The sequence below is a fragment of the Cryptomeria japonica genome, chromosome 8, assembly GCF_030272615.1.
Source record: "Cryptomeria japonica chromosome 8, Sugi_1.0, whole genome shotgun sequence".
Taxonomy (NCBI): domain Eukaryota; kingdom Viridiplantae; phylum Streptophyta; class Pinopsida; order Cupressales; family Cupressaceae; genus Cryptomeria; species Cryptomeria japonica.
This window is the reverse complement of record NC_081412.1, coordinates 722,201,104-722,273,192: the sequence shown is the minus strand read 5'-3', so window position 1 is coordinate 722,273,192 and position 72,089 is coordinate 722,201,104. Positions and strand designations below refer to the sequence as shown.

Here is a 72,089-nt window from a genome sequence, read left to right as displayed (position 1 = left end):
AGGAGGTCGATTGAGAGTCCATGGAGGAACTTTTGGACCGATTGGCAGGGTTGGGAGACCACTTCCCATGGGAGGGAGAGATTCAGGATGAATTGGGAGGGATACAAGAAGGGCATGGATGCTACCAGTGAGAGGATTACCCTTTACAGGAGGAGGTAGGAGTACTGGATTGGACAGGGGTTGAGGAAGAGGCATTGATTTTGGTCAGATTCGGCCAGATCCTACAGTTATTGTAGCTCATGGTGGAGGGGACGGGGTGGAGGAGGATTCAAAGGATCATGTTCCTCTCATTAGATGACGGGTCTTGAGAGCTACTCAGGTTGAGATTCTAGTAGGTGGAGAGAGAGGTGGAGATGAGGGGATGCAGGATGCACCTCAACAGGATGTGCCAGAGCAAGAAACCTTGGATGATCTCAGAGCATAGATAGATCATCTTAGGGCACAGGTACAGACACTTATGGCAGAGAGAGATAGGTCTATTAGGAGACAACGGGATACTTAGGACCTACTTGATCACATTCAACAGGTTGGATCTGACACTCTCTCAGCTGATACCGTCAGAGCACTATTTCGAGCTAGGAAGGAGACAACACACTGGTGACGAATATATGAGGATTTAGTCTCAAAGATCCAGAGAGCAGGGAGCTATCAGACTACTTGAGGATGGCTACTAGCAGTGGTGGGGTCATGGGACCTCCTTATAGGAGTGGAGATCGGGGGGGACAACCATTTGGAGGATCTTCTCGCCCACAGCCATAGAGACGGATAGAGTCAGGTGGTAGTGGCACATGACAACCTTGACTTGCAAACATGATTTATATTGATGAGGCACTTGTATTTTATTATTGATTTGATATAAATGTATACTTGGAATTTTTATTGTTTTAAGATGATCTATATGCCTTGATGATATATATGCACTGATTAGATGGATGCAAATTTGATAATCTTCTTTTCCCATTATTTTTATGATGATGATGTTCTATATGATGCAATGACGATGAAATGAAAATGCATTTGATTTTTAATTTTGTTGATCATTGATGCACTTTAATGGTTATGGATGTGAATGAAGATGATACTAACTTAAATGATATGCTTTACTTAAATGATGTAAATGCAACGATCTATATGAGAATGCTTCTAATGATTACTCATGCAAATGAATGTTGATTTTTTTTTATTGTTGATGTGCATGCAGATGATGAAACAATTTGAAATGCAAATGATCTACATGAAATGTATTTGATTTCAAGTTTGATGATTTAAATGCAAATGATGTTTATGAAATGCAACTTATGGATGCTTATATGTAATGCTTATGATTATAATGAATCTAAGTACAAAGATGTAACTAAATGACCTTAATGGATAAAAATAACTACAATGATAATGAACCTAATGCAAGTAATAATAATGATATACTACATGATTAGTGAAATGCACTTAATGAAATGCAAACGAATGCAATGATTGAATGCAACTAAATGAAATGAATGATAATAATTTAAATGATTCTAAAGATGAATGAACCTACAATGATCAAATGCAAATTGTTTTTGTTTTGTCCAAGTATACTCAATCCTTATTTATGACCGTTGATCTCTGAATGGAATGAAATGCTTATAATGCAACTGACAATGAATGCTTATAATGCAGATGAATTAATGAGCTAATCTAAAATGATACTTCCATTCTTCATATGATGTCTTATAACAATGCTTGATTTCATCATTGAGCTTTCGAATGTTATAAGAAAATACAAGCAACTTGACATAATGATTCAAGCTGACCTGAGTATTTCTTACATGGATTTTGATATAGCAAGTTTATACAAGTAGCTTGATATGATGAATCAATTTGACCTACGTATTTCTTGTAGAACAGACAAGTGTTATCTACTTTTAAGCATGACTTAGAACGTCCTCCTTGATCTTTTGTCGATCATATCCTTAGACAAGTACATACCTTAATAAGAGATAACCACAAACAATAAATAAAGAAAATAATCATGCCCCATAATAGCTTCTCTAGTCATGGACATCCTTGAGTCGCATAGAGTACATGATTAGTAATAAATCAAGATATAAACACATAATCTTGTATGTCAGTCACATGTTCTCATGGTCATTAATTGATATAAACATCTTGATCAATAATCCTTGATAATCCATTATTACTTGTTGGTTTATTCTTTGTATATAGAGTTTCACGATTCAGTTGTTACAAAATACCTTGATCTTTGTTGCTTTGTTGCTCGTTATCTATTTCAAAACCCTAGGTGTTTTGGTTTTCTAAGTTTTCTGAATGTTTTAGATTTTTAAAGATTTAAAAGATCACCTTAGCAAAAGGAATTAGGATTTTACCCACAGTGGAAACAAACTTTATTATTGATGTATGAAAGGATGATCCAAAATCGATGGCCGGATATAATGCAGATATGATTGATAAAATCCAAGACAGTGACTACACTAAGTATGTCAAAGATTGATACTTGTTGGTAAGCTGCATATTTTCTGCTAAATGGTTCAGAGCAATGGATGCGAAAGATGAAATGGATGAGGTAGGATAGATGGAAGCGATAGATGTGATGGGATGGATAGATGGGATAGGATGGATAGATGTGCAAAGCAATCTCATAGATGGAAGAACCCACTTTTAGATAGCGTCTGTTTACCAGGTTTTCACTATCTAAATTTATTGCATTTTTTTATATTTGATTTTTTGTTCTGTTTTCACTATTTTATGCTTTTTAGGGATTTTCTACTTTTCTAATTTTTACTGATTTCTTCAAGACTTTATATGATTTTTACTGATTTTTTTAGGACTTTACATCTCAAGCATAGAACTTCTTGAGATGGATGGAATTGGTGGGCTCATCAAACCAATCACCTTCAGGGGTAGATAACTTGTATGCTCCTGAGCCATATGTTGCTACTATAACAAAAGGACCTAACCAATTTGGTTCAAACTTTCCCTTCTTTTCTCGGTCTTGAAGATTTTTCGGATTCTCCCTTAGAACTAGATCTCCAATCTAAAAAATATGTGGCTTAACTCTATGATTATAACTTCTTGCCATTCTCTGTTGACATGCCTTCAAATGATCTGTAGCATTTTGGTGAAGTTCTTGAATCAATTCAAGTTCTTGAAGTCCAGAGACTTGTTCTTCTTCTTCTGGTATAAGACCTTTCAAGGACACTCGTAGAGAAGGTATCTCTACTTCTGTCGGTAATATGGCTTCTGATCCATAGACTAAGCAATATGAAGTTGGCCCTGTATACACCTAAAAATGGTCTGAAGATAATTAATTAAATAAGCAATTATTTAATTAATTCCCCTTCCCAATTTAATTGAATTCATTAGCAATTTGATTAAATTCTCCCATTCACTTGCTTATTAATAAATCTAAGGATTTTATTTAATAGGTTCATTTCAATAGTCCCCTTTGATTAATTAATCTAAATTAATTAATCCTCCCCCCATTTAATTCATTTCTTCTAATCCCCTAATTAATTAAAACAAATCAATTTATGAGTTGTTGAAAGTTAATTAGCCTTTTCCTATTATTTGAATTTTTAAATTCAAATTACCCACATGCCTCCTAACTTCTAACCACCTAACCTAACCATCCCCTAACCTAACCCATTCCACCTAATCCTAGGTTTAGCTAACCCTATTCTATCTTGCACATCCTAACCTCCTTATCCTAACCTACTTGGGGTGGATATTCTCCCCTTGAGACACATGGCACTTATGCCACATGTCTCCTCCCTTGGACACTTTCCCTCTTATGAGCAAGGCTCCTTGACAGTTGTCACCACAGAGATCACAAGTGTCTCTCCCTCCAACCTCTTTTCCAACCTCCTCCAATTTGACCCTTGATATCTTCAGATTCAATCTTGACCATTGATTCCTGCCACCTCACCTCTGGCCTTAGAAATCCTATAAATATCTCCCATTTTGGAGCACAAAGGATCCCATCTCATTATCATTTAAGCATTGTTATTATAGGCATATCATTTAATCATTATTATTATAGGCAATTGCGTCTTAGATTTAGCTTAATTTGATCATCTTATAGCTTAATTGCATCTATCATTTAGCATAATCATGCATACCATTAGCATAATTAGCTTCTTGGATCAATCTAGCATAATCATACATTCATCTAGCTTGCACATCATATCATTTTAAATCCTTCATCTTGGTGTAGTCAAGTCACTGGGATTTCTCCTCTAGACCTGAGAGCAAATCCACACTCGCATCTCTTAGGAGGCGATAGGTCACTTTGTCATGATTTATCTTTCATTTGATTTCATTTTTCTAACGATGCTTGTAATGATCTATTGAGTGTTTGTGTTGCAACTGCAGGTATCCTACTTCACACACACAACAACCCCCGTTGGTGTGTGAATGTTGGTTCGGTATGCCCAAAGAGCAGGATTTAGCTAAATGTGCCATTCTTTACCAGCTTCATTGACTATTTTCTTCAAGATTTTTAAGATTGTTTTATTTGATGCATCAGCTTGGCCATTTCCTTGTGGATAATATGGAGTAGAAAATCTATGTTAAATATGAAATCACTCACATAGTTCCTTCACATCTTGATTTTTAAATGGTCATCCATTATCAGTGATAATGGTCATAGGGACTCCACATCGACAAATTATATAATTCAAGATGAATGGTGATATTTTTTTTCCTGTCACTTTCATCAAAGGCACTGCTTCAATCCACTTACTGAAATACTCAGTAACAGTCATAATGAACTTGTGTCCATTAGAGGATGAAGGGTTTATCTTACCGACCAAATCAAGACCCCATTGGGAGAATGGCCATGAACCTGCCATAGGATGCAATTCTTGTGCTAGTGCATGGATGAGATTCTCATGGATCTGGCATTGTTTGCATTTCTTGGCATATGTAAATGAATCTCTCTCAATAGTAGGCCAATAGTAACCCAAATGAATAAGTTTCTTAGCCAACATTAATACACTTGAGTGCGTGCCACAAATACCTGCTTGAACTTCATTAAGAACTTTCTCAAATTCTTCTTGTTCGAGATATCTTAATAAAGTGCTATCTAGACCTCGCCTATATAAGGTATCAATAATTATAGTATAGCAGGATGACTGACGGATAAAATTTCTTCTTTGATTATGAGATAGGTCAGGAGTAAGGATATTCTCTTTTAAGTATTGATACCATATAAGGATTGATCGGTTCCAGATATATGGAAAATCATGTGGGTATTTTGGGATTCAATGGTAGGATTCAAGATATCTTCTACCAGGAATTCATAGCTCATTGTTGATTTTCTTGATTCTGCAACATAGATGCTATTGTAGCCATTGCATCTACTACTTTGTTCTCATTTCTTGGGATCTAAGCGAATGATATTTCTTCAAAATGTTCTTTAAACTCTGCAACCAACTGTTTGTAATGCATGAGCTTGTCATTCTTAGTTTGATAATCATCATTTATTTGGTTGATTATAAGTTGTGAATCACCATAAACATGCAGTTCCTTAATGTTCCATTCAATAGACATTTTGAGCCCCGTTGGTGAACAGATTTGTCTCCCTTTATTTATTTAATCTTTGTACATTATGGCTTGAGGAAAGAAAGACAAATTTTCTACCAATCAATGGGAAATCATTATATTGATTAACCTCTGAATTAAGGTACAACTACCTTTAATAAATATTCAATCAGCTCCAAATTACACACAATCAATAGAATGCTTTTCACCAGAAAGCACTAAAAGGTAATTGCATTCACCAGTCAATATGAAATGAATGCAAGCACTGATTCATATGTAACTCTTTACATAAAGCCGACATGCTTCACACGTACACTAAAACAAAATGAAAAGCCTTTAAAGATGAAATTCGCTAATAGTTTTCCGCACACATAGAAAGTATAACGACTCCTTCTTTGAAACAGATTTTCACAGAAATAAAATTCCAAAATATCAAATACACAGATCTGAAATCAAAGATAACTGTTAATGAGATTTTCATTCATTGATGATCATCCACCTTCTACATACACAAAGTTTTTAGCCAATTTTAAACACAGTCTTTTCAAAAACTTAGTGAACCCTTATAAAGTCATTGCAAAACATATAAATAGGTTGCCAGACCAATAGTTTTTTAACCAAAGTAAAATTAGCTCGTAAGAGTTAATAGAAAACTACCCTAACTGCATAACCGAAATTTAAAATGACTAGACTCGCTGGCAAACAACTGCTAGTAGTGCTAGTCATGTCGTCTGCTCGGTCTCGGTGTGATCGCTCGGGTTGGTGTTTTGGACAACACCATCACCGCCTTTGCCTCATTCCACTCTCGATGCACCTTCAAAAATTCCTGAATTACAGTTACATGTGGCAAACTGATGTGAATTACTCTCTGCTTCCAGAGCTCCTTCTTTCTCTTCACCATCTGCACTTTGTCCTTGTGTGAGTCCAGGTGATTGAGACAAACTGTGAGCATCGATTCTACTTTGGAAATCCTCGTAAAATCTCCCACAACCAAGGATTTATCCACCTTGATTTGTTTAATGTGGTTGCTAAACTGGTTAATCATCTTTGTAGTATCTTCCAGAGTTTCGCTATCTTCTTTAAATAATTGGACATCCACGCAGTGCAGATCCTTCTGCATGGTCGCCCTTAAGGTTGTTGCGCCTGATTCACTATGGCCCTATTCAATAATCTGGTTGCGCCACTCAATGCTCTCTTTGCAAATAAACATTACGTCTTCATTTAACCCTGGCACTTGCCTTTCAGCAAGAAAATTCATCAGGCCATAACACTGAATATCGCGCATCTGTTTTGAAATCATTGCCCATTTAGTCTTCTCTTTCTACCATGAGATTAAGTCGAAATCCAATTCTTTGGTGACTTCATTAGCATCTTTGAAAATCTAGACTAAATCCGTTATGTAATTGGTCGCTTGATGCATGATCGAGGTGAGCCATTCTGAGAAAACCTTGGCAATCATCCTGTTTTATTGAACCTCATCAAAGAATCTCTGATTACCAGGTGATTTTGGGCTAAATGGCCCTGAACTTTGAGACAACGGTAATGTTCTGCAGAGCATGAATATACTGAGCCATTTGCGTTAAATTTTTCTTTAACTCAGCCTTCTCTCTTTCATCTTTCCAAGTACGAGAGATAATTCGTTTGGTTGAAGTCTCCAGATGTTTCACATCTATGGCTCTGGTTCCGACCCCCAAATCAACTCGTTCAATAGCATAGTCTGCTTCTGAAGCAGTAACAATATCTTTGTCGGATGCGGGTTTGGCAATGTCTGCAGTCCAATGCTTTGTGCTTTCATCAAAATCAATCATAGCTTCCATTTTTAGCCTTTTGGGCTTCGTGGACTTTCCCAGACATTTACTCACAACATCCTCCATTGATACCGAAATAGGGACCACGTTCCTTTTCCTAGTAATTGAATCACTTAACCACTTGGGTGCCAGAGTCAGTTCCTTAGATGGCATGGGTGGAGATCCTACTGAGGGTGGCAGTGTGGCACTATCTGCATGAGACTGGATATCAAGCGTCCCTGAATCCTGGAAAGTAGTTTCTATGCAAGTTGAAACCTTGTCTGTATCAGAAACAAGGGATACCATATCGCACAGTGCTTCCTCTGTGTCCAAATCAAGAATGAGATGGGGAGCTGGTAGCTGAAAACTCTTCTTGGACCTTGACCTGGTAACCCGACCACCAATAGAAAGTTCAACCTCGGTGTCAAGTTTCTCTTCTTTAATCTTTGTCTGCCTTTTTCCTGCAACAAAAATGAGAATGTTAGTTAAAATAGAAGTTTTACTTGCGGTATTCCTCTTCCCACTTTTGCTTCTTGAACTGGTTGCTCTTGTCGGATGAAATCGACAAATCCTAAGCCAATTTTTTGTCCTTTGAATTATGTTGAAGGCGCGTGTCTGAATACTATCCTCCATCTTTTTACTCCAATCCACCTCTGGAAGAGGTTCATTATGTACCCGCTTCATAAACTCAGAATCAAGTACATCTTCATCATCAGTGGTGACACGTGAAGTGTCCATTGGCAATTTCATGTCATGAATTTGTTTCAAGGTTAACTCGGACCAACTCCTTTTCCTTACTTCAAATTCATCCGAGCAACCCTCCCAATAATCCTCCAACTGAGACACATGCTGATCAGGCACCATCTTCTTCACATATTGAGCGATGAAACCTTTACTATTAAAATTATCCCTTTTCACAAAGGTCTTCAAATGAAATCTCTTAAATTCTAGCTCAAGATTCAACGCATCAGAGACAGACCTACAACTGTAATGGCCTAAGTCAATGGGGAAAATCCCACTTGTGTCGGAGTCCTCACCATAATCCTTTGTGACATAGGCAAGCTGCCTGGAAACTTCGATCAAAATACAGGAGTCTGAAACATACCTGGGTAGCCTAAAGGGTTCACCTTTAAATCCTCCAACCCTTAGGTAAGTGAAGTGACTAAACTGTGTAAAGAAATTGCCATAGATGTTAACAAGTTCAACGACTTCTGTAGACATCCTCCTATGCAAGTTACCTTGTAATTCAAAGGTCAACCTCCCAGCAAAAATATCATTCCAACTGAGATAATCATCAACATGCCCTTGTAAAGTCAAATTGGGATGATACTCATAAATTTTTATTCCTTGAACCCATTTTGCATGGGACAATCTAGACCATTCTCTCACACAAGAAAGCATATATAATAGGTACGAAGACATATGAAAGTTTGACATCCCAGGGTAATTACTCAAACCTTCGTGTAACCTTTCCATGACAACAATTCCCCAGTCAATGAACCGATTTTTATCTAGAGTGACCTGGATGAAGAAATACATCCAGTCCTCCCAATAGAAGGAGTGGGAATTACCCTTTACTCTACTCAACAATATTACCAAGTCTTGAATTGCGGGAATTAAATGCTCACGAGTTAGAGGTCTCGACAGCCTTGAGCCTCCTTTTTGGAATCTTAGAAGCCAATTCCGTGCAATAACAGTTATGTAATACTTCTTTTTCTCAAATAAAATTCTATAGGATTTTCCAATCGTCCAATCTTCATAGGGTTCCCGGTGTGGGATACCCATGGCTGCCATTACTGTCTGTCTATCGATGGATAACAAAACCTCACCATTTTTTTTCCTTATGCATCTATTACCCTTGTCATAGTAATTCATACATTCTAAAACTAATTCAGGGCAAGAAGTAGTTGTGGGAAATGCGGCCGCTTCTAATAATCCGCTCTGTGCAATATCTCTCATCATAGGATCTGCGTCTGGGTTTCGTACTCTTTCTAGAAAATCATCTAAATCTAGTTGGACTAATGATGTATCACCTAGTTTCGGTAAAGAGCTTACAAGGGAAGACGAGTTCATTAATTTGGGCAAAGTAGGCCTCATGTTGAGCTCGTGATTTTCTCCAATTAACCTAGGCAAAGAAGGAAAGGGAAAACAGAAACAAACAACTAACAAAATACCCAGATCTTTTAAAACAAACTGCAACAATTTAGAAAGTTGTTGGACATACCTTCCTCTGTAATCTGCAAACCCCTATCGCAGTCTATTTCTCTCGCTCCAAAAACTACTTCTCAAAACTTTCCCAAGAAAATAATAATCTTGACGTGACAACTACTCAGTTTTAAAGCCGAGAAAATCTTACCCATTATTACCATAAACTGTCTCCATTACTCTTCATTCATGTGACCTTACTCTGAAATGATTGTACTAGAGCATACCTTAAATGCTAAGTCACTTCACTTCTGACACTATGGATCTTCACACATACTTGCTATAAATGACAAATTTCAAATCGGTAAAGAAAGAATATTCCTCTCGTCTGCGACCGTTAATCATATCTTAAAGTCCGCGCCATCACCTCGCGCCAAGTCACATGTCTTCCAAGAAGCCTATACATCAAACTTTGAACCTTGCGAAACAATCATGACACAAAATTAACATGACAAATCTTGAACTTTGAACCTTGAACCAAAAAGGTTCAAGTTCAAGGTTTAAGTTCAACGCAGTGAAACTTAAACGATATAACAATGGTCGGGTTACATGAGGAAGATTAAGCAAATGACTTGACCAATGGATTAGACAAGCATTACTTCAAACAAGGACACATATGGGATGAAAATTTTTATATGGGCCCAACAAGCCCAATATTCATTGATTCATATTCTGCAGTATTGTTTGTGCATGGAAACCACGATCTATATGATTTTGGAATTGTGTGTCCTTGAGGCATGATGAACAAAATTCCAGCACCTGATCCATATTGTGTATAGGAACCATCAAAGTACAACTCCCAAAATTGTGTGCTTATTATCAGAATATTTGTATTAGAAAATTCAATGTACAATGGTGTGTCATCTTGTAAGGGTGCTTTAGCCAATTGATCAACAATGACCTGTCCTTTGATAGATTTTTGATCAACTTATTCTATATCAAACTCACTTAGTACCATAACCCATTTTCTAGTCTTCCTATCAAAGTTGACTTGCTCAGAAAATACTTTAGTGGATCTATTTTTGCTATCAGTTTCACAGAATGAGTCAGTATATAATGTTGCAATTTCTGAGTTGCAATTACAACTACTAAACATGTCTTCTCAACTAATATATACTTCAATTCATAGCCTACAAGTGTTCTACTAATGTAATACACTGCTCTTTCTTTCCCTTCTTCATGATGTTGTGCTAAAAGAGCTCCTAGTGATAAATTTGTTGTTGAGATGTAAAGCAACAATGGTTTCCCTTTGATTGGTGATACAAGTACTGAAGGATTCATCATATATTCTTTGATTTGCATAAAAGCTTCTTCACACTTCTGACCCCATTTGAATGGAACATTCTTGTGTAAAATATGAGTGAATGGATGACATCTATCTGCTAATTGAGAGACAAATCTTCTGAGTGATTTCAATCTCCCTTGTAGAGAACGCAATTGACTTATGTTTCTAGGTGACTCCATTTCCATGATGGCTCTGACCTTTTCTAGATCTACTTCAATTCCACGAGTTGATATAATGTACCCAAGAAGTTTTCCAAAGGTTACTCCAAATGCACATTTGTTTGGATTCAATCTTAACTGATATTGTTCAAGCATGTCAAATATCTTACCCAAGATGTTCAAATGTTCTTTCCTTGCATGAGATTTTGCAAGTATGTCATCTACATAATCTTCCATAAATGTATGCATCATATCATGAAAAATTGTTGTCATGGCTCTCTAATAAGTTGCTCCTGCATTCTTAAGCCCAAATGACATAACATTCCAGCAGTAAGTACCCCATGCACATGTGAATTCTATATTTTCTTGATCTTCATAGGTGATTCTTATTTGATTGTACCCCGAGAATCCATCCATTAATGAAAACATCTCATGTCCTACTGATAAATCTACAATTATATCAATTTTGGGCAGTGGGAACTCATCTTTGGGACATGCTTTGTTCAAATCACTGAAGTTAATGCATACTCTTATGCTTTTATCTGGCTTTGACACTGACACAATACTGGAGACCCGTTCTGGATAGACAACAGGTCTTATGAAACCCACATCCAATAGTTTCTTTAGGTTAGCTTTTACAAGGAGAGTGATGTGTGGATGCATCTTCCTTAGCTTTTGTTTAACTGGTTTTGCTTTTGGATCTACATTGAGATGATGCATGATAAGATCTGGATCAAGTCCAAGCATGTCTACATAGGACCAAGCAAAATTTATCTGTCTTTGTCTGAAGAATTCTATGTAGTCTTTCTTTTATTCATCTGATAATGATGTAGCAAGATGAAGGACCTTGGGATCCTTTGTTGTGCCAATATTTATTGCTTCTATCATCTCTATTAAAATAGCATATCTCTCCTAAAAATATGCAGGGAGGATGTCAAAATTTGCATCTTCTGGTGCCTCAAAGAGTTTTTCACCGTCAGATTCGTCCTTTATTTCTTCTCTTGATTGATCTAGTGTTGCCATGAAATGGTTTTTAGCACTAGGTCTTTATCCTTGTTTTATTTCAATTTTGCGACTGGAAAGTTTGGCATTCTCCTGACAACAAGAAGTGTTACTCGATTCCATGGTGGAAGAAATATTTGGTACCTCAATACTAGGCAGAGGTCATTAACTATGCATGTTACATTCAGAATCCAGTTCCATACAAATTTGTGAAGGAGGTAATCCTTTTCAAGCTTGGACTTGTAGGAAACCCACATTTGAGCACTTTAGAGTGTTTGGTTATCTTGCATGGGCCCACATTCAAGCTTAGAAATGCAAGGCTATGGATTCATGGAACAAGCCTTATATATTTGTTGGGTATCTAGATGATGTCAAAGGTTTTAGGTTTCTCCATCCCAACATTCATTATTTATTCATTGAGAGGAGAGTTCATTGTGAGGAGAGCTCTTCTAGTTCTTCCCCTACAACTTCTCCATCCAAAATCATATTGGAGCCACTACATCCTGATTAAAATTATTTAGAGGATCTTAATCCTCCTAATATTTATGAAGATTCTTCTTCCTCCACTTCATATGGCGATAGTGGTGATGAAGATTCATAGTCGTCTCCTAGTCATCATTCAAAGATTAATTATTTTCAAGCGTATCTATATTTCTTTGAGAAGCTTCAAGTATTCTAAATTGGGATGTTGCAATGTAGCAAGACTTCAATTTCTTGGAAAGGAATCACACATGGGATCTTGTCCCTCTTCCTAAAAGAAGAAAAATTGTTTGGTGCAAGTGGATCTATCAAGCAAGAATGATAGTAGATGGGCCAATTGATAAACATAAGTCTCGCTTGGTAGCAAAAGGATTCTCCCAAGTACCTAGGACTGGCTACTTTGGCACTTTTACACCAGTTGCTAAGATGAATTCCATTTGACTTGTCCTTTCTATAGTTGCAACCCACTATTGAGAAGTTCATCAAATGGATGTGCATTTCTTCATAGTGACCTTTAGGAGGAAATTTACATGGAGAAGCCACACAAGTTTATTCAAGATCCTTCATTTGTGTGTCATCTTTGAAAGCCTCTCTATGGCCCCAAATACGTTCGTTGGGCTTGGTATGCTAAGATGGACTCCTTCCTTCTGACACTTTGTTTCACTTGGTGCCATTCTAATCCAAATGTATGCAATCTATTGCAAGATGAAACTCGATCACATTTTTTATTCCCTACATTAATGACTTTTTAATCATATGGATTCACTTATCCACTATCAAGGTAGTGAAAACTAGTCTACATGATATATTTTTTATGTCAAACTTGGGAATTTTGCATTAATGCTTGGAGATTGAGATCACTCAATCATGTTTGGGTATCTTCCTTGGACAACCCAAGTATGCATTGTTACAAGTACAGTTATCATTGCACCAAAAGATCGACCTGTTAATGCCTGATATAATCACTAGACTTATAGAATCCACATGAGGTAGTTAAGCCATGTCACAAACCCGAGCATTACGTTGCACAACACAAGGAGACCAACGGTGCACACCTTGCAACAATCCCCCCCCCAGCGCAAGAGAGGGGTTTAAACCTGTGACCAAGCTCTGATACCACTTGTTACAAGTGTGGTTGTCGTTGCACCAAAAGATCGACCTGTTAATGCCCAATACAACCACTAGACTTATAGAATCCACAAGAGGTGGTTAAGCCATGTCACAAACCCAAGCATTGCACTACACAACACAAGGAGATGAAGGGTGCACACCTTGCAACATGCACTTAATATGCTCTTCAAATTTTGTGCAGTTGATTGTAAGCCTACACTAACTCCATTTTTGTCAGGGGTAACTTGAGGCTAAGTGTTCTTCACCATTGGTTGATGATACTTTATAACCACAACTTGTTGGAAGTCTCATTTATTTGGTATATGAGACATATTATTTCATATGTTGTGGGCATGGTCTAATGATTCATGCAAGAGCCACAATAGTTCCATTGGAAAGAAACTAAGAAAATCCTCTATTATATTTAGGGTACTCACAATTATGGGATTTAGTATGCAGTGGGTATTGATATTCACTTGGTGGGACATAGACTCACCTTGGGCTGGCGATTCTGAGGATCACAAGTCTACTTCAAGATATTACTTCTCACTTGGTTCTAGTCTAGTTTGTTGGTCGAGAAAGAAGTTGTCTGTAATCACATTTTCATCGAAAAAGGTTCAGTATCGATAGGTAGTTAATGCAACCACCGAGGCTATTTTAGTTCACAATATACCCATTGAGTTTGGTATTCCATTCAGAAATCCTACATTCATTTTTATGATAATCAAAGTGCAATACAAATCTCATGGAATCATGTTCATCATCAGAGGATGAAACACATTGAGATACATATACACCACATTCAGGAGCTAATTTAGGAAGGCATCATTAATCTTAAGTATTGTTCTACATTAGAGAAGACTATAGACATCTTCAACAAACCCTTCATCAAAAGAAAATTCCTTCATTTGCAATCTTTTCTTGGAGTGTGATGGTTGTCTACTTTAGGAGGGACTTCTTAGTCTATCATTTTCTCTCTCTACTTTGAGGGGGGAGCATTTTATCTTTATTTTTAGGGGGGATATTCCTCTTATGGGTGCTTCTACTTTTGGGGGAGATCTCTATGTACATGGGTACCTAACATGGCTTCATTTTTGGGGAGCCATATTTCACCCACCTAAGCTACACTTAAGGAGGGGTGTTAGTGTAGGTTTTTTATTTTCCTTATGTTAGGGAGTATTTATTTTTCCTACACATTATTTAATCTTGCTCAAGTTTATTAAGAGTGATCAATATAACGACACATGGAAAAATACATTAGCTACATGTGTCACTCTCCTCCATACATGACCACGTGAGTTACACAACCTCTTTTTGCTTGTTGTGCCACCTCTCATTACCACTATTATGTCCTTATATAAGTAGGTTATGGACTAGTTAGGTTTATCACTGCCACCTTTCATAGCTCCTTTTGTCTTTAAATAAGGAGGTTATGCCACATGTTTTGGTATTTACCAAGTAGCTAAAACCTCCCACCTTTTATGGGAAGTAGGATTTAATGTACATCTTGGATGTATATGTCCTTATTTTTTATATATACGACACTCTCCTTTCAACTTCATTAGTTCACTAATAGCTCAGTGAAAGTATCAAGAGTATTCTACAATTTCCCTTTCTTTGTCTCTATTTTCTCACATTTCAAATTTCTCTTCATTCTTCTATTTTGATATTTGATCATTTGTCGAGTGGAGTTACATGTGATCTACAACTGACATCAAATCCTAACTTGATTCTCACTTCTCACAAAATCTAATAGCTTTCACGCTCATAGGCTAACTATGGGATCTACATTACACATTATTTTGATTCTTTTTTTTCTAAAATATTGATGCATGAACAAATGAAGCTTCTTTCTATGGGTATTCTTTAGCCTTCTCAAGCTCAATATTTTTGGCCAATTAATCAAAGGGACATAAAAAATTAGTTAAAATTGACAAGAAACAAAAGAATTCCAAGAAGACACATAAAAAACAAGTGCATTTGACCCAAATATAGACCTTAACTCTTCTTTAAAACTGAAATCTCAAAATAATAGAAGGCCAACTTGTTCTTGTCATAAGAAGCATATCAGTGAGCTAAAATATCTTATAAAAAAGAATAATATTAATCTGCCTTCGTATGTTTCTCAACAATCCTCTACTCCTTCCAAATTAAAAAAAAGGGAAATATATTACACTTATTAATTTGTTAATATTCATCATAGTAGTAGATCACATGGGTTTTCTAGTGAATAATTTTCTTTGTTGGAGCCTTGTTTTGTACCTCACATTCCCACTAAGGATGATTTTCCAATGAATATCTTTGGGAAGGGTTTAATTGATGCTACTACTAGTACCTTTGAGGACGCCCTATGTGTGCCTAATCTATAAGCCAACCTTTTCTCTATCTACAAAATCACCCAAAATAATAGAAAAGTTGAGTTCTCTCTAGATTATGTCAATATCAAGAATATTGAATATTATGCACTCCTTTTGATTGGAAAGGTTTATCATCATTCTCACCTTTATGATTTCTCTCACTTTGTACTTGATACACATTATACTACATTACCCACCATTTATATAATGTGAGAGAACTATGGAATGAGTAGTTTGGCCATCTCAACTACCACTATCATTAGCAGTTCAATGCATAAAATATTCTCATAGATCTTCCTAAGATATTTTTTTAAGATATATTTTTTCATGTTGTGCCTTGGGAAAGCATCTTAAGGAAAATTTTGACAAAGGGAAGGCTTGGAAGGATTCAAAATTCCTTATGTTCATAGTGATTTGGTGAGTCCATTTTCATCATTTTCCTTTAGGAGGCTCATTATTTACTCAGCTTTATTGATGACTATTCCAAATATATACGGTTCTACTTAATTCAATAGAAAAGAAAACTCTTTGATAGATTTCAAGAGTTTAAGGCCCGTGTTGAGAAAAAATTTGGAAAGTGCATCAAAATTATGTCAACATAGAAAACGACGGAGAATATGTGAATCAATGCTTTGAACAATTTTTTTTCTCTTGAAGGTATTGATCTTCAATATACTATCTCCTACACACCACAACAAAATAGTGTTACCTTGGAAGGCTTCAAAATTTCTTGAGTTCATAGTGACTTGGTGAGTCCATTTTCATCATTTCCCTTTACGATGCTCGTTATTTACTCACCTTTATTGATGGCAATTCCAAATATACATGGTTATACTTAGTTCAATAGAAAGGAAATTTTTTTGATAGATTTCAAGAGTTTAAGTCTTGTTTTGAGAAACAATCTGGAAAGTGGATAAAAAATATATCAACAAAGAAAATGGTAGAGAATATGTGAGCCATTGCTTTGAACAATTTTGTTCTCTTGAAGGGATTGATCTTCAGTATAATTTCTGCTACACACCTCAGCGTAATAGTGTCTTGGAGAAGAAAATAGGTCCCTAAAAGAGATGGATAGTTGTATAATCCATGCATCCTCCCTTGCACTTAAATATTGGGTATAAGTTATCAACTATGCTACTTACATCCAAAATAGAGTTTCACATAATACATTGAATGAAATTATTCTCTTTGAAGAAATACCCTTTTATCATTTGAATTTAATTCATGTTTTCATCTATAGATTGGTGTAGGATCTAGTGATAATTGGTATGCTTCACCCTGTCATGTTTATTTTTCTTCCATATATGGCATGCTAGAGAATGTGAGGAGTTCTTGCTTGATAGTGGTTACCTTGGTTGATATTGGAGGTATCTAGTTGAAGCACAAAAGTAGATTGAGGAATCAAGTAGTGCATGTGTGGTTAAGGATGTATTTTCCTTATTGGTGTACCTAGAAACATAAGGACATGTTACAAAAATTTTTATAACATGTTTTAATTACACTCATACAAGATGGGTACAATTAGCGATGATGGGATAAGCCATTATAATAGAATTTTCTACCTAGGTATCTATTTAGGGATGGGGCCACTTGGATTTGCATTTAAATGCATGTGATTGCAATTTATTTGCATATTTTCCATTCCAAGTAGTGCATATTAGTGTATGTTATCCATTAGAGTTGTCAGAAGTAGTGGAGCACTCAAAGTTGACCAATTCTGATTGGCAATGGGTTAGGCACCTATGTGAAGGCCATTTGATAGTTTTATTATTTTTTAATAAGTTTACAAGTGGACTATTAAAGGGGGAATATAGTTTTGGAGCCGGTTTATACTTCTTATTTTGAGATACCATGGTGGTATTCTTGCCCTAACTTTCCTATTAATTTGCACCTTCAAATACTAGTATTGTATCATTATTTTGCAAGTAACAAAGTGTTATCAAATTAAAGAAATAGGAGTAATGGATTTTTTTGTATTTCAACATCATCTATTGAAGATTATACATAATTGGCCCCTCTTCTTGGTGGATTTTTTCTTGCAAAGGTTTTTCTACATAAATCCTATATTGTGAGATGTTCTTGTGTTGATATTTTGGGTCATTCATTGTTGCTTTCTAATAGTGATATAATCTTCATGTCTTTTATGTTTTATGGTCATCTAATTTAGTTTAATTAATCATGTTAAAGTAGTTGATTTCAGCATAACAAATAATATGTCTATCTTTATGGATTTTCCATATTAAGGCAACTTAATTTTATATTTGTATATAATCATAGATTTTTATAGTGTGTGGACTAATATTTGTATCTCAACCAATCTGTTATTGGGTTAGAGACTTTTATATTGTTCCAAAAAATATTATTCTTTTTTTCTCAACTGTTTTCACAAGGAGCATCTCATCTGTCATTGTGAGTGTCAAGACATTTTGGCATGACCATTTTGCCATGACTAACTAGGGTCTTTTTCACTAATTTATTAGGATTGATATCTCTTAAACCTCTTCGAATATCTCTCTCTCATAGCCCAAATATTCTCTTGATCTTCTATCTCAATTTTGCAAGCCTGCACCAACTCCCTTTCTATTTGGAATCAATCTTGAGGTGAAGTGTTGCACACCACTAGCTGATTTCACCTTTTATCATCAACTTGTTGGTACCCTCATCTACTTAACCCAAAGTCCCACTGACTTTTCATTTTTAGTTGGTATTGATTCACACTTCATGATAGATCCATGTGAGCTTCACTAAAAATTATCCAAACACATTCTACACTATATCTAGGGCACTCATAGATACCAAATTCATTATATAGCAACCAAAAGTTTTAATTTGATTAGATACATAAACTTTTCCTAGGATGGTGATATTGGTGATCTCAAGTCCAAATCTAGATACAATTTTTACCTTAGTTATGTCCCCTTTTTTGGCAACAAGAATCAACATGACATTGCTATTTCTTTGATTGAAGTTGAGTAGCACAAGGTTGTCAATGCAAACACTAAGCCTATTTGGCTTCAGAATATTCTCATTGAACTTGGCATTACTTTTCTTATTCCATTAATCATCTACTATGACAACTACAGTGTCATCCAACTCTTGAAGAATTCATTCTATCATCAATGGACAAAACACATTATGATCCACATTTATATTCTTAGGAATTTGGTTTAGTAATGGGTCATTGATTTGTACTACTAACCTACAATATAGAAAGTTGTATATATCTTCATTAAACCCTTTAGTGAGATCAAGTATGTTTAACTTTGGTCTCTCTTGAGGGTGAAGGATATTTCTTGAAGGGGATCACTTAGCCCTTCTTGATTCATCCTCTCATGGGCGGGATTTTTTCCCACTCGATTTTATCCTTTTTTTTCTAGTTGAGGGGATCTTTTGTACATGGATATCTCATCAAGCCTTGTAGACAAGACCATCTTTGCATACATTTCTCCTAAGTTGCACCTAAGGGAGGGTATTAGTGTGAATGATGTACTTCATCTAACTAGTTTATTTCCTAGCTAGTTGTCTACTTCAATCATTTTTCATAGTAGGTTAATTTTACTTAGGTACTTCTTCATTATCTCATATCAGTTGTCTATTTAGTCTCTTGTGTGGTAAATCCTATATATACCCACTCATCACTCTCATATGAGTATCTCATTTTCATTGTATGATTTTCATTCTCTTTAGTGGAATACAGTTGATTCTTTCTCATTTTTTTATTTCTATCTTTACTTTCCTTAATTCATTTGCATTCTTGTGTGGATTCTTGGCAAAATCATACATATGTTATAATAGAAATGTCATTCTGTCAAGTAAAAATTTCTTAGGAAAGCATAAACATCACTCTATGAAGTGTTCTAAAAATGTTTAAAAATAAAAAACATGTAGGTGGTTTGTCAAAAAACATGATGGGAATGTAGGTTAGGATGCTTGTGTGTTGGAAAAGGCTAGAAAATATGAAAAAATAGAGACCCAAGATGTCAAAAAAAGTGGATGTTATGGTTAGGATGTAGAGATGCTAAACTATGAAATAGAAATGCCACTAAATAGCAAAAATGTCAAGTAAAATGTCAAGTTAGAAAGGATTCCAAAAATGTGATAAATCTATAAAAAAAAAAGAGGTTACATCTAGAAGAAAATGATAATTGAAACATGAAGAATTTTTTAGGAATAAAAAATCTTACAAAAACAAGCCCAAAACTTGTCAAAATCCTTAGCAGTGGGAAAAATAAAATTAGAGGAATTGAAGAGAATGTTTCCAAACACAAAAATAGAATCATCACTTTAGAAGTAAATACATTAGATTATAAAGTGGATGTGTCAATTTATGAATGAGGCTAGAACATGTGATTAAACGTGCAAGATAGGGATTAGATCTACATGCAAATGATTAGGGGAGCATGAAAATTAGATCAGGAATAAAAACCCTACAAAAACAATCCCAACAACTTGTTGAATCCTTCAATAATAAGAGAAAAATGAAGTTAGGAACATTAGATTCAAAAGGATTCCCAACACAAAAGAAGAAATATCAAACTACGAAGCAAACATGTCATTCTAAAGGTGGATACAAATGTCAAACTACAAAACATTCATAACCATTATTCTCTTGGAAATAGTCAATTAATAGATTCTAGTAACCCAATTGATACTCTTAGAAGGAATAAGAGTTTTGGGAGAGTAATATCCTTTCCAAGTGAACATGCATCTACTCCCTAAATTGGCATGCCAAAGAGTCACATCAACAATATGTATGAAAAAAAAAGAAATAAATGCAAGAATGTGGGTATGAAAAACATGCATAGATATAGATGAATGAGAGTAAGAGAATAATAGATTATAATAAATGGATGGTAGTAGCAAGAGAGACTATCTAAGAACTGTACACTGCATAAGCATTTGCAGTAGCTATGATTGGTTATATGAATGAATATTTAAGTTTTGATGTATTTGTTGACAACTAATTAAAGATTTCCTTCTATGGGTTGAAGTTATGCTAAAACCCCTTTCCTCTTTTGTCCAAAATTTATCTTGGATGTTTCTTTAGAGAATAGGACAAGTGCCAATCTCCCACAAGTGCCAATCTCCAATTGTTGTAGAGGCAAACATGGATAAATATGATTCCATATGTCATGAGCTAGCAAGTTTAGACTCAAAATCCTAGGAACCATTGATATCAATGACGTGTTCAAATATATATCTCATAAGAATGGAAAAAGGTAGCAATATATAGGAAGTCTTGTGATTTCAGCCATCAGTGGTATGTGCCAATCATCTTGCATTATTTTGCATTTTGTTAATTGCTTAATAAATGAAATGGTAGGTTGATAGAGCAACTAAAAAGCTTTAGTGCAACCAAAGGCTTGTGTCTTAATCTTATTAGTCAGAAGGCAAGTATGTGGATGCCCCATGGACACGCATTATAAGGAACCAATAACAATTTGTCAAGAGGTCCAATAATTTGGGTATGGTGAGCCCACTATATTTATTCAGCCAACGTTTTGAAAACTGAGTCTCCACCATAATTTCTAAGTTACATACTCAATTTCTATTGGCTTATCTGAAACAACAAAAGGTGGCTGATAGTAACTTTGGGTTTTGTCATTTCACCCTAGTTGTTTTGTCATGGAATGTGTCTAAACTCTCTCACTGCATGTCCTTCTCAGTGTGATTCCCTCATTGGCACTTGTCTTCACCAGGTGCAGTTTGGGGTTAGCATATTTCCTAATTGTTGGATCAAGCACGTCATTACAGATCAATTACCAGCAAGAGTTTGTAAGAATTAGTTTTGTTAGAGAAGTGTCATGCCATTGTAAGAATTAGTTCTGTTTGCAAGCATGGCTGAGGTAGCTGTGATGACAAGGTGGATACCTACAGAGACAAATCTATGTTATGGAGTTGCATAGTTTTGATTAAATAATTATGGGAAGTGTCCAAACTTATAACAAAGCAGTCATCAAGGCAAAAGAGAAAATCTTGAATCTCACAAGAGGTGAGATTAAGAAAATAAAGGGAAGAGAGAGGGTGCTTTTGATTGGAGCAAAGAATTGGAGGGAAATCAGAATCCCAACCCTAAACAATAGGTTTCTCTTTCACAACCCCAAAAGAGAATGGGGAGAAGGAGAAGGTCCTTTTCTCCTACTAACAACAGGCCAAGCAATACTGCTGTTGAAGACTCCATTACCATAAAAAACAATAGGTGGCCCCACTATAGGGGAATCAAGAACAACTGAATATGAGACAAGATAACTAGATGGGAGGTGGTTGTCAACCACAAGAGAACCACAATTTGGGTCGACACAAGGGAGAAGGAGTTAGGAGACAATTGTCAACCAAAGAAATAACCGTTATATGAGTCAGACACAAGGTAAAAGGAACAACAGTAGGAGCTTCGAGACACAACAAAGCCACACCTGAAGCAAGACACTCATTAGAATCTGGGGAAGAGCAATCCTCAGAGGAGGAAGGACCCTCGACTGTTAAGTGATTTTTTTTAGCTTTCTTCCACCAAGTAAAAAAACCTTTCCAACGTGAAACAGAGCAATTTGAAGCCAGGCAACCCGTAACAAATCAGTAGTGATAAATGAAGGGGAGGTCATCATAATCCAACGGTTGCGTCCAAGGTCAATCTCTAACAATCAGAACCACAATCACATGAAGGGGTTTAAAGATGTCAACATCAACCAAAATGTGAGCAGAGGTGGAGTGATCCCATTGTTGATTGCAAAGGCAATAGTTGGATATTGAATGGAAATCTATGTGCTCATATTAATTATATAATTCAAGAAGGATGATAACTTGGTTGAGTAAGGGGTGCCTTTTAGCCTTAAATTCACACCAAAAAATGATGAAATTAAGTTGCAACAAACACAATTTATCCACTCCTATAAAAGAACTTCCCCTTTCTATAAAAGAATCTAATAAGTTGGAGTGTGCATCATGATTTGTGGAAATAAGTATTCAACAGAAAAGTTAAATCGAAGTGAGAAGCCTTATGCAAGAAGACTAGATCACATCTTATAAGGCTCAAGTACAATCAAATTTTGGGACCCTAAAAGATGTTAGCTACATAGTTGATCTAAGGTAAGTTGGCTAGTTAATAAATTTTAATAAATTAAATATTTAATTTAAAAAAGCTTTATAGAATTACATATTTAAAAGGGAAAAACCTTTCTTATTCTTTATGACACAACTTAAATCTGATTTAGAAGAATATCTCAAAATATAACATATATGAGTGAAAAAACATCAAGAATCATAAAACACAAAAAATTTATACTACAAAAAAAATTTAACATCAAAATCTATAAAAACACAAAATTTAATTTCTTAATATATAACATTTTTACTTTGCAACCATTCTTAATACAACCTTAAAATCCTACCTTAATGTGTTGCCAAGGAAATACCCAAACACCTCGAACTACCTTAATGAGCCTTCTTTATAAGAGGGAAAAACTTGTACAAGATGAGACAACATAAACTCCTTGAAAACAAGGTCTACCATAATGCCTATTCTCTATATCATTTCATACAATCTTAAGTTCATACCCACAATTCCGATTTGTATAAAACAATTTAGAAAGTAAATGAGACTTGCTTACAAAGCATAAAACATAATTAGTTATTGTACCACATTTTTTTTGTCTTTAAATATAATTATTTATTCATATCCAAAATATTCAATCACAACTTTTACTTCTAACTTCTATTTAATTCTACCTTATATTTAAACATCAAAAATTAATAATTTAATAGTTGAATATTATAATACAGCTTTTCTCAAACAGGATGAGCTCAAGTGGTAAAATGATTAGGACTTCCATAGTGAACACTTGTTTTTAAATTCCCAAACAAAATTATTACATACTTGTATGTACAAATTCAAAATGCAAGCATATCACTGCATTCAATTTTAGGTATAGCATGTCCCAATCCTAAATATTATAATCTAAATAAAGAACATCCTCGAAGGAAAATTTACCAATCAAATACATGTTAGAAGGCTATTATTTGAAGAAATACACCAATTGCGTGCACAAATATAATAGAAAAATTGTCAACTTCCATTTCAAACCTTGACGGTACTTCGAATATTATTAAAACAATACATATAAATATGTGGACTACATTTGTCTACTTCACGTGCATCTTCTAAGCACTAATTTATGTACCTTCAAATCAGACAGGATTGAGGCTATCTGCCAAGCAATTAAGTCTAAAAAGAGTAAACAATTGTCTAAACAACTCACAATTCCTTGTTCATCCATCCTCTAAAAGAAAAAATTGAAACGTCTTCTGAAATAAGTCACTCTTTCTTGGAGAGAGAGTTACGGAAAGTACTCAGTAGTTGAGCATGTTCTAATGGCTATGATAGCACTTGTTGATTTAATGCCCACTAATTTTGACAACATTATATCAATAGTCGTTGTGGAAACTTAGTAGCTTCGGTAAGATAAATGATTGAATGAGAGACTTCATTTATCTCTCATTCAATCATCTACCTTATCGATATAACTACAATTTAAGTATAGACCTCATAATCATATAAATGAACTTGTTATAACCATCTCATATGCATAATCAATAATATTACTCATGTTGTGATCATACCAGAATTATAACTACCATAGCTATCATATGATAGCATTGATTAATGCTATCATATGATAACTATAATAGTTATCATTCTAAAATGCATGTTAATACCGATAATTTATTTGTTAACTTATCCCGATCATTTATCGGGTAACTATACTACTTCCCGTTGCCCTGATCATTAATAGTTATCGGCATGTTAAATAAAGTGACCGATAGCTATTGGCATAACTCATGATAAAGAGAAATGACATGACCAATAGTTATCGGCCTTAACATATGATAAATGGTAATGTTAATTGAAATGGTGTCTATGCACCGATCAAGGCATGCCTTGATCGGTGAAGCATAGGACTATAAATATATGCAAACGTACTACTGAGGAAGCATCAAAATTATTAATGTTATCTTCAGCAACCTGTGACATAAGAAACAGAAAATATCAGTAAAGGAAATAATAATATACGTAACTTTAGACTTGAACATAAATTTGAATATCGTTTACATGGTATCAGAGCCACGCTGATCAAACTGAGGCATTCAAATTCGAGAAGTTCAAACCGAAGATATAAACATCATATTTCCCATGGCTAACGCTATCAGATTTGAGGACAGACTTGAAGGAGGTGACAATTTCTCAGCATGGAAGTTCAAGATTAAAATGATTCTAAAAGAAAACAAAGTTGAATCATTTATTAAAATTGAATCTAAAGAACCAGAGGATGAACCTGACAAATCAACATGGATCGAGGCAAATGGAAAAGCTATGAAAATCATAGTAGATGGAGTAAGAAATCACATCATGCCAATAATAACAAAACATGAAACTGCCTATCATATGTTCAAATCACTCGAAAGTGCATTTGAGATCAATAATGCAAGTAGAACCCTGGCTCTAAAAAGAGAAATAAATCATATAAGTATGAACAAAGGGGAGTCAATCAATGCATATTTTATGTGGATATCAGCCCTAAGGGATGAACTGGCAACACTTGGACATGAGATCCAGAGAAAAGAGCTAATGCTCATTGCTCTAGATGGGTTGCCTAGTACATGGGAGACATTCATCCAAGGCATTAGTGCAAGAGAGAAATTTCCAAAATTTGATAGGCTAAGAGCAAATTGTCTTCAAGAAGAGTCAAGGCTAAATAAGAAGGGGATCAAACAAAAGAACATAGATGAAGATCTCCATGTTTTAAATACCAACTCCAACAAGAAAAACAAGAAGAAATACTTCAAGAAGAGAAAGAACCGACATGACAAAAAGTCATCTAAAAGAGACAACTCTCACATTCAGTGCTTTAGGTGTGATCAATATGGACACTATGCAGAAGATGTCCAGATAGAATCAAACAATAAGGTACATTTGCAAAAGTTAAAAGGGAAGAATATGACTCCGAGAAGCATGCATTCTACTATGCTCTCTCCAGTCAAATATCCAATAAATCTAACACCTGGATCATTGACAGTGGGTCTTCAAGACACATCACTGGGTATAGAGAATTGTTGGATTCCATGGTAGAAGAAACCGATGAAGAAGTAACCATTCGTGACGACTCTGCACATCCAGTGAAAGGTGTCGGTACCTGCAAGATTAAGCTGAAGACAGGCATGTCTCTTCAACTCACTGGAGTCCTATACATTCCTGGCATCAAGAGAAACTTAATATCCATATCTACACTTGAAGATGATGGGTATAGAATAACATTCATAAATGGTAAAGTTCAAGTATGGCCACAAAACTCTTCTATCAAGAAGGCTACAACCCTAGGACATAGAAAAGGCTATTTATACGAGGTATGTACTGAATCTAGCCTAGCCCTACTTCATGAGATTACAGATTCAAATGAAATTTGGCATAGAAGATTAGGTCATTTAAACTTTCGTGCTTTATGTTCAATGGAAAAATTAGTAATTGGTTTGCCTAAGTTAAAACAATACCATTATGGTACATGTAAGGGGTGCGCCCTAAGCAAAAATACTAAGAGTTCCTTTCAGAATAGTTCTAGGAAAACAAGCAATGTTTTAGAGCTAGTTCACTCTTACCTATGTGGGCCAATGGTTGTACCATCATTAGGGGGGTGCCTTTACTATGTAATATTCATTGATGACTTCTCCAGAAAGACCTGGATCTATTTTCTTAAACGTAAAGAATCTGAAGAGATTCTCAAGAGATTTAAGGAATTCAAATCCCTCTCTGAAAATTCTTCCGGAAAAAGAATAAAAACCTTAAGGACTGATAATGGGAGGGAATACACCTCAGACATTTTTAGAGAATTTTGTAAAGATGTTGGGATTAAGAGGGAGTTCATTGTCCCTTACAACCCCCAACAAAATGGGGTTGTTGAGAGGAAAAATTGAACCATTGTGGAGGCAGCCAAAGCCATGCTTCTTGATCAAAACTTAGAAACTCATCTTTGGGCAGAAGCCTCCAACACTGTTGTATACATACAAAATAGATGCCCTCACTCCTATATTGAAGATAAAACCCCTGAAGAAGTTTTCACAAGTATAAAACCTGATATCACTCACTTTAGGAAATTTGGATACCCTGTCTACTTTCATATACCTAAAGAGAAAAGAACAAAACTAGAACCCTCTGGAAGAAAAGGAATCTTTGTTGGATATAGTGAAACCTCTAAAGCCTACAGAATATTTGTGCCTGGACATAGCAATATTGAACTTAGTAGAGATGTAATATTTGAAGAAAACATAGCCTTCAAAAGAGCAAAATACTCTATTGAGCCAGAAGTCTATGTTCCTTCTTCAGGCATAGAAGAGGATCCCACTCCTGAGATTCAGAGGGAGTGCTTAGAAGAAAATGAAGAACAAATTCTTCCCCAAGAAATTGCTAAGAAAATACCTTTTTGGGTTCACAAAACAATGGAAGATGCAAGGGACTTTGCAGCTCTTTCAGGGACCTTTAGGGAAAGTAAGAGGCCTCGAAGATTCACTAGCTATGTAGCCCTATTGAATGACCTCTCCAAATCAAAACCTTCTAATGTATCAGAAGCACTTAAACATCAAGTATGGAAAGATGCCATGTCAAAGGAATATCAATCCATCTTAAACAATGATGTTTGGGAAATTGTTCCTAGACCAAAAGAAAAATTTGTTGTTTCATCCAAGTGGCTATTCAAAATCAAACATGTTGCAGATGGTAGCATAGAGAAACATAAAGCCAAATTTGTAGCCAAAGGGTTCTCACAGAAAGAGGGAATAGGCTATGATGAGACTTTCGCTCCAATTGCTAGATACACCTCAGTCAGAGTAGTACTAGCCATTGCAGCCGCTCAAGAATGGAAAGTCCATCAAATGGATGTAAAAACTACTTTCCTGAATGGGAAAATTGAGTGTGTGCAAATTAAAGAAATATGGACTGAAACAAGCCCCCAGGGCTTGGTATGAAAGAATTGACAGCTACCTCATGGGATTAGGATTCTCAAAGAATGATGCAGATCCAAATCTATACTTCAAACGAATCAAAGGTGATATGTTGATATTGATCTTGTATGTTGATGATATTTTGATTACAGGAGAAAATCACCTTATTGATCAATGTAAGAAAGACCTTGAGAAGGAGTTTGATATGAAGGATTTAGGCCTTCTGCATTACTTCCTTGGATTGGAAGTTTGGCAAAACTCTGACAATATTGTGCTTAATCAAGGGAAGTACACCTTAGACATATTGAAAAGATTTGGCATGATGAACTGCAGACCCATGACTTCTCCCATGGAAACTAATCTTCACAAACTAAAGGAGGCAGCAACAGACTTCGCATTGGTAGATCCTACGCTCTACAGACAGATGATTGGATCATTAATGTATCTAGTCAATACTAGACCTGATATCTGTTATCCAGTAAATGCCTTGAGTCAATTCATGTGTGAACCTAAGGAGATTCATCTTATGGCAGTAAAACATATAATGAGATACCTTTAAGGCACTCTCAACTATGAATTCAAGTATGAGAATATTGATTTGAATCTTCACGGGTTCACTGATTCAGATTGGGCTGGAAGTGTGACTGACAGGAAAAACACTTCAGGGTGCTGCTTCATCTTGGGTTCAGACATGATATCTTGGATTAACAAGAAACAATCTTCAGTAGCAGAGGCTGAATATATCACAGCTTCCATGGCTGCACGAGAAGTTGTATGGCTACAAAAGCTACTTGTGGGATTATTCGGAGAACCAATGAAGCCTACTATAATTCATTGTGACAATCAGAGTTGTATAAAACTCTCTGTGAACCCTATATTTCATGATAGATCCAAACATATTGAGATCCCTTATCACTATGTGAGAGATATGGTGGATAGGAATGTGATTCAGTTACAATATATCAGTATATGAGACCAGACAACAGACATACTGACCAAACCTCTAGCCAGAGTGAAAGTTGAACACTTTAGAAAAGGTCTTGGTATGATTGAGTTATAATCAATTTTGTAATCTATACTAATATATGAGATGTTTAATGTGTAAACTTCTTTTGTCATGTTATGACTTTATGGGCTCCACCTCCTGTGTACATTTCTAAAAGGTGACGATCTTTTAGATTATGAACACTTGTATTAAACATTATGAGGTGACGATCTTGTAATGTTGATATCATGCTGAATTGATATCACTCTGACTCATGGATGTGCCATGATGTGTTATGGTAGACATTATGTGACGTAATGTCAATGCACATGTCATAACTTGGATATAAGGGAATTCAACATTCTCAAGTATTTTATATCCAAGGTATCACGTGTTATGTGATATCTATATCACGAGATGATGTGATATATTCATGTGTCACTCATTATGTGATGTTTTCATGTCACGAGCATATGCGATATGATCCTTTGTATTATGTAGTCGTATAATACATCTTATTATGAGAAATATGATGCTTATTTTATGGGTCTATAATTATCTTCCCTAGCTAAGAGGGAGTGTTGAAACTTAGTAGCTTCGGTAAGATAAATGATTGAATGAGAGATAAGATAAATGATTGAATGAGAGACTTCATTTATCTCTCATTCAATCATGTACCTTGTCTATATAACTACAATTTAAGTATAGACCTCATAATCAGAACTTGTTATAACTATCTCATATGCATAATCGATAATATTACTCATGTTGTGATCAGACCAGAATTATAACTACCATAGCTATCATATGATAGCATTGATTAATGCTATCATATGATAACTATAATAGTTATCATTCTAAAATGCATGTTAATACCGATAATTTATTTGTTAACTTATCCCGATCATTTATCGGGTAACTATACTACTTCACGTTGCCCCGATCATTAATAGTTATCGGCATGTTAAATAAAGTGACCGATAGCTATCGACATAACTCACGATAAAGAGAAATGACGTGACCGATAGTTATCGGCCTTAAACATATGATAAATGGTAATGTTAATTGAAACAGTGTCTATGCACCGATCAAGGCATGCCTTGATCGGTGAAGCATGGGACTATAAATATATGCAAACGTAGTGCTAAGGAAGCATCGAAATTATTAATGTTATCTTCAGCAACCTGTGACATAAGAAACAGAAAATATCAGTAAAGGAAATAATAATATACATAACTTCAGACTTGAACATAAATTTGAATATCGTTTACAGTCATGACTTTAAAGTTGTTATTGTGATGATGACTACCCATAATTGAATGAAATGTATCCCTAAGCACTAAAAAACAACAAAACAAGTGATGTCACATTAGCGCACAAGTTTCAGTGTCACTTTTGCACAAGTTTCAGTATCACTTTTTTTGGGGCTGTTTTGGATGCCTTGACAAAAAGCATGTTGAGATGGCATCATATTTGATTATGTGGCCCTTAAACCTTAATTAGAAGCAAGGGACCTCCAAAATAAGCTACTTTAAAAAATTGAGACATTTGAAATTTTCACGAACATTTTGAGAAATGCTAATTTCGTGTACTCACCTGCTGAATCCTCTCCCCTATAAAAGAAACCCAATGACAAACAGATTGCACAACTACTTGAAATTTGGTTCATTTTTGTCCATATTACAAACCCAATAAGAACGGAAATAATATTAACGCACATGAATGATCAAAGTTGGCTAAATGGGTTCAAGCACAGCAGGATTAACAGCCGAAGTGAAGCCCTAAAAGAATTTCAATTACAACAAATACATCCATCTCAAAAGAGATGAGGGGGTTCTAATATCCATCCTTACTCTAATGCACGTTAAATCATTAAGCAATGTGTTAATTCAATGAGACTTAAATGATGAAGCAATGTGTTAATTCAATGAGATTAACTCATTAATTAACCTCGCACAAGAAATGCAAGCTGAGAAGATTTCATTTATGTTACCAAAAGTATGTATTTGATAATATGAAGTAATTCACCAGGTAGGCTTAAGTTCAGACTGTTGATAATAGGAGGTAAGGTATGCAGGCAACAAAGCAATGATAATTTAACAATCAGTGAAAACTTCCACAATTTTACGGGTTGAAATTAGAAACGAAAACAAGATAATGAGATGCATAAATGCATGCCAACTCGAGAAGTTAGATGAGGTTAATAGTCCTAGAATTATCCAACAAATCTTAAACTAGTAAGTTTTAATTCCCTGGGGGTGACGTGAGTTCATTCAATAATTCGAGAGGTTCCCGAGACTTAAGGAAGATAACTATTGCAACAATCCCAATTGCAAATCAAATCATGATAAGCAAGAAACTCCAAATATTTTGATCTGATAGCATGCCTCTATTTATTTATTTTTCAGTTGAGACTAATACTCATGAGCATGGTATTTTTGGCCCCAATATATTTACACACATACCTCCAATTGGTCTAGGTCTCACGTAAACATAATGTTTATTACTAGCGATCGATAAGGAACCGACAAGATTTGCTAGAAGGTTATGACCACATTTTCCATGCAGATTACACCAATAAAAAGGCCTTCCAGGAATGTCGCAATTAAATTTCAGAGCATATATACTATGTGAAAACGCATGCAAAATGATTATTTGTAAACACAACTTTTCCAGTCCCAAGCTCAAATTCTCGAGTTGGAAAGTTGTGAAACAATTGTGAGATACATTCTGAGAATTTCTTCTTGTACCATCTGAACATTGGAACCACAAAGCAGATTCTCTTCTGGAGTTGACAAATTGCAAAAAGAAAACCTCAAGAAGGCACGAACAGCTGATTAATCTTGCACTTCAAAACATTAGCATACAAGTGTGCTAACTTCTCCACACGTTAACACCAGTTAAAGGCAGACATTACTACCAAATTCATTTACAATAAAATATATTCTCTTTTTGAAATATCAATTGAACACAACTAATATATTGAAACTTAAATCATACATAAATCATATATAAAAGCATCTCTGCTGTAAGTAGAGATGTTAAAATTCTGCTATGAATTTACTCAGATTTGTTTTGTCAGAGCAATGTAGTAACAACATACATTTCGTGACCATTAGTCAGAGGCAGAAAATATTCACCGTATATGGTATGATAGATTTACCAACATCAAATGCAGAAAGCAGAACAATACTATATTAAATGCTAGGATCAATAACCTCAGAACCCTTGATCAAGTCTTATAAAAATAGTGCTACTTGTAAATTAGAGTGTAAAATTTACAATCCGCTTGCCTGGCCACGAACCAGGATTGCTGCAACTAGTTTCAAATGATTAATTAAGACACTAGAAATGAAAGAAAAAGCAAGATCTGCATATCCCATCCAAATTTTGTTTACAATAGTATTACAAGATTCGCTTGTGAGAGATCTTAAGATTTATGCAGTTGCTGCACTTTCCATTTAGAAACCATAGAGCCCTTATCACTATATATTTCAATTCCAGTGGGACTGCAGCTGATATTGAGCGCTGGAAAAAACATTAAAGATCATTCCTCTAAAGCTGATATTGAGCCCTGTTACAAAACATTGAACAGAGACCATTCAGGTTTTCTTCCTTATATGATAACAAATCTAGAAAACTAAATTAAATCTCTACTCTTCCGAGAACCAAATTGCAATTGAGAAATTGGATGAAGTACAAAAAATAAACCCACAACATAGTAGAAGCAGGTATTAAATATCTTAAAATTGATTATCTAGATCTCTTAGATAACAAATAACAATTCTCCCAACATTTCACCCGAACAATAAAATGTCACAAGGATAACTATGTCACAATTAGGGGAGTGTTCTTTCTATATGTTGAATTATCATGCTACTGACATTAATACAGCAAAAACCAAGTAATCTTCTATACTGCTTGGTATTTGATACTAGATAAAAAAAAAAAGCTGCAACATGCATCTAGAAACTGCTACATCGCCACAAGATTAATTGTATTAATATGACCATAAATACTTTAAAAGTTAATTTTAAGCATATTCTTGCCAAGCTCACAAGAAAATATTGCAGCCCAGGTGATTCACAGATGACCCGCACACCAGTTCTACAAAAAACATGAGTTTGCTGGCAAGTTGTCACTGCAGACATGCCTAACAAATTAAAAGATCAGACCCTTGATAAAACCCTGATTTTTGTGTTTTATGCCATTCATTTTCAACGATTACAATCTCAGTGGTGTGAATTGATTGTCAACTAACTAGGAGTGCAATTTGACAGATTTATCAACAACTGAAATGCATTTGGAAAGGTATTTGTTTTCTTTTCTCTTTCTAACTTTCAAAATCAAAAGAATGAAAACCCTGCTGTCATACCATTGATTTTTAAGTATTTTTATGTCTAGATCCTATAATGTGCATTACAAGACACCAGCAGCGGGGCCCTGCATGGAAGCATAGTACAACGATTGTGATGGGTTTAATATAAGAGGAGGTATCCATTAATTTAAGTGTCAACTTGCTTAAATTGCTGGCTAAGATGTCCAGTTGTGTAGCCTAGTGGAGGAAGAAGTGAAAAGAAGATGAATGTCGTACTTTCTAGCTATAAGAAGGAAATTGAAAGGTAAAAGGACAAGACAGCAGCATCAATGATGAGTTTTGCAGGCACCCCTGATTCATCTAGACATTCTCTTCTTGAAATGCAGGTTCAGCATTCCTCCACTCACACTAAAGATAGTTCAAACTGTCTAAATTCCTCACCTAATTTATTTATTCCTCACATTGTTCCAAACACAAAACCCTCGTTGGAGGTGCTACTTTGGAACCAAGAAAAGCATAATTAGGTGAGGATGGTAACTGCATAGTAATAAACTATCATACCATTTAATGTCACAAGCAGCCCATATTGAGATGCATTGGTAAATGCATAAACCATCGCCAATGCATGGTATAAGACACCCACTACACATAAATTTGATGGCCCATATAAAAAAACATGGCTAATAGTAGAAAGATCAAAGGGCAATAATGCAGAAAAAGGATTCCAACATTTTATTAAATGGGTGGACAGATGGCAAGAACAGGATCCCAATAATTTCTTAGTAAATTCACATGCTATGTTGGTGTATTTAAAGTTTAGAAAGGCCTCACATGAAATCACGAATGCAGAAATACCGTGCAATCTGTCAGACAAGGTAATCCAGGAAGCTGGGATGAGGAAAATAGTTCAAAATTGTCATAGAAAACACAACCACATATGTAGCCACGATGAGACATATATAGGAGAGGCATCCCACCATTTGTTGGACCCCTTTGTAGTATTTGGTACAGATTTGCTCTAATAACATGTAAGATTTTAGAATATACCTTAAAACCTCTTCCCAAGAGCTTTAGCAATCAAAATAATTACTACGAGAATTTCTATTCTAATGCTGAAATTGAACAACACAAATGAATAGAAATTGACATTCTCATTGCTTGATCATTTTATTCCTCAAAAGAAAATATACATATTTATAGACTTTTGCATGGCCGGATTCAAATGTCCAATAGGATTTCAGTTCACTGAAGAGAGGAGATAACAAGTAGAGACAGCGGTGGCACTTGATGAGGCAGAGGTGGCATTGCCGTCAATCAAGAAATGATGAGGCAAAGTTGGCACGTACTTGACTTCAATCGAAAACTACTCATATATTATTAGTTTCCAAAGAATGAAACAAATTACCTAAGTAAACTTATTAAAAGAGGTGAAATAAAGTATTACACCACCTTGTATTGCCCATTGCCTATATCTTTTAGGTGGGGACATTGGGAAAATGGAATCGATCAGAAGTGTGGTTGAAAACACTAGATCACAATATATACCTATACCAAAAGGCAAGGAGCTTATGGGTGACATAATTTTCCACAAAACTTATCACTTTACAAGTTTGCAGAGCATTATAGGGTCACTACCTTCTCTCAAGCAAATGTTTATGAGCAATGTGTGGTACGACTCCATATTCCAAAAGGCAATGTGTGGTTATATTCATTATTTGCTGCTCTCCTTATTGACATCAACCAATTAACATGGCAATTATAATTTTCTTTATACTTAGGCATTACTACTCATTAAATAATCACTGCTTCCTCATATTCGCTCTTCATGATATCATTGCTGCTCTTTTTAATATTCTTCATTATCTTCCTTGGGCATTTTCATCTCTACTTATATTTGTTCTTCATGATATCACATGTCTAAGTGGTTGGACAGCAAAGAGTATTTGTCTTACATAACCACAAGAAGTTGGCCAGCATGTAGGATGTCTTGGAAAACGTACCAAGATTTGGTCGGCCGACATATGAACAAAGAAACTTAAACATTAAAGTCATGCCAGCATAAACTTAACTTGTCTTGCATAAATGTCAATACTTGGTTAATATATATATCAATTACTGGTCCTTGGCCTTTGTCCTTCATTGACAATATGTTCTGCATAGCTTTGGCATCAATGATGATATTTCTATCAATATAGCAATGATTTCCTTCCACATTGATGACAACAATCTTGCCACCTTTAACATCAATGACAATATGTCCAACAAAGTTCATTCAGATTATGTCATTTAAGATCATACTATGTGCCATGTTGGTATGTCAATGTTAACAATGTCTTATTTTCTAGTCGTCTCTTCTTTTGTCGTTGTTCCTTCCTCAACTCTAGTCACTACACTTCTCCATCATGTTTTCATGATAAGGAGATTTTTCATGTTTCTGCATTGGTGGCTTAGACTCCTCTAATAAGGGAATCCTATGGGGCAGAATTGTCCTCTGTTGTTGAGGACGACTCAGATGGTGGTGTCTTCTCTACTATTTCAAGTTGAAAGCCTTCTGGAAAATGCCTCTGAAAAAGGTCCTTAAATCTCACGAGAAATCTAGACAAGCTATCTAGCCATGTGTGAGTTAGTCCTTTCACTTTGTCTCCCAGCCTAGCTATGGAGTTTGGTTTTATTCCTTTCACTTGTGGTTTAAATGCCTAGTTGTGATAGTTTTTATCTTTGGCTATGGGACTCTCTAAAATCCACAACTGATTGTTCAAAAAATATATATTAAAATTTAAAGCATATATTTTGAATCACATTTAAATATATTGCTTTCATTTTGTTAATATTATTATAAACTCCTTAATTAGAACAGTTCACCAACTGAGCTAAGGCATGATCATTAGATGCATATGATCAAATGACTAAATGATATTTATTGTCATTATTTGATTATAGCTAAATTTAAAATGGTGATTGTCCTTATATCAATGTTATTTATAACTTTGTCGCACATCTATCCTTGGTGCCAATAGAATACTCAACTCATTCTCAAATTGAGTGTACAAATATGCAGCATTGCATTATCTGTCTGGCATGCAATTGCAAATGTAAAAGTCGAGTCAACAGTGCAGCAAATCCACAAAGTTGATGTGGTGCAATTTGCATGCCAGATATATTATTCCAATAAATACTACCAATGATATACTCCCTTAGTTCTGTATAAAATCTCAAGAACCCTATCTTAAAATAGTCACCAAGAACCATAAGGAACTGCTAATGTGATAGCAAACAAGTAACTCCAAGGAAAAACCTAGAGTATTAGAATTCAAATAACTACAAAAGATACACTAATAGAAGTTTCAGTGCGGCATATCATCAAGGGATTGCCTTATGTTGCATTTGCGCATTTGCATTGTGGGTCTACCCATCAATGAAACTGGAGATAGCGATTCAACACAAACCAAATATGGTATACATTCATTCAAGATCCATGACAGGCCATCCTAATAAAGTCTTGATCTCTTCCATTGCTGTCTAGGAATCACTCTTCCTCCCAACATTTGAGACTATCACCTTAAGCTCAAGCTACATGGCTATTAATGATAATATCAACATCTAAAATCATATGCACTAACGATTATAATAAGTATCCAAGGCTATGTCAGATGAAAAAGTTCTTCGGCTAGATGGAGTAGACTCACCATGCAACCTTCAAAATGAATTAGAAAAGATACAAATCATAACCCATGAAAGATGTGCCACTAAGCAATTACAAACCAATCGTTAGATGAATGAATAAACAAGACAATATCAAAACCATGATAACTCAATGAATCGATTTCTAGTGAGCAAAACACATTGTTGTCCTAAAAGGACTCAGAATATTTCCACATGATAACCAAAAAGAAAAGTATTTACAACCAGAAAAGAACTGTTGTTCAAGTTGAATAAGGAAAAGCAATTGCTGTTCTGTTCTAAAAGGGAGACAATCATCATAGCTGCTAGAAGGAACATCTACAAGCAATACATCCAAGTCCCCTGAAACTCCCCTCCTATGCCACTCAACACAAAGTTTTCTTTTTTACGCATTTATTACAAGTGGAGGATGATATTTTATGCTGTCCTCTATCTACATCATCATTGGTCATGTGGCTTGAGATTTCCCTTGGGAATGAGGGTGCATTCCCGCCAACTATGAATCAAAACAAATCACCATATTACTCAATCTGACCAGATCTACTGTCTCTGCTCGCTCCAAGAGGTAAAGACTGAAGAGCATTTCATCCTCAAATGCGTCATTCATAATGATATCCAAGGGAGATACTATTGCCTCTAAAGGGACTCCGACAAAAATCTCTTTACTTCAAATAGTCAAACCAACAGTGTTTGGCCCTTTATGTTTAGGAGGTCTTCATCCTTTGGTGCAGACCCTTACATGAGGTCTTTGGGATTCTAGATCCCCCATGTTGATCACCTCCTTCCAACACATATAGGAGCAACTCTAAATGGCCTTTGGTTGCTACTACTTCTCTTATCAGCATGAATAGACCTATGAGATGATGCCTCTAACTACTTTTGCCTTGGCATGTCCTCCTCAAAAGCATGGTCCTATTTCTCTCAATAGTTCAATTCAGCTTTTGCCAATCAGCATGGATCTTCTCCTCTCTAGCCACCCCCCAAGCAATAGGGGTGGATACACATAAAAAGCTTTTTCCCTATTACAAGGGTTACTTTGGCCTTGGATGTTAGATGTAATCCTAGGGAGAGCATCCTGCATGACCATCAAGGCCCTAGGTACTCCCTAATGAGTATTTAGATCTTGTATTGATCCCTTCATAGTAATTGGTGATGGCAACAATGGCTTTATCATTTATAGTCCAAAGAGTGATACCTGATGATCTCCAATTTTCCTCAATGTTTCCTCTCTAGGGTTCTTGTTCAAGCTTGCTAGCTATTTGTATAGTTTCTCGACCACTTGTGTTGGTGGTCCTTTATTTCATTTTTCTTTTCTTTTGTTCTTCCCCTTTGTGGGGTCTTTCTTAGCTTCTTTTCCTAGAATGTTCTATTGCAAACAAATGTACAATTGACCTACTTTTGGTCATCCATGGACATTAATACAATTTATTTCTTTCTTTCTCTTCCTTACGAAGACTATTAAACCTCCATATATAGCTCTTTGTTCCCTTAGTGACTTGGTTTTAGGTCAAGAGATATCTAACACTTAGTTATTTGTTACTCAGTGTGTGTTGTCTCCTTGGCCCTCCCTAGATGAAAGCCTTTTGCTAACAAAACTTTGTTCTCCCCTTGGCTCTCCCTAGATGATTGCAATGCAAGTATCCAAAATCAATTGGTCTCTTTAATCTATCAACATCTCCACAGACCTACTCCTTGGACACCCCTTCTCATCTAAGGGGTGTAATAAAAAAGCTATCCAAAAGGACATACATCACCTAATGCTTGACAACAATTTTCCTAGTTCTAATTATCAATTCTCTTTTTAGTTGGGAGCCTTCTCACAAGATTTTTTAATGATACATAGTTTTGCAAACAATGATATGTCTCTTCTTAGCAAGGGGCCTTCCTTTCACAAAAATTTATAAGATACATGTAAAGTTATATCAATTTTAATTAAAGAACAAGTTATGAACTATGAATGCTATATATGGATATGAGAAATTATGTCAATGTCTAATAATTCTGATTTTTATCTGCAGGTCTGAAGGAGAGAGATCATTTAATTTTTTCTATGTCTTCTCCAAATGAATTCAATTGGCATATATATCATTTAGGCAACCGGTCAATTGGTGTATTGACCGGTCATGCCTTTTAGGCATGACCGATCAATGCACCCATTGATCGGTGCCTTTACAATTATACCATTAACACAATGCTGATTATCGGTTCATAAACCCCCGATAGCATATTGTAATTACATAATATAATGACTGATCAACATAATGAATCGGTTCACATAAACACCGATATTCAAAGTGCATGATGAATATAATCCAACCGGTGCATTTAATCAATGTTAATGCCAAATGAAACGGTGTATTTATTAAACCCGATAACAAATATGCTCGATGTAATTAAGCCCGATAACAGATGTGAATCGGTGCCAATGTTTCTGCACCAGATAGCAAGTATGTATCGGCGTTTTTAACCCGATAACTTATAGCATTTAATATGCTATTGGGTTAATACCCCGATAGCATATTAATGCCAATTAACAATTGACATTAATATGCTATCGGGTTGTTAGCCCGATAGCATAATGATAAGCAATGTTTGTACAATCCGATAATCATATGCAATATAAATCAGACATGAAGCATGTAGATAAATAACAGAACAAGGAAGGTTAGGAAGATCTTATCTTGCATAAGCTACCATGCATTAACAATACATAGTTTTGTAAATAGTTATACATCCAAGGTTTGCACCTCTTTTATTAAGTTCTTCCTCAATTTAATTTTTACATATTATATGCTTAGTTTTGATTGCTTTCAGTGCTCTTGGTTAGCCATTCCAATTTTGTGTAATTTTAGGTCCCATTCACCTATTTGGGTTAGTTATAACTGTTGTTTGTAACTAGGTAAAAATGGGTTCGGATTGCCTTAAGGCAACATCCGAACCCATATAGGACTGGGTCCTATCCTAAAGGGGTAACGTGCCCCCAAGTTGGGCCCAGCCCTATACCTCCACGCCACCCTAAATACTCCACGCCACAATAAATAAATTGGCACCAAAACAGGGAGGCCGACTTGGATTTAATAAAGGCTAAGGACTCATATAAATAAAGGTTAAAATGCAAATACAAACACATTTCAGTCATCCATGAAATCAGCGAATTAGCTCTGCAAACAAGAGGTGCGAAATCACCAAAGAAGGTTGTGCAAATTTGTCCAAGGATTGGGCGAACTTATTCAAGAGGATATAGGGCATTTTGGTGCAGTTTTGAAGCATGCAAAAGGGCAGATCTGATATATAAAGATCAGATTCAGAAATGCAAGCTAAGTATTGTATTTGTGCAATAAGAGTGAATACATAATCTGACCTGTGGGTCTTTAATGCTGGGTTTTTTCCTCCTTGGAGGTTTTCCCAAGGTATTTGTGTTTGTCTCTTGGTTCCTTGTTTCATTCTTGAATTTACTTGATTATAGTTTACTAAATTACAAATCTGATTAATAAACTAGGGCATAATCAAATGATACAAATCTGATTAATAAACTAGGGCATGATTAAATGTTACAAATCTGATTACTGATCTAGGGCACGAATTTAAACAATAACCAATGTTCTCCAAGGACACATCCCACCCCCCAAACCCCCCTATTTTGAGGATAGAGATGTTTTGGGACACAAGGAATTGAGGGGCACATCCTCCCACCTCTCACAGCGTCTCCTCAAGCCCCGAGGATGCTTCTAAGACAACCCCTCATTTGGGGATGGCTTGGGGACTTTGGGACATCCCTGAAAGCTGAGACATCTACGGGGCTACCAAGGGTCTCTCAACCATCTTGGGGACTTCCAAGAATCCCCCTCATTAGGATGAACTAAATGTTTCTTTTTAAATCAAAATATGATTTTGAATTGTGTGCCACAAACCCTAGCCCTAATGGCCTATGGGCCGCACCCAAACCTAAACGCTCACAAATAACTTAAAAATAAGAATTGAAACCTTTTCCAAATCACTCTTATGTTTCAACAACAAAGTTGAAAGTTGCAACAGCAAGCTACAAGAGTGAGAAAAATTGCAAGGGCAGGCACTAAGATTAAGGAATAGCGCAAGGAAGACCAAGGGGAAAAGCAAGTGTGAAGAGTGACATCAATCCACCATCAAATCAAAGGACTCAAAGCATTATTCAAGCCTCAAGGTAGGCTTCCTTCACGACTTTGTTTTAATGATTCAATTTAGTAACTAATTACTAATTTTAGTTGACTAATTTAGTAATTAATTTAGGCCCTAGGGGTTTACAATTTACATTATTACAAATTTCAATTTTAAATTTTATTATTTTAGTTTTACAAAGGAATTATGATCAACTTTATTTTATTTTATTTTAAACAGCAATGTTTAAGTGTTCAAATTTCCATGTTAAATTATTTATAAATGTTTCTTTTACAAATTAGCATTAATATTTGATTAGAAATTTAAAAATTAAAATTTATGAGTCAAAATAGGATTTCATCTTTTGTGTATCCTTTATTTCTACACTTAGTGCAATCTAAAGTAAGAAAAAGAAAACAAGAATACTTATTTGATTAAGGTTGAAGAACAAAACTTCATATTTTTGTGTATCCTCTGCTTCGACACTTGATGTAACCTGAAGTAAGAAAAAGAGAGAAAACCCCTATGCATAATTTATTATTTTATGACATTATGACATATATGGTAACCATAAATTTCGTTTCTTGCGATGTCACTATCAATTCTTCTTTCAGCATTAGCAATATAGAGGATCTGGAAGAGCCTATGGGGTTTCAATCACAAACACTAACAACAGATGAGGTGAGGTGACAAGTTCTATTGGCAGTGCACATTTTCATTGTCCTTCCAAATTATGAGAGGATTTTTCTGAGGGTCCCTTTGATAAGAAGTCATCTTCAAATAATTTGGCACTAAATGGCAAGCAAAACTTGGGTCATCAACAAGGGACACTAGGCTATGGAGATGCCATTTTCTTTTACTTGAATTTTAAGGCCGCATCACAAGAGTCAATGCACACTTCGTTACTGTCACTAACAAAGTTGTCGGAGTTTGTGCAGGATTGTCACTTGAACAAAGAGCTGAAATAAATGAATTGCACCTTAGTTGGTGACCATAGTCTTGTAACTGTCACTTTGCCATTGAGGACTTCTACTCATAGTAGTACTAGGAATTCGTCAGATCCACAAGTTTCAGCTCATTGTACTTATGTTTTTCCATCTAGTTCAGGGGTAACCACAACAGAGCCTACGGGGAAACATAGAATGACCACTAGTGATGCTACAAACATGATGGCAGAGTTATTAGATGTGCAGAACAAAGATGAGGCAACTGATGCCATTGGCAAAGTCTTCTTTCCTAATGGCATCCCATTCCATGTGGCTTGCTCTCCTTATTATAACGAGGCTATATAAAAAATAATTAGAATAAGAGCATCATATGTGCCACCAAGCAAGACAAAATTGAGGACAACAACCTTGGATAAGAACACAAGATTATGTTCTAATCAAGAAATTGAAAGCTACCTGGGCCACTGGTGGATGCAACATAATTGCGGTTAAGTGGACAAATATCAAGCATTGTCCACTCATCAACATTATGGTCACATGTACAAAAGGTCCTTACTTCCTTAGGCCTATTGATTGTTCAAGGCACCACAAGGATGATGATTTTCAGTTCCAAACCCTTAGGTGATATTGAAAAGATTGAGCCACAGAATGTGGTGCAAGTACTGACAGATGCAACATATGCACAAAGCTGCAAGGAAATTGATTGAGGTAGCTTATAGGCATAACTAGTCAAATCCTTATTATGCCTTGCACGCTATGTATAATGCACTCAAGGAATTAGCAAACTTATATGGATCAAAGATGTGGTTTATCATGCTAGAGATGTGCATATGTTTAGCTGTAGCCACCATTCTTCGCATGCACTTTTAAGGACCTTCTCTAAGGAGGAGTTTTTAAAACCTGTGGAAACTAGATATGCATCATACTTCATTATCTTGGAGAGGATTCTTGAATTGCAAGAGTCATTGCAATTAATGGTCATGACAGCAGAGTGGAATTGATGGCCTGATTCTAAATCAGAGTAAGGGGGGAGAGTGAAGGACGTTGTCATGACCCCAAATTGAAATTGAAATTGAAATTCCCATCCAAAAGTTAGCTCCGGGAGACCACTCAAATTCAGAAGTCTCCTATGGAGAAGAATTTGGAAATAAGATACAATTGATATAGTATCACAATTATGAACTAATAGAACATGAAGAACTTGGATATGTTAAGTAGCCAAACTCTATATAGTTGAAGGTGACAAGATTTATAATTATCAGCAATGACCAAGGATGAATACGTTATTCCCTTGATAAATGAAGGAAGTGAGCAAGCATTCATATGTGATCTTGTTCGAACGTAAGCACATAGGAGGTAATGTCTAAGGTCACCACCCGCAAGGATAATCCACATGGAGGCTACACACTTTCGATGGAATTGATTGCAAGTATCATGAATTAATATCATAATGCTGCCAATCCAGCAAGTAATCAATACTAGCGACCGTAGTATCAAGCCACTAAATAATATCATAGTTGTTGAAAGGAATTACAGAGAAATGTTCTAAATGATGCAATTAGCAAGAACCACAATCATCATTGTTAAGGAGGCGATTGGAATTAGAGATACGATATGGATTACTAATGCACAAATGATATCATTCATACCAACATTAACCATAATACCTATTTATTGTTTAATTATCACAAGTTAAATGATTTGTGGCTTAAGGCGTTGTTTATTGTTTGAGGGAATCGTTTCCTTAGAGAGGGAGCAAGGCAACTCTTCCTTCAAGGACGCCACCCTTGGCATCCATAAGAAGGGAGAGAAAAAGGTTAATACAAAAAGGAGAAAAGAATAGTCAACCAGAAAAAGGGAACAGGAATAAGTCAGTGGAGAATCGATCCAGGCTCTCCTTAAAAACCAAGAAATGTGAATAACTAGTTCGTATGATAGAGGAGATAATTTAAATGCTGTTGCAATCATTAAAAGTCAAAAGCAGTCTTTATATATTATATAGATTTACGTTAACTTAGTAACTGAAATGTATCAATAATAAATCTTCAGAAACACATAGTTAATCTGTGGATGCATTCAAATCCATTAAGCAAAGAATCGTATTATATTACATTAAATAACATAATAGAATTACATTCTGTATAATAAGTAATGATATCAGAATAATTTAGTGTGATTGTGAACAAGGTATAATCAAGGGGATAAGACCCATGCCATAATGGGTAGGCCACCCTGGTGGGTGATTAATCTGCTGCCAGGGTCAAAAGGGTTGAATGACCACTTTTGGGCTCAGAATGGGACGGTTGGGCAAACCTGGTCATACATTTGTTTCCAAATCATTTAATAAAATAAATCATCCCTACAATCTTTTAACATTTAATTGTGAACTTCAAATATTCCGCCGTTTGAGAAGTGATTTATGATTAGTTTCCTTTGGTAAGATATCTCTCTGTTTTCTAATTTACCTTTTTGTTTGTTAATTCAGGATACATATCTGTTTGTATATATTTAGTAAAGGGACATCACAGATGTGATGAAAAGTGATACGTTTTGGGCTGATGCAAAATGCATTGTTACCATCATTAGTCTAGTTTTTTAGAGCTATTAGATATGGGGATGCAAATGCATCTAACCTTGGAGAGGCGTATGAGTGCACTGACAATATGCTTGAGCAAATGAAGACCATTGTAGAAAAGAAACACCCTACATTAGCATTCTAGAATGAGCGGATTCAGCCAATCATTGATTGTTGATGGGAGAAGCTTAACACACCCTTGCACACGGCTAACTATGCAAAGGGTGGGCAGAATTATTCCTAGACAAGATATTTTGGTAAAGGCAGGGTTCATAAAGGCTATTCAAAAGATGTACGATTCTATACAAACCAACATCATTCATATTGAGTAGATAAATTTCGCCACTCTTAGGGAATATTCAAAATAGGCCAAGGTGGCTGAGGAAACTATGGCACAGAAGGATCCAATTCTATGGTGGACTATGCATGTGTCTAGTTTTTTGACTAACACAATAGCCATTCCTATGTTTTCCTAGGTTTCTAGTTCTTCTGCTACTGAGAAAAACTAGTTTACTTATAATTTCATCCACTCTGTTAAGACAAACCAACTTACCTCTAGGAGAGTAGAGAAGCTCCCTTGCAACTCATTGATCGTAACACGCTTATGTACAAGGAGAGTCTAGCAACCTAATAGGATGTAGAGCCAAGGGAGCCAGCACAAGTTGATGAAGATGTAGCACAAACATGGTTGGTTGGTATTGCATTGGAGAATCTTGAGCTTGAGGAGTCTAGCAGTTCAAGTGATGAGGAGTTTAGTGTGGACTTTGGGGATGAGTGATGATTTGAAGCATTGGGCCATTGGCCAATTGCATTTTTGAATGTACTCATCATTTTAAAAATATTAATATTGGATATTCGAAACTTTCATTGTTCATTCAATGCAACATCAAATATGTTTAAGTAATTCAAAGTTTCATATGTTATTCCTTGTATGTATATTTTTTTATAAATATTTTTGTAAGTGATATAGATATTTGTAGAGCAGTCCCCTCGCCATACCCAAATCTTGGCCTTTGGTCCCCCTGCACCCGAAACCCATCCCCAATGTCCCCCATCTGTGTCTCGAGACTCCCCAGAACATAAGTTATAAGCATCAATATGATATATTCTTTCTAACAACTAACCACTCAAGCACTGTTTCACTGTGATATATAATCAACCTGTAAGATTCATACACTTCTCATAAAATATATTATTGGCACATAAAACATTAAACATTCTCCAGTCAGATAAGGTGGTAATAAATCCCTAACTCCTATGGTAGTTGTAATTTTTTTCAGGCTATAGTTTCTTGTCAATGTCAAAATAAACCTGATGCAGAAAAGTAGTTTCAGGCTAGAATTTCCAGTCAATGTAAAAACGACAGTTGCAAAAATGTTGCTTCAGGCTAGCTTTTCTAGTTGATATCATGTTAATCACTGTCCGCTGCACATTAAGATCCCTACTCACTCAATAAAAAAGACCACAGGAGGGGAAAAGACTTCTGATGAGAACCCACATAATCATTAGTATTCTAAAATGAAACTCCTAATTGCTTTGGCATGTGAACCCAACACAAAGAAAAGATCACCAGAAAGTTTCAAATTTCCAATGAGCCTACATTACACAAACTACATAAATTCATATTGATAGAAACTACAAGCAATATGCTACATGAAACACAAAAGATACTAACACATTTACTGAAGACGTTGCAACAACTCTACAATATCAAAGAAAGATGGTGATAGATGCACATGCACACAGGCAAATAGATATATCACATCAATAAAAACAATTGGTGTGCCTCCCTTAGCATAAGATGGAGTGCAAATTTATGATATACTCACAATAACTAATCTTGTCTTCTAGTAGCTCCTTGATTCCCTCAAAAATCACTATAATTCCGCCACACTGCACGAAATTCTTCACGGAATGTATTCAGCCGTGCTTTGAGATTTGGTGTACGGAAGCTTGCATGGAGGAGTGTTGCTGTCATAAAATGTTCCAAAGTCAAAAAAGACATAACAAGAAAACTATAACCGAACTTTTCCAACTACCACACTTAGGCTTCAGAGGCTTACACAGCAGGCCTATTAGTAGTGCCCAGATAACCGTTAGGATACCACATGATACAAACCACAGCAAAGTGCTGGCTGTAAAGAATATTATCAGATGTCAGATTTCACAACCAAACAAACAAACAAACAAACAATAAGAAAAGGTAAACATGAGACTTTATAAAATCTGCAACTGACTTAAAATAAGAACACAGAAACCCTAAGAACAAATTTTGTAGATAACAAGTATTGATCATAAAACCATGCAAACTGAGAGAAGATATGTAGGTGTTCCTACCTGCTGAAAACAATAGAACAAACATCCAACGGGGTCTACCACAGATATGAATCATCCTTGTCCTCCTAACTGAACGTCCTCGGATGACAGGTCTGCAATCAACTTCAATTAGAATATGTAAGGATTGTCTGTGTGAATTCTCAAGCTTTGTTCTAAAACAATTGATATGACTTACGTGACTGGTGGCCGCAATTTTGCAGCTAGATGTGGGGAAAACTGCCGTACAGTTCTTGTCACCTTCTCATTAAAAGTAATTGCAAAGCTGCACATAGGAAAGATATGGGACCAGTCAAATAAGGTCAATTATGCAAGAGCATTTATGCCAAACCTATATAGTTGCACAAAAATGGAAAAATACATCTTTAGTTCTGCAGTGAGGTAACCCAGAAAAGGCATAAATAGCACAAATGCATGCCATCCACATATATAGTACACCATACGGAATCATGTTTCAATTGGAGTTCAGAGATTTGTCTCCAATGAGGATAATTGAGTTCAACAATAATTTTTTTGGAATAGACAGGAATGTAAGAACATCATATTTTTGGGGGTGTATGAAATGTAATGTGTGGTTCACATTGGGTAATTATTAATTAATGTAACTATTAGATTTGGGGTTGATCGTCATGTAAATAAGATATGTGATTCCGTAACATATATTGTGAAGATAAAGGTTCAAGTTATTTGGTTAAGTGTCAAGTGAGCTCATACGTATTCCATGCATAATGTGAGGAGTCATGGCATATTATAAAAAGTTTGTTTCTTTGTAAATCTTCTCATTCAAGTAGTGAGGTTCTACATATACTATGTGTAATGTGAATCATGACATACTATAACAATATAACTCTTCTTTTATAAGCTGCTCATTTGGGTATTGTAGCTAGTATGGTGTAACCACTATTTTTATCAGTAGCGTGATGCTTTTATCTTGAATTCCCATATTTGGCATCAAGGAAGGATTCCCAAACCTGTGCCTGAGAGATTCTAAAGGAGCATTGATTCTTCCCCTTCAATCATAGCCTTGAGAAAAGTTGTATATAAAGAAGATCTCTAAAATTGTTTTCCAAAGAAAAGCAATGTTGAAAGGAAGTCATTCAAAAGGTTCATCTCAGTTGCACTGGGAGTCTAGCAATACCAGATATTAAGACTTTTAAGAGGTGTAACATGCACTGTGCTGCATATACAAAAAGATTGTCTCTATAAAGACCTTGGCAGAAGAATATCCATAGCGGTGCATGCAAAAGACATGTTTGAGTGGATGAATAGTCAGAAGGCCCTGAATTGAGCAAGAAAATGTCTGTATTCAATACTAAAAAGCATGCTTGCATGTGACATGTAAATAAATTGTTAAAAAAATGTATACATTATACAGGTGTGAGACATCACAAGAATGAGTACAAGATCCTTTAGGAATGAATAAACAGACACAAGCTTAAGGGAACCCAAGTGCCATGCAAGACAATCAGAACAAAACAGGAGTTAGCAAAATTTTTTTGTTCAGAAGCTCATCTTGGACTAACATTTGCAGGAACATAGACAGTCCAAAGGGGAGCAAAAATCTTCAATGGCTTTATTCTCTCAGAAATTACAAATTGGAAAAAACTTAAAATGTCTAGTTCATCATGAAATGAGATTTATGACTTTAAATGAAGTGTGTAACTTGAAGTCTTAGTCCAGGGCCAAGGAGTGTAAAGGAGAGCTTTTTTTATTTTGGTTATTAGAATTTGTCTTGGTGCCCAACTTGTGCAACCTTAAGGGAAAGCATTTCTTTCGAGATGGTAGGTACTAAACCAGACAGAAATCTAAAAGCTTCATACCAAAATAGTTGGCTTTCTAAAAAGAGGTGTATGGAACCTGACTGGCATTTAGAGAGATTCATATCAGGATGCAGAATTTTATTTTAACAGACATTGTATAAGCTAAATAACAGGAACATTAGCTCCTGGAAATCAAATAATAACACTTTTGAACATATACAAAAGTATGGGATGATATACAAAACCTACAAGCTGTTGGAAATATCTTTCAGAAATGTGCTTACCCTAAAAATAGGCAAAATTACCATTGAAATACTAAATTGGGTTCTGTGATCACATTGACAAGAAACATGACATGGCTTGTCTTAATAGCAAGGGAATTGAAGGAAAGGTAACTAGGTGCAGTTGGTGTCTGTCATATACAAGTCCAAGTGGGCATAGTGAAACTGATCCATAAAAAAACATTGCAGTTAAGTGAAATATGATTGTACAGTTGGTGCAGGTTGAGTTTGTTGCTACAGGACGCACTTTAACCTGCAGAAAAAGGATGACATTTTTGGCAATATCCAGTAGTGACATAATTATTCCATCTGGTGAAGAATCTCAGACATGCAACCAAAATGCAACAGCAACCACACAATAAATAGAAACCACATTTTGATTAAAAATGCCCAAAACAAATATCCTTTGGCATTTCAGGTTTGCTGCTGACACCTCATTTTTGTCTTTTGGTCATCCACAAGAATTAAGACATCATCAGCCATTTTGTAACCCAGAAATACATGGATGAGGGATAGAAGGCAGATTTGAGTTTTTTTATAGAATAGGTTTCCATTTTTTTTTTTGGAAAATTGTTTTGACTGTATTGAACAAAACACAAGGCTGCGCAGGTTGGGAGTGAATTTTAGAGTTAGAAGAGCAGAATCAAAGAGGGATCCATGCTTGTACAGACCTGAGAGGCAAAACCTTATTGATGCCATTTTGCAAAAAAAATTAAGCATGATTGTGCTCACATTTTCTGGGGTTTTTACCCATACAAGGGTTTCTCCAGGGTAAATATCTGTAACCTGTTTGAGGTGATGTGTGCTCTCATTTCCTATTTCCTGATTTCTGTTGCCCAGATGCTTAATCAATTTCAGTAATTTTTATTCTCTAAATAAATCCAGAAATTGATGACTAGCATATGGAAGATCCATCCTAGTTTTTGGATCAAAAGGTATTAGAGAAAGTTAGAACTGTGTTTGTGGGATTTCCAATTGTTTTGGTTAATTCCATTTTATGCCCTTCACTAGATATAGTGGAAGTGGAATCTTGTTCCCTTTTAGGGTTGAAATTGGAACAAGAGAGTGGGCCGTGACAATTAGACTGGCTAGAGATGTTACATGAATTTCCATCATTGACGAGAAGACCAGTAGGTTTGAGAGCATGATGTTAATATTGATAGTAAAAATGAGAATTCCAAAGGAGTATCAAGAAGACAGTGAACCTGAGAAAACAGAGCAGGAACGAGGAGAAAACTCTCAAAGAGAAATTTTTCAAAGCTTAGGCCAAGATCGATATTCAGCCTTTTGATGGTGCAATAAGTGCTAAGTTGGATCAATGAGTTTCTCAAATAAAGGTATATTTTAATCTCTACATCAACAAATCTCATTTTCTAAATGATATTTTTCCACGCATACTCTTACATGGTATGAGAGTTGGGCACATTCTTTGAAATTTTGAAAAGTTCCACCAATCTCCATATAAGAGGATTTTAAATAGCTGCTAAGAAAAAAATTTAACCCTACTTGTCATGAAGTAATGGTGACATAGAGACATTACTTCAGTCAAAACATGGATACAGTGTTCAAGAGTTAACCAGTAAGTTAAGGAGAAGAGCAGTTCAGTTGGGGAAAGATTTCATGGACTGAGAAGTGCTGATGAAATACATATATGGGTTGTTTGGACACCTGAAAAGAGTTATCCTGAAGGCTTTAACCCAAGACATGTCCTAATGGCTAAACCCTGAGACATTCATGAGGCATGCACAAATGCACTACCCTAGAGCCAAACAAGAAGGGGAAGAGCAGCAAGGTGAAGAGTAGCAGCCTATCAGAAAAAAGAATGAAGATAATAGCAAGGCCAGAGGCAAGAAAAATGTCACTACTGCAGTCTATCCCAAAGGCAAAGACAGAGAAAAGTTTCATTATTCTCATTGTAAGAGATGGACATACAGGAAAAAGATATTGGAAGTTGCATTCAAAGTTGGCACCTTCAAGGATGAAGAAAGAGAATGACAAGAGCATCACCTATGTGAGAAGGGGAACAACTTGATTGCAAGTCAGAGGTTGATGAGATTATCTTCTGCCGTGATTTGCAGGGATGCCAGTTTGGTGAATGTTAGTTCTCTTTATGAAGAGGAGATCACTAGGCTTTTCTATAGGCGCAAAAATCTTTTGGGGTAAAACTTGGCAAACTTAAGTATAAGATTTTTTGAAAAAATCGGGATATGAATGGGAAAAAATAGGATTTGGAAAAAACATTAAAAATGTTGAAAAAGATACAAAGAATTTGAAGGCATTTTCATTACATAGAGATAGAAAGCAAATAAAATAAAGAGTTTAGCCCATAAATTGTCTAAAATACATTGTTAACCCATGAATTATCCAAATAAAAAGTTTGTATAAAATAGCAGAATGCAGTGTAGTATGTAAGCTTTGCTACTAAAAGATTCTATGGTAAGTTTTGTATGAAGTTGATAAACTTATTGCTAAGTTAACAATAAAACAATTCACTGAATGATATGCAAGTAAACCTCTAGTATTGTTGTATGATGTGAGTGGATAGTAAAATGTTACTAACAACACTACATTCTAAATTATTATTAATATCAAAATGTTTCATCATAAAGACTGCACTATCATAACAAACTCTAAAAACTTTGAAAACTTAGTAAGACCTCAAGATGACTACAATAAACATGTTTGCATCCCAGTAGGATAAAAGAAAAGAACATTGTATCACTGTGAAATTTTCAAGTTGGAAACTTCAAAGAATATATCATCCAAATAAAAATGTAATCAATCGATAAAAGAGAAACCATTTCTCATAACAGGTACAGTCAAATGGTCATGAATTATACATTTTCAAAGATTCTACGTACAAAACCAAGTCACATTCAAAAGCTTTGCTATTAAACCAAACCTTCAAATTTAGTCAAAATACTGACTCATATAAAGAAGTAGAAGATAGACACAAAAAACACATGTAGGATAAATATGCATAATATCATAATAAGGATACAAAATCACAATGACCAAGATTTTGATGTCACAAAGATTGGACATTTTGGTGTAATATTGGGTTACATATAAACATCAAGCTGATGTTTTTATGCAGCCAAGGGTTTATGTGCTACAACTTAAGAGAACAATAAAATGTTATGAAGACAAAGATGACCTACACATAACATTAGCTCTTCACTTCTAGTAATGAGACCATAAAAAATGAAACTATAGCACTGTCATATTCATCAAGCAAAGCAATGATATGATAGAGAGCCTAAATTAGCATTTTCCAAAGAACTAATTTACAAGGCTATCACTGTAGAACAAGACAGACCATCAAATGTTTTTTGGACCAAATAACCAACCAATCTTCACAATAACAATTTAGTTGTGCAAAGAATTAAGATAAGAAATAGACACAAAATTAAACCATGATGAAGAAGACATAAAATATGAAGTAGACACAGCAAGCTAAATTATAACCTCAAAATATAGACCATTCATCTAGCATAACAATAAATATTCTCTTTGAATGGAAGCCTCACCAAACAAAAAATTAACATTTTTTATCTTGCTAATTTGAATTGAAAGATCCTTGTGATGTACAATTTGAAAATTTTATTTAACATTTGACGTAGATAAGAAGTAGACACAAAATAAAACCATGTGTAACAGCATATTGACAGTGTTGACAGTATTAACAGAAATCCTAGCATCTGATATAGATAAACTTAAACCATGATAAAATAGGCACAAACTATGAAGTATGAATGGCAAGCGAAGATATAACCTTGAAATATAGACCATTCAATTGTCATAACATTAAAATACTATCACTTTGGACAGAAGCCCAACCAAAATAAGATAGATTTAATGGTTTTTAATATTTTTATCTTGTTAATTTAAACTGAAAGATCCTTGTGATGTACACATTGAATATTTTATTTAACAATTTATTCATATATTTGTATGTGCTGGTTGAATTTTATGTAAATGCTACTTATATGGCATGAAAATATAGAGTGTATTTGCAGTAGCGTTACAGCAAAAAATTGCCTACCTTTGACTCAAATGCACCGCTTCCTGACTCCCTACAAATTTGCAACTAATTGTTCCTTCTATGCATGTCCCAACGAGCTCCCATTTATAGCTGTGCCTTAAAAATATTGTAAAACTGCACTATTCATAAAATAATTCGCCATTTCACAGGTTTCGAGGGTTTCACAAGTTGGCAGGAGATTGGTTAAGGTTTCAGATACAATTTAAATGCAAAAAAAAAATTGTTGAAAATTGCAGTCAATGATTTTTTTTAAAAAGATGAGATTTTTAGGGGTAAAAAGCATCCGTGGGAAAGATTCGCAAAAATTGGGTATAATAAAAAAAAAAAATGAGATTTTTGCTTCTCTGAGCTTTTCCACATCAAGATTCAAGTTATAAAGGTAAAAAGGTAGATGCTTTGTTTGACTCATATTCACAGTCAAATATCATTTCTTAGTAGTCAGTTAATGAACTTGGCTTGAAGGTTGAAAACCACCCTCATTAATATTAATTAGGGTGATTGAAGCAAGAGTGTATATCTCTGTTACAATGCAATTTAAGTTGATTTTGAGGCTCAATACAGAGTTTAGAAATGAAGTGTTGGTTGATAAAATTCCTTTAGATGTATGTGGAGTTATTTTTGGTACCCCATCCCTCTTCATCAAAGATGCTATGTATTTTAGAAGAAGAAATCAGTATATGCTCTGGTTGAATGGGCAAGTTTTCACTTGGAACTCTTATGTTGCAAAGTCTAAAATCTCTATGTAAATTAGTTCATCAGTCAAGAGATTGATCAATGCTAATGGGAAGATTTTCTTATGTTATTGGATGATAAAGAAGAACAGCAAGAAGAAGATAAGCAAATGAACTCAGAGTTGTGTCTTGAGTCTAAAGGGTGGCGTTATCATGGAAAGGGTGAGCATGGAAATCAGTTGACACCTTCTAATGCATGTTCTGATCAACTGCCTCTCAGTTTTAGGGATGTTTTGTTGGGACAGTGTTGATGTGTTTTTTATGCACATGCGAACACAGAATAAAATACCATAAGTATCTTATCCTCTCTTGAACAAAATCTCTCAAATGCTGAAGATTAGCTTAAGGATCATTTGAGAAGACTCCAAGGTTCATGAATGTAGGGTCAGTACGTGTGGATAAGCTCATTGGTTTGATGTGATTATGCTGGAATCACAAGGGGACTTGCATTTGAATGCTTGATTTGCTGGAACTTAGGTCCTATCTACTCAATTGGAAGATTAAAAAAAGAGCAAAAGAGGTAGGGTTTGAGAGAGTCTATTCTAATCCTAAGAATGTAAGAAGATAGATAAATGAATAGGTGGAATCCTACCAAGCTAGGTCTCACCATCAACTTGAACAATTCGACACAAGCTCAATGCAATCTTCTAAGGACGTTTCAAAGATGTTCGAACCAATACCGCCAAACATTGATCACCATTCAAGTTAATGCATAAACAAGGAGTGTAGGACGATTCGAGGTTAAGCTCATGTTATTCCAGTTGCAAGGCACGCTCCCAATCAGTAAGAGGCTGGTGGTATGGACTAAGCGGATTCCACATGAATACATTCAACAACTTCTTCCATTCAATCTAATCAACATGAAAATAAATTGAGAAGTAGAACCATGAGGCTTGTTGAAATAACAAATTTCACCATAACTTCAATGAAAAGAGTATCTCATTTACAAGTCATACCAACAATTCTTCCTTTTCTTAATCTACTCTAATTGCTATTCTACTTACTATTAGCTATTCTATTTACTACCAGCTATTAACCAATTATTCACTATTAACTATTAGTCTTTACAAATGAAGAGTCTAAGCTTTTATAGAGAGCTCCTTTACAATGAATGGCCAAGATTGAATCTCCATCAATGGCCAAGATTTTACAATGAGAACCCTAATTAGGATTTGTTACAGTTTAGCCAATGAGAAAATTACATTAAGAAAGAGTGGACCAATAGACATCAGGGGTAGGTGCCTCAGAGTTTGTGCCATCACTAGTGAGCTTGATTCATTGAACTTGAAGGTAAAGAGGAGCCAAGTTTTCCCCATGTATATCTTGTGTAATGTGTACATTTACGCATGTATGTTTCATATTTCATTTACTTTATAATCTTGTTTATAATGATTAGTATCCTAAGATCCTATTTTCTAACACAAATTCATCTGCAGCGTTTCCCCAAAAATCATGTCTACTCTGTCTGAATCTTTCTCCATTCACTGATCCAATATTGTTGTGAGGATCATAGTTAGCTCTATATCAATAGAATGTAAAGGGATACCACTACATTTCTAGCCTGGCACTTTCAGCTGCTTGTGGTGTCGGATAAGAGTCTTGCATATTTCCAATAAAGAATGGAAAGGATATAGCTACCTTCTATCTTATTCTTTTGAAGCTCTGATATGTTTCTAATTGTCTAAGAACTTCAAGTAGGACCATTCTGTTGGTTGGATAGATCGAAGTCGGTAAGGACGACCGTCAAAACCTTGAACTCTTATGTATGTAAATTTCGGAAACGAGATAAACCACGATCCATACTTGCTGATTAAACTTTTGGCCTCTGTAGATAACCTTTGGTGAGTTCCTCCTTGTAATGACCCTGTGATATACATCAGAAAATGCATCATTGACTCGCTTGAAATGGCTCTTCTCCTTAAGCTTCAACTGCGGGTAACAATCATAAGACTTGAATTCGTTTTCTCCATTGCCAACTATGCCTCTGCAGACCAGTCCAGACTATCTAAAATTTATGGCCAATGAGTAGATAATGTAGGAGCTCATGTAGAATGTCTTTGTCTTTTCCAAATTTATCAACTGTTCATGAAGATTATTGTTGATTATGCAAGACCAATTGAACATCTTGACTGTCGAGGTAATTTCATCAATGAAATAGTACATCCATGTCTCAAATGGCACTCCATCAGGGCTGCCCATTACCCTATTCAGCAGTGGGATGATATCAGCATATTCTTCTTTAAAGTATGGGCGCAACAAATTCTTTGGCATTTTCCCTTGGGGTCATTTCTTTTCCAACCATGACTTGTTAATATTTGTTGCACAGAGTTCAAACTAGTTATCATAGATCCTCTTGGTATCTTCTTTGGTCTTGTAGGAGATATTGTAGTTTGGAATTCCAAACGTCTCTTGAATGGCTAATTTTGAAAGATTAGCTAAAACCCTTCCATCAGGCGCAATGTTCTCTCTTGATTGTACATTGTAATGAATAGCACATTCAACTATCAACTCAGCACATTTTTTAGCCAGAGGAAATCCAACTGCCTGAACGATGCCATTTCTCATCATCCAACAAGCAATGGGTGCCGGCAGGTATCCATCATACCCATACATTCTCTTTTTGAATTCTTCAAAGTCCACATGTCCAAGGTGAGTGTCTATGACATTCTTCCATTTAGATTTGATCTTGGATTCCAGTTGTACTCCTTTACTGGCAAACTTCATTGGTGTTTTTCTGGAAGGTGCTCCTTTGGTGGTCATTAACCTGCATAACACACGAAAATTCAATATTATTCTCAAGACAACTTGCCAATTTTAATTATAATTTTCAGACCCTTTTTCTTGAAAATTTCACTTTCAGCTTGTCAAAAAGCTAAATTTCTGCGAAAAAAGCAGACTGAAAGTGAAGAATTTGGTCTAGAAATTGATGAGTTTTGAGAGAAATAAGACAGAATAATAGAAGAATTCAGTCAAATTCAGATTTTGGATCATTGAAATTGTTCTTTGTGACTGAAATTCACCTTTAATTCTGAAAATTCTGTCTTAGAATCAGAAAAAAGCACTTTGTTCTTGTGTTTGAAAATATATAGAGTTAAAGGAATTTAAACTTAGAAGCTTCGTCTTTGTTTTTTGTGTTTTTTCTAGTTTTTTATTATTTTTTTGTGTTTTAGTGTTTTTAATCTTTCCAAAATGGAAAGTTTTATTTCTCTCCCAAACTTTCATCCTTGGCTAAGGAATCTTCTAGAACTTTCTTTCAAATTGAATTTTCTTGAAGTTTTGAAATTATCTTCCTTTCGAAAATAATTCCGAGTGTTGGAAAATAATTGAAAAAAATTCATGTGTCAAGTTTTATTTTCCAACCCATTCGTTGATTGACCCTTGATTTCATGTGTAATTTTTTTTCAAATTTGTTTTTCCTTTAGCCATTTTCCTCTCTTGGCCATGGCCAGTTGATCATCATGTCTTTAATCTTTATCCCCTTGGGCAAAGTTTGAAACCCTTTTGCCATGTCTAAGCGGTCTTGGAAGGTATTATGCCAAGGTAGGGCGGACTTTGCCTTCTCTTAGACATGGCGGACTTGGCAAAGGCTTTGCCATCCAAACTTTTCTTTGTTTTGCTTTTTATTCTTCTCCTTGTGGGCAAACCCTTCAATTTGCCAAGTCGTTCTTTTCAAACTTTGTCTTGCCAAAAATCTTTTGCTTTTCTACCTTGGCGGACTTGGAAGCATGTTAGACCACCTTGTTTTAATCTTTATTTTCCATGTCTTGGCGAACTTGAAGGATAGCTTGCTAGGACGGACTTGAGAGGTGTTTAGACATGTTGGACTTTACCCATGGTTCAGCCATCTTTTTATGTGCCTAGCGGACTTTCATGCTTGTTAGACCTTCCTTACTAGGGTGGACTTCAACTTCTTCTTGACATCTTCATCTTCTAAGGTTGGGCGGACTTCATAAGCTTTATGCCATGTCTTTGATCCTTGTTTTGCTTTAATCCTTGATGGTCTTGAGCTTTCATTAGACATGCTTCCTCATGCTTTGGCAGACTTGGAAGCTTCTTTGCCAACTTTGTTTTGACTTTCACCATGTGTCTTGCCAGATTTTGAAGTGCTTTGGGCATGTACCTCAAGGCTAGGCGGACTTTAACAATGTGTTGCCATCTTTCCAATATGATGGGCGAGGTTTGAGGATGTCTAGACATCATTGCTTTATGCCAACCTTATGTCTTTCTAGGTGGAGTTTAAAGTTCCTTTGCCAAGTGCTCTTTACCTTCAAGGCGGAGTTGAATAGTCTCATGCCAAGGCGTACTTGGCTCCTCTTTGGACAAGGCGGAGTTGAAGAATACTTAGACATCATGTCTAGGCAAACTTGCTTTGTCTTAGACAATCTGACCATAGGTAGGAGTTTGATTAACCCTTGCCATGGGTTTATTAACTGAAGGTAGGAGTTTGACGTTTGCTTGCCAACCTTGTTTGTGCATGGACGGACTTTGAAGAGTCTTAGCCATCGTTCCAATATGCCTAGGCGGACTTTGAAGGTGCCTTGACATGGGCGGACTTGGTTGTTGATCAGACAAGGCAGACTTCCTGTCGTTTGTGCCATGTTCATGCTTCCATCCTTAGCTTGGGCGGACTTGAAGGATGTCCTACCATTGGCCATGTCTTGCTTGAGCGGAGTTAGAAATGCTTCAGACATTACTTGGGCGAACTTTGTCTTCCATTAGCCATCCTTGTCCTTGGGCAAATTTGACCTTGCTACCATGCTTGCTCTTTCAAACCATTTTCATTCAAACTGCCATGTTCACATATGATCTGGCATGTTCATACCTGGATTATATGGAACAAAACCCTAATTAGGGTTTCCACCTTGCTTTTTACACTTAGACAATTTTTCAATTCTGAGAACATGGGCAGTGATGAAATGGTTTGAGGAATGATCTTCTAGAACAAAACACTAATTAGGGTTTTTACCCTGCTTAAAGACCAAATTCTTCAATTTTGACAACATGGGTAGTAATGATATGGCCTCAGGATCAAAACCATAATCTCATAAAAAAGCAAAAAAAACATAACCTTTCTTTTTGTAATTAAGAGGCAAAAAAATTTCGAATCTAAAGACAAGGGTACTGACCAAATGGCTTGAGGAACAAAACCCACGTTCCACTTTCAAAAAAGCAGAAAAAACCAAAAAGCTAAAAAAGCAAAAAACAAGCCAAAAAAAGTTGCTTTCCGGACTGTGCCCAAAGTGCCAAAAACAAAACTTTCTAAATTTAGAAAAAAGCAAAAAAACGGAAATTCCTAAAAATAGAAAGTTGTCAGAAATGACCCAAAGCAATTGCAATCCTCGTCCTTCAGATCTTCTAAGCACTTTGACAACGTTCAAACATGATTCCTCTATTTGGCTCGAGATGACTTCAGAAACTCTAACTCAAAACTCTCAAAAAAAATGGATTTATGAAACTGCAGAGCTAGGACAAAACCCTAAATAGCAAAAACAGGGGGTCCCCATCTGCGATGGGGCGATGTGTGAAATAGGTCACAACACTACCGTTGCAAGACACATTTTATCCTGCAGAAAAATGTTGAAGTCATTTTTGGGAGTACAAGAGGTGATATAATCTTTATAACCATTGAAGCCCCTGATTTTTGAGTTTAAATAAATATTTCTCTAGATTCCAAGAACAAAAAAATCACCATAATAAATTTCTAACCATCAACTCAATTCCCACAAATAATTATCAAACAAAATGGCAAATACAGAAGTCCAATATACATCAGTACAATAGCAAAACCCTTAAAGATTAAGTTCCTGTTACCTATCATTAAAAAGTGCAATACTGAAGCCTGCCAGAATAGCAGCCAAAAGCGCAAGGGGATTCCTCACAAAAGCCAACCCTGTAGCCAATAAATAAAGTTAAAAATTATGGGTTAGAAGTGAGCCCAACACACCAACCATGACAGAATGACAGAACCACAAATATCAATATTTACTGTACTTACCAAGAATGAATGTTATGATTATGAAGTAGTTGGTGCGGTAGCTGCACATCAAATTTAAACAGCATATTAAATCATAAACATTCAGTAATAACTTCCCAAAATTACAAAGCATCATCTAAATAAAATAAGGTATCTTTTGAGGCAACAAATATAAAGTGACAGTTTCTGGGCATCATTGGGTGTAGTGTGTACTAAAGATACTCATCTCTAGACAAGTAATTTTGATACTAAAGAGAAAAACATAAGTTCTAGCAACTGACACTGGCTATCAGCAAAAGAATTATGACCTTTGACTTCTTCCCTCTATAATTCTCCAAGTACCAAAAAAAATCCAAAGCTAGCAAGAGAAAAATCACATTTACACACTCATCCATCAAACAAACCTTCATAAAAATCACCTAGAATCTATGTCACAAGGTCTTAATGTTCATGTTCGATTTTATCTTTGTGTTTGGAAACACTAAAATTCAGATGAAATTTAGCAAGGAAAAAAAAAATCGAAAAAAAAAATTGTGATTAAAATCAATCAATACAAATAAATAAATCCACAATACCAAAATAATTAAACCTTAGTAGATATATTATATATCAATAATTAGAGATCCGACAAGTTCTAGTTAAAGGTGGATCATTTTTTTCTGGGTCTGAAGACTAACAATGAAGTAGAATGGGAGTCTGTGGCTGGCATATCTCTACCAAGATCTTTTGGGTGTAAGTGGTTTGTTGCCAAAGATGATTCAACTAGTGTGATTACAAGCTTGTACATGTCTCATGCCCAAACTAGAGGCTACATAACCTTCTAGAAGAGATGCTTCTTCTCTGTAATGAATTTGAGGGCATATTCAGCAGACCTTCTAAACAATATGGGTATTGAACAGATACCTTTTATGTTGCTTGTAGTACCCATATAGCCTCTTGGGAAGGCCTAGGCAAATTTATTGTTGATGAAAGGCCTCCTTGAGAGGTGTTTTGATAGGAGATGGTTGGCTTTCATCAAGTATTATGTTTACTAATGATTGGTCCGTATCCTGAGCTTCAATGTTATTATGTGGCGGGCTTAGCTCACATACTGATGTGTGTGCTTTGATCCCTGGGTATTTACTGCATGTAAATCACCTTCTTCAAATATGGTGTGTGGCAGAGTGTTTTGTGGACTTCTATCAGGGGTTATAGTCGGTTGCTGAGGATAACTTTTGTTTTTTAAAAAGGGTTGCATTTGGTTATCACTGTCGATATGGGCCTGCTCAGCTGTTATGATGGCTCATAAGCATTCTTCTGCAGTGTGCAGGTATCTTTTTCATTGAGGCAAGGTATCTAATTTGTAGACTGAAGAAAAATCTTAGATGTCCAGCTGTTCTGTCTCTAAATTTGGTCAGGAGTATTCTCAGTCCTAAAGGTCTAGCAGACTTTGGTTTGGCTCATTCTTGGGCTTTCATTTTAGCAGACTTATTTGCTAAATTCGATGAAGTGATCCCTAGTGCAGAGGTGCAGTCTAGAGTTTAGGACTTCTTGTTGTTCCCACCACTGGTTAAGTTGGAGGACTGTTTTCCAGATGCCAGCATAGATGGATTAGCTATTGCTGGGAATGTGAATGTTCAGGATACAAGTTCGGAATTGGCTACATTGAAAGAAGAGATTGCAGGAAATGAACCATGACTATGAAAATCTGTCAATATTCTGCAGCGAAATCAGGAAAGTGGTGAAAATACTTTCAGTTTCAAACAGCCATGGCACTCTGGAGGTTACAAGCGTTTTCATGGTTCATTCTTTCAAGGGTGGCATTCTACAACAGACCAAGCAGCGTTCAGAGGTTGTTCATGGGAAGAAGCTTCCAGCTCTTGATACTTGATGTGGTGATCTTCACAAGCCACCAAGGCAGGCAGCAGTGTCTGCAAAAGGATGCACTGAAAGAGTCAAGTAGGAGGCTGAAGGTTATGGAAGTCTAGATGTTAAACTTGGTGCTGGTGGGAGGGCTGCAGGGCTCTTCTAGAGCTTCTTGAATTAGTATGTAGGCAGTTTCTTTTGTGTTTCATTTGACTGTATGCAAGTCTGGTTGTGTGCGTTTGGATAGGTATTTGTATGTTTGTTTTACCTATGGACGTTTTCTGAATCTTGCTTTCCTAGGAGTGCCCCTATAGAACTCCCTCTAATATTATCTTTAAAAATTTGTAGAAAGACGCACAATAAAAACTTCACAAACAAGAAATGTAAAAATCATAGTACTTTTCAATTAACTTACGAATGAGATACTGGATATAACACACGACTTGCTACCAAAATATGCAAAACAAAATAAGCAGGTAAGGAGTGACCATCAAAATGTTTATATTTTGTAACTAAAATGCAGGAAAAATAAAAAGCAGAATACAGCACAACTTGTTCCAGGTAGATGTATAAAAAAACCTCAATACAAAACTGTACAAATATATGCAATTCTAATTTGAAAACAAGCTTTTGGATTAAACTGTGATCATTTATTTGATTGACTTTTTGAATCACACTTAGTGATCCATCATCAGGAAGAAAAAAAAGGAGCAGGATGAAATGATTCTAAATTCTAAATTGTTCAAACATATGCAAATACTAAACAAGAAGAAAAAGAAGCAGGATGATAAATGATCTTTTTCTTTCATTTTTTCTAGCAGAATCTGCAATTGACACTGATGAGGAAAACAGACAACAACTCAACCTGCTGCAGATAGTTACACAAAAAAATGCAATAATAAGCATACAAAATGGTAAAAAATCCACAATTCAAGAATATACACAACTACGGGTTACAGAATTGGCAAATAAGGATCAGTGAAATCAATGCATTATAATTTTTATGACTCTCTGTAAGAGGCTGCATTTGGCATAAAATAGTACAAAGATGTTCAATTCAAAATTATACAAAAACGCGAAATACAAAATCTCAAAATAAAGAACGGAAAAAGCAAGCATTTTTTTTTAATTTAACTTTCTACTCGAGGTTGCATTCGGCTCTGCGGCAAAAGAAACAAAATACAATACAAATTTCTCCAGATACATGTACAAGAATACGCAATACATAGTTGTACAAAAATACGCAATACAAAACCGTACAAAAATTCGCGATAAACACATAAATATGCAATTCAGAATCGGCAAACAAGGAACAGAAAAATGGAACCATTTTTGTTTCAAACTTACTAGTATAGGTTGCATTTGGCACGGCTGTTCCATTTGGACAAACTGCGAGGGACAGTGAACCTGGAAAAGAATTCATTCAAAGGGCGCGGAGGGGATGTCCAATCCACTTCCTGAAGGGCATCCACCAGATCTTCCACAGTAACGCTCCCCCAATCCATTGTGTTTTACGTTTTTTACCCTGACTTTCGAATTAGCTTCAGCAATCGAACCAGGAAATTGAACCCTTGACGTGTGATGAGAGGAAATTTATTACACAAACCCTTGGAATTCGAGAAAAGAGGAATCGAAGCCTGCAGCTTTGTTTTGTTATATGATACGTATAATTCTTAGTGTCTGGCTTCGGTTATTTGTTAAAGATTACAAGAAACAAATTACAAGTTATGTCTCTAGGTGCCGTGTGAAATGTTTTTGGCCTTTTCTGTGCGTTTTGTGGGGTAGTTCTATAACTTGAAACCCTATGTTGATTCATTCTCCCTAATAGTTGTAGAATGCTCCTCTTTAAAATTAAAAATTAAAAAAAAATCAAATTCAATTTTTTTAATAAAACTTAAAACAAAATTAATTTTTATTTTATACGGTAGATCTATTTTCATTTTTTTTTTAATGAAATATAATCTGTATGGATAAAATTTGTTCGTAAGAGTAGATGGTCTGGTCTTAGTCTTTGTCTTGTCAATGAGTAAAGATTAATGCATAGAATATAGTATGAAGGGGTGGTTTGTAGATATGTAATGGGCAAACTGCTAGATTTTGATCCCTAGTCTGGTTCAAAGTCATTTCGGTGGTTGAAGCCACAATCTTATTTACTTCATTATGTATGAACATTTTACAATATAATATAAAACATATTTACCAATCAAAAAATAGGTAATAGTATCTAAGGGTGTTATCAAATAGTCAATAGGTACAAATCTTTATAAGTAATCAAGTATTTCATATTTTAAGAGTTATTATATGAGGATATAATATATTATTTTCTATTGATCAAAGCAAATAATTAATACAACAGAGAAAGCTACCAAAGGTAGCTAGAGAAGGTTGTCCAATCAAACATTAGCCACAAGGTTGCAAGAAAGAACCTAAGTTGAATAAAACTCTTACAATGACTTAGCCAAGTGAAAAATTATACAATCAAAACTCGGCAACAAGGTTGCAAGAAAGAACTAGAAGTTACATAAGCTGTATAAAACTTTTACAATGACTTAGTTTGTTATCAAGCTGAAACTGCACAATTCATGTTCCTCTTGCATAAGGCTTGACTTTGTGGAAAAAGAAATACAATCTGAAGAAATATGTCAAAGTAAATCCTCGGACTACCAGTTACCTAATGAAAGTTGTTATAAAACACAACACCAGATCTATTTTTTCATATATTATTTAAGATAACTTACTGAATTGAATTAGCAATCACATCATTTTGCATACCAAAATAAAAGATAACTTCTTTCCAATTCAATTCATGGTTTAAAATAGCAGGAAAGTCTCTATAGATATTATTTTTAACAAATGGACAATCCCAAAAGATATGTTTCAAACTTTCCACATTGTGGCAAAAAGGGCACAAGCTAGTTGAACTATAATACATTTCAATCTATCCCCAATAGGTAGCTTGCAATGTAATATTTTCCAACACAACACTTGGATATCAAAATTAGCCTTGGATTTCCAAATCTAAGAACTCATTTTAGACCAAAACTTGAAGCTAAATTTGCATTTCCATTTCTGCTTCAAACAAGGAGTAAGAGGCCAATTAGGAAGAATATGGTTATGAATTTTTTTTAAGGAAAATAATAAAAATGGTTGATAGGCAATCATTTCCAATCCTTGAAAAGATAGCATTCCTTTGGAGTGCATAATTTTGTAGCAAGATCAACAAGCACTAATGATTAAATGAAAATCAAGAACTATTTATAATTGCTTTTCATCCCATAATGATCTTTGATATTAGCCAATTATGCCCAATCAAGTCTGTCAAAATCCCAAATATCCTTAAATTATCTAACCCCTTTTTTTAACAAGTAATGGACATTTCTTGGAAAGCTAATAGCCAAAGGTTGATTGTGATACTAAATCAGTTTATTCCACCATATTGACATAGAAGAAAAACTAAAACCATGTTGCAAGGAAGACTCATTCCACTTCAAAAATTGGCACACTCTTTGCCAAGCTTTCCATATAGATTGGAGAGGAAAAGAAGCTCTTATTTTAAAAAAAGGGAGATAAAAGCATTTTATCGAACTAGTTAACATCTTTCCACTTCCTCTTAGTTGAAGCTTCCATAATTCGTTGGCTAACTAAAATTTTCCACGATTCATATCCATGAGAAGCTCTAATAATCCATTTAGCAAGAAGACAATTTTCTTGGGATTGGGGATCTATAAGGCTCGAACCGCCTTTATGTCTAGGTTGGATGCAATGAGCCCAAGAAGAAGCGATGAACCCAACAATTCCATCCCACTTTGACCACAAAAAAAATATGAATTATTTCATTTGGCACATTAACCTTGCTTGAATGGCATCCAACAAGATGAGTAATAGACATGAGAAGCAATAAGAATCCTATTAGCCACTTGAATCTCACTAGCTAGAGATAAAAATGTATTACCCAAGTTGAATAGCTTATTCTTGAGCTTGTTTAAAAACCAACCCCACATCTCAAAAAGAGAGACACCCAAGCCAAAGGGAATACCAATAAATCTAGTTATCTCTCTGTGTTTAAGTTGCTTCCACTCTTAGGAATCCATTGAGGAATAGGGTCTAACTAGATCATCAAAAATTTGATTTTATTGCACACTAGCTTAGAACCGGAAACAAAACAATACATGTTTAGAATATGTAAGGCATTGTTCAATTCATCTTCACAGTTTTGCAAGAATAACATACTGTCATCAACAAAGTGGGAATAAATAACCACCTTATTTTGGGGAATAGAAATTCCTCTAATAAGTTTCAACTGATAGGATTTTTGGATAAGATATCCCATGGCATTAGTTGTAAGAACATATCAAAGGGTGATAAATGACATCCTTGTCTTATAAAGCGTTGTAGCTCAAAAGAATCTAGTATAGCCTTGTTGATAATAAGGTGAGCATTAGCATCTTTGAGCAACATTTGAACTTTTGGTCCAAATCCCAGCCATTGAAGCATTTTAAGAATGAAGCTCCAACAAATTCTATCATATGCTTTATTGAAATCTAGTATCGCAACCAAAGCATTTTGACCTAATTGGTGGGCCAACTGGACATATTCTCCCAAGCCAACGTTAAGCTATCAAGTATGTATCTTCCTTTTATAAATCCTATTTGTTATGTTCTCACAATGCCTTGAGCAATAGGTTTAGTTTTGATAATTAAAGCCTTTGGTATGAATTTCTAAGATGTATTTAATAGGGTAATTGGTCGCCAATGTCATGACCCCTCCTTGATCATTATAAATAAATATATATAACCAACAAATGATTATTCAAAACTATTAAATATTTATTTATCAATAATATTATTCTTGAAATATTTAAATATTATTAATTAATATAACCAATGAATGATTATTCTGAACTATTAAATATTTATTTATCAATAATATTCTTCTTGAAATATTTAAATTAATATTACATGCCCCGTATCAATTGATATAGTGATGTTTTGATAGTTGGTTATTTATTTAATAATTAAGGGAGCGATATTATTATCAACTAAATCAACAATCTTAGTAGAGAGACACGGGTCGCCACCCTTGGAAGACTTAGGCTTCCAATCATTCCATTCCATTAAGGATATATATATATATATATATATATATATATATGGGCCATGCGGTTTGCTTGCGGAGGAGCATTGGAGGGAAGTAGAGGTAATAGGTCGACTCAAGACATATATCTACATATCACATTGCCTTAATTTGAAGTAGGCCAAACATTTAGAGACTTGTGATCGAGTGATAAGGCACCATGTGGACAAATAGAAACCACCGATCAGAACAGATCAAAACTGTATTAAGCTATAGGCGGTAGCATCCTTGACCTTGATGGTATGCATGGGGATGTATTCTTACTATAAGAAGTTCGATGGTGCTTCTATGCAAAATTTAATATTAATTAAAATATTAATATAGAGTGCATTGTGTATTTAATAAGGATACCAAGTATCATGATAGTGGTAGACCAGATATGACATGCGTCAGATCTATCTGTCGTGACCAGCCACCAAACATATTACTAACAAGTAATGTTTAAATAGTAGTATTAGTAATTTATATAATAGGATATTAGCTAATACACAAATAATAGCTAATATTACTTAATTTACTTATTTATTTATGTATACATATACTCATATCAAAGTAAGGAATAATATAACGATTGTAAATATAGATATTGATAATAATAAATGTTCTGATTAATATGAAAAATAGGTTTTAAGGACCCGAAACCTTTAACATAGGAGCATAAGATAGTTCAGCAAAGAGCATCCAGACCATCATAGAAACAACTTACAAAAAACTGGCAAAAAGGCCAGTAAACCGAATGAACAACAAAAGAAAGGAACAACAAAGCGAAAAACTAGATAAAAGACCTAAACAACAAATAACAACTACAAAGACTTAAGAAGATTAGTTACCTTATTGACCAGCAGGTCATAGTTTGCCGAAGCAACTTTGAGTTCTTCAAGTTCCTTGTTTGGCTTTTATAATAATAAATGTTAATATAATACCTTTAGAAATTAGTAATAATTCATATAAATAACAATTAATAAATACATAATGATCTATAAATGAATCAAAATAAGGTTAACTATTTAGTATGGTAAGATAGCAAGTACTTGATTGACTAAAGAAAGATAGAACATTCCAGATTTGATTCATGTTAAAGTAGTGTTGACTCTTAATCAAGTTAGTTTAAGTCATAAGTACTTTGAAAATAGATTAATTATGGTTAAAATTGATCAAAACATAGTAGGGGACATTACAAATGGTATTAGAGCTATGATCCCGTCATCCTGTAGGGAGTTAATTAATGCTTAGAAAAGTAAACAAAATGAGTGAACAATTGGGCAATGATTTAAGGGCAAACAACCCAAACCACTCAAGCTCACGTGGAGCAAAATGAGAAAACCAATCATTGGTATTCGATATAAACACTTAAGTATTTAGTAACATCACTGGAAACAACATATTATATTCTCAGCCATGCAAGACTATCTGAGGTACGCTTCAACATCAAGTCCAACTGCAATGAAGAGTAAATTATGAATAGATAAATAAATAGTTGATATACAAAATATTTTAAACTGTCTTAAGACTATAATCAATTCCGTATTTCTCCAAATCCCCAAGGGAGATGGGGGTTGCTAGGGAGGGGCAAAGTAATTCCATCCGATAGGATGCCCCAAGGGTGAAATACTCCTCCTGAAATCTAGGCTGCATGCCCCAAGGGTGAATGGACTGAGTTAAGCAATCTTGGCTAACTTGAGAGTTGGTTTCAAGCGCCCTAGATAGCCAAGCCCTCTTTTGGGAAAAGGGATGGATTGATTTAAGTTTTAATGGCATCACAAGTTATATTATAATTTACATTCATGCTTGTATGAATTCTTATGAGATTTCTTAATGTTGTCATGTTTTCTGCATGATTATATCATGCACCTTTCTAATGTATGTTTCGTGTATTCCTTGTATATATACTACGTGTATTCATAGGTTGCTTCATGTCTAATTTTTTCAATATGTATGGCTTGTGTCTTTAGGTTTTGCTTCATGACCGATATGTCTTCAACATGTCCACTCCAAGAGTGTCTTTCTTATATGTGCTTTGTACCCTACATATATTTGTGTATTGCTTCAGGCCTTACATGTCTTATGCGCATACTTTGTGCCTCAATGTATTGGTATGTTACTTTGTATTTTATGTGAATGCTCCATGCCTTATGTATATTACTTTATGTTTACACGTGTGCTATTTCATACTTCATGTATATACTTATGGATTTGTGCTACATGTTTGATATGTATTTAAGTGAATTGCTTCATGCTTTAAGTGTATCTGCATGCCTTATGTATGTTTCTCTTAAATGTATATACTCTTCATAATTTGTGGATAGTTATGTGTTTATTGTGTCTTCAATATGCTTGCTCCATTGTATGTTTTATATGTGTACATGTATACTTGTATTGTATAATTATGTGATTGCTCCATGTTTGTCATGTTTTCAACATATCTGTGTCACACACACCTTCCTAATGTATGCTTTATCTCTTGAACTGGCTTCACATCATGATTGATATGTTTTCAATGTGTTATTCCATGTGCATTTTATATGCCTTTTTCAAATGCTTCATATCTTAAATATAGTTATTTCAAGATTGATGTGTTTTCAGAATGCTAACCCAATGTGCATTCTCTAAGTGTAGGTATCATGTATGCTTTACACGCAATTGCTTCCTATCTAGTGTATGCTTGTTCTACATAAGTGATTCTATCATAACCACATACATATATTCTTCATGACTTAATAAAAATCATGTGCATGCTTCATACTTTATGTGCTTCATAACTTATGTAAACCCCTGCTTATGCACTACATGATTCATGTGTTACTTGTATTTCACTTGTATATTGCACACCTTAATTGTATTCACCATGCTTTACACCTTGTGAATATTCATGTGTATACTCCATGCTTGATGTAGATTCTTCTTGCCTTATATGCTTTGGATTTGCACCTTATGTGTATTCGTATGTATGACTGAGATCTTATGTATTCATGTGTATGCTCAATGTATTGGGTTTGTACAAGGAGTGTTTATACATTCTTTGCATCTCCATGTGATGTGTACAATTTATATCTTATGTGTATTTGTGGATATTTCTATAGGTATTACTTTATCTATGCGTCAAGACTTCCATGTATACTTCAAACTTTGCACGTGTTTAAATAACTTCATGTGTATTACTTGATTTGCACCCACTTTGTGTTTAACATGAATTTACTTGTTTACGTACCTTATGAATGATTCATGCCTTAAGTGTACCCTTGTGTATGATTCATGTGTATAATTTTTCATTTATGCTTAATACATGTATTGTGTGTGTACTTCATGTATGCTTCATACCTTTATCTATGTATACCTTGTGTTTTTATTGGGAGATGACTCGGTTTGAGAAAATAGTCAATTGCTTGAGGACAAGCAATTTCAGGAAGGGTGGACTATCATGACCCCTCCTTGATCGTTATATATATATATATATATATATATATATATATATATATATATATATATATATATATATATATATATATATATATATATATATATATATATATATCTTAAATAAATAAATTGTTATTATTAATTAATATAATCAATGAATGATTAATCAAAACTATTAAATATTTATTAATCAATATTTATTTATCTTGAAATATTTAAATTAATATTATATTACATAAATTATAAACAAATATTATTGTTTATAATTTATGTAATATAATATTAATTTAAATATTTCAAGAATATTATTATTGATTAATAAATATTTAATAGTTTTGAATAATCATTCGTTGATTATATTAATTAATAATAATAATTTCTTTATTTAAGATACACAGACACACACGCACACACACACACACACACACACAGATATATATATATATATATATATATATATATATATATATATATATAACGATCAAGGAGGGTTCATGGCTGCCAACTTGCAATAGTTTGCTCATTCTTCCCTTTAGGAATAAGTTTGATAATTCCTTTATTGATGTTGGTTTTGGAGGATCCAAGATCCAAGAGACATAGCCAAATAATCACCAACAAGATTATACACCAGAAGTTAGCCAAATAACAATCATAAACATTACAAATGAGAAAATAGCCAATATGCATAAAAAGGATATGAAAAAGAAAGTTACAACACCCCAATATATACAAGTAGGGTGTGAGAAGAGATGGTAGGAACCAACTATGAGTAATCCTCAAGGTAGATGACACATGTGTACATATGTGGAGGATACAATAACAAGTGTCTCGAACCTCCCATAGGGAGAGGAGTGAATATCTCATCTCTAGAAGTGAGCTTAACCATAGTGTGAATAGGACTCAACTAAGTAGGCTAAAAGCAAACTATTTAGGTAAAACAAATTTTCACACTGACACCCTCCCTTGAGCAAAACTTAGGGAGTGAGCTAATAAAATAAATGACGAGTCTTGCCAACATGGCCTAATTAGGTATTCAGGTACAAATAAAAAATCTCTCATAAACAAAGAAAGGGAGAAAACTCTGTAGGAACAAAACTCTACTCTAAAAGATAGAAAGAAAAGGATGAATCCTCCTTCAAATATGAACATGATGATGAAGAATTCATGAAGCGCGCCAAGAACTACAAATTCCACTAAAAGATGAACAAGTGTATGTCAGAATCAATGAACCTCCAAAAGATGTAGATCAAGAGATACAACTATGATCAAAGAACACAAATAACAACGCACATGTGTCACATAGTACACTACTTAGAAGCGTTTGGTGTTCAACAAGGATTATCAAAGAACACCAATAATAAAGTGCAAGTTTCATGTAGTACACTACTTAGAAGTGTTTAGTGTTCATGAATCTCACAATATCAATCCATTAAAAGAATCCCCCACATGAGCGATATAAAAGAGTAGGTCTATGAAAAAACCTTGCAAATTTGTGAAGTCATAAGGCTCCATGAGATTCCTCCATTGCTCCACTAAAATAGAAAGCATTGGCAATACAAATGTCATAATTCCCCCCTTAATGCCGATGAGGAATTGTAATAGTGGCAAACTAACTGAAATTGGGCACAATGACGTGCACGGGAACGAGACCCAACATTAGATCTACTATTCCCTCTATAAGAAACACACATTCAATTTTGTGGCATGTTATATGAATGCATTTATAGAAATATATGTTGAGAACTGATTTCTTACAATGTTTATGTCAAGAGGTGGTCAACGAAGACAAATTACAAGTGGTCTTTTAGACCTCAACAAGTTGACAAGAACAACAAATAAAACCCCCATGATGTAAAAACATGGAACCCCCTAAAAGTATACATTTATATGACACTTTATTTTAGTGCATTTACATAATAGAAAAGATGTGCAAAGCCTCACAAGAGGCATAGTCAAAATCTAATATTTTGGAGCACTATCATGAAAAGTAATCATCACTAATAATGTATGTAGTTTCTAGGT

General features: G+C 35.1%; 1 protein-coding gene across 1 annotated transcript; it reads right to left on the bottom strand.

Moving 5' to 3' along the window:
- Window positions 1–31,872: 31,872 nt before the first annotated feature.
- LOC131074331 (PRA1 family protein A1) lies at window positions 31,873–63,236 on the bottom strand. The gene is made up of 8 exons (XM_058010925.2): window positions 62,865–63,236; window positions 59,694–59,734; window positions 59,510–59,588; window positions 47,060–47,146; window positions 46,885–46,976; window positions 46,611–46,682; window positions 46,377–46,518; window positions 31,873–32,466 (listed from the first exon to the last, which is right to left on the bottom strand). The coding sequence occupies exons 1-7, from the start codon at window positions 63,020–63,022 to the stop codon at window positions 46,415–46,417; spliced, it is 633 nt and encodes a 210-aa protein (XP_057866908.2). The 5' UTR covers window positions 63,023–63,236; the 3' UTR covers window positions 31,873–32,466; window positions 46,377–46,414.
- Window positions 63,237–72,089: the final 8,853 nt, after the last annotated feature.

Excerpts from the sequence above, each read along its gene's own strand:
- LOC131074331 (XM_058010925.2), bottom strand. The coding sequence starts at position 63,022 with ATGGATTGGGGGAGCGTTACTGTGGAAGATCTGGTGGATGCCCTTCAG. Across the intron at positions 46,977-47,059 it reads AAATTGCGGCCACCAGTCAC|ACCTGTCATCCGAGGACGTT; the intron begins GTAAGTCATATC and ends AGTTGATTGCAG. Across the intron at positions 46,519-46,610 it reads ACTACTAATAGGCCTGCTGT|CAACACTCCTCCATGCAAGC; the intron begins GTAAGCCTCTGA and ends ATTTTATGACAG.